This window comes from Lycium barbarum, chromosome 8, assembly GCF_019175385.1.
Source record: "Lycium barbarum isolate Lr01 chromosome 8, ASM1917538v2, whole genome shotgun sequence".
NCBI classification, from domain to species: domain Eukaryota; kingdom Viridiplantae; phylum Streptophyta; class Magnoliopsida; order Solanales; family Solanaceae; genus Lycium; species Lycium barbarum.
Window position 1 is genome coordinate 130,438,675 of NC_083344.1, and position 60,948 is coordinate 130,499,622.

Sequence of the window (60,948 nt, forward strand, 5' to 3'; positions counted from 1 at the left end):
AAGTCTAATAAGATTTTGTGTGTCCCGAAGGTCTGTGGATTCACTCGGCTCTGGATGTGGGGCCGGGTGCCCATCACACCCTAGTGGAAATAGGGTGTGACACAAGGCTACATCGTCTGACTACTACATACAACTGTTTACAGACTTCTGCTGGAATAAAGCTGTAGAAAGGACGGGACAGGGCTCCGTCGTACCCATCTATATACATCTCAAAATAATGGCCTACTAAAATAGACTGCAACTCCGGATCGAATGGAGTGCACTGATCTCTGCTGGATAAGGGTCCTACTAAGCTGGACCACCTCCCTATCTACCTGCGGGCATGAGCACAGCCCCCCCCCCCCCCCGAGCAACGGGGAGTCAGTACGGATAATGTACCGAATATGTAAAGCATAAAGACAACATGTATATATGTATAGAAATCATGGATAAGATCTGAACTCATAAGCTGAAATAACTATCTGCACGAATCTGTATGAACTAGTATCTGTCTGCATCTGACTGAATCTATATGTCGGAACACATGGACATGTATATATATATGTATATCTAGTAGGTACACACCTCATTGTTACATCACAGGTCACACCTTCACCCCCTGTCAAGCGTGCCTTTCTCATGTACATATCCCAACATCATAGGCCACTCATAGACCACTCACTCATAGGCCACACCTTCACCCCCTGTCAAGCGTGTCTGTCACATGTACAACGTAATATCACATGTCACACCCTGTCAAATGTGTCTTTCACTGTACCCCTAAGAACTGAAAGTGAATGCATAGTACAAGTAGAACTGAACGAGAGGATTCTTAAAATAATAAAATGACAGATTGTCTCTCATGGGCCTTACTGGACTCATACTACTAGGACAAGAAATCACAAGGTCTGAATATGGGGAAATACCGTAGCCGGGGTACGGGAACATCAAAACTGTATTTCTCTTAGTACTTATAAGAATAGAGTAATATGGAGACTCTCTTACTTGTTTATCGGTTCATATCATAGGATCATGCCAAAAAAAATAAAAAATAGGAATAACCTTAACATACCTGGAGATATATTCAATCGTCCAACTCTTATTCCTTGAACTCGTAAGTCTACAATTAAGATAAATAGGCCTTAATTAGGCTATTCACCTTACTCACTAATCATCATAATTACAAAAGAGCTTAACAACTATGGACAACATATCCCTTGAAAACGTAGAAAACCCACAACTCCTAATTCCATCCAATCTCAACTATAATATCAAGGATAACATTGATGGCAACACTCTCATAACAAGATATACCCAAGCACATCCCTCAATCATCTCTTGACATAACCCCAAAAGCACTATTTAACCTTTCATTGACTTATCACTTTCATAGCTATCTTCTCTTCACATGAACCACCAAAACTCTTAGTAACTAACTTAAATACAAGGGTAGAAATCATTTACATACCTTGAGGGGTCAAGAATCCCAAGAATCACTTTAGCTTCAACTCCCTAAGCTTCCCATTCTTGGAGAAACCCTAGAAACAACCTTCTTCTTCACAAGCTCGGGTTTACGGAGGTCCGGGTCTTGTCAAATCTTCACTAATATGCCATAAATGTTGGGAGAGCAAAATATTAGGATTTTCTGATCTGGGAATGAGAGAAAATAAGACATAAGGTCGTGGACCACATATTTATACTCAGAGAATTAAATGCTTCAGTGGTCCGGTTCGACGAGCGGGTCGACGACCCCACTACAACAAAATGCATATATAGCTACAAAATACATTGTAGCTAAATATGAAGATTTTCGTGGCTAAACACTTTAGCTACAATATTTCTTTCCGTAGCATCCGTAGCAATATGTAGCGTAGCTAAAAGTTAGCTACAGACTTTACATGATCCGTGGCTAGGGACTAATACTTATTGCTACAAATTTTTTGTGTTGTAGGTGTGACGGTAAAATGTTCTTGCCACGAAAAATATATTTATAGCAAATAATTTTATTCGTTTGACAAGACAAATAAAACTTGTAGCAATCTTTATATTGTAGCTACGAGTTCAAATATCTATAGCTATGAAATATATAAATAATCGATTCTTTTAGCCATCAAATATATAAAATTATAGCTAAAAAAAATTTCATTTGCTACGAGAAGTGAAATGCGTAACCTTGTTTTTGGCAATTATATATACAGTTAGCTACGAAATCTAAAATTGCATCTCTACAAATTGAAGAATATGCCACAAAGCATTGCTAATCAGAATAATTCTTCTATATGAATCAAAAGTTTTGGATTACAAAATAGGTCTCAAGTTACACATTGTTACATATCTAAATTTTCAAACATTCACAATACATAATTCATCTATGACACCAATTACAATAGCATTATCTTGCTTGAGACTCGAACCACCACGATCTTCTAATTTCTCTCCTCCCACACAACCTCCAATTGCATCTTAATTTGATCAATATCTGCCCAGTTTGTCATTGCTGCTCTAGTAATGCCATAATTTTGCCTGTTAATTTTGATAAAGTAAAAACATCATAAATATAACGAATGACTATATAAATATATCTAACAGTTTATCATATATTATGAGAAATTATATATCGATTAAATTCTCATAAAAAATCTTTACATATCTTCATAAAAAAACTCTAAGTAATCTTAAAAGGGATATCAAAACTCCAGTTATTTCATATGTATTTCATTCTTTTACGCTAAGAGTTTCTTCTAACCAAATATGAATTAATAACAGTGAAACATAAAGATATTAACATGAGCAACAACATCCCTAAGAATAGCAAGAGAGTTCATTTTCGACTCAATAAACTGCAAATATTAAGTAAGAAAATCAATAACCACCAACCTTGAAAAATGAGCAAGATTAATTCCATCAAAAGCTTCTCCTGAATCGCATATTAGAAGCTTCAACCAAAAATGAATAAAATATTATTAATATACCAAACTAACAAATGAACATAAAGATTCAAACTGTTTCTCTTCTCTATTAACTAAGAAGAAGAATAAAAATGCTTCTACTGAGTCCAACATAAGTTACAAATGAAAGTTGAAGTGTACATTAAAAACAATAAAGAGGAATGAAAAAAAGTAACCAAAAATAGGGTGACAAAGAGTGAGATCCGCAAGAAAAAGAATGAGATTTAAATAGGAGAAAAAACTGCTCAAATCTATAACATATCAGCTATGGAGATCTTGTTGATGTAGATATAATACAAGAGGAACCATCACTTAAAATATATACAATACTTTTGCCTCTCCATTGCGTAATTAAAAAAAATAAAATCAATTAGCCTTCTCCATTGCATAACACCAAAGAACCCCTTATAATCTTTTGATATGGAGTAATAAAGATTTGTGTTGAGAATTGACAAAGGAAACGTGGAGGGATGTGGCGGCTGGAGAGAAAGAACTGGGACTAGGTTTTGGACTTTTTGACTTTACTCAATTTCCGTTCTTTTCTAGTTTTGTTCTACTATATAACTTTCTACTTTTTTTTTTACTTCTTTATATGCAAATATTGTAATATAAATAAATGTAAGTAATACAATTAAGTACTATTACCTATAAAAAGAATCATAAATATATAAGTATGTTAAATAGAATGCCACAAATTAAATATTTATATGAATAAAATAATACACTGAAATATATTTTTCAAGTATCATGTTGCCTAATATATAAAAAAAGTATTGAAAAATACTTAAGATATTCAACAATGAAAATTAAATCTACTAAATATATTGATAATATATTTTATTTAAGCTATAGTTAAAACTGGCATGTAACACTTTTTATTGAATTATGAAATTGTTAATTATAAATATTGCAAGAAGATCATAAAGTTAATAATGTATATGCTATTTAAACTTGATATTAGCGATCAATAAACAAATACAAGAACATAATTATTTAAATATCAAATTTAATTAGTATTAGATATTTAGTTAAATTGCCTTTGAAGATTACAAGTAATTCTTCGCTTAATACGCGTTATTATTAGCTAAGTTAGTGTTATATGCACTCCTATATCAATCATACATTTTATTGAAATTTTAAAATATAATTCTTGATAATTTAGGTATTATAAAATGTTCAAATATAGTCACGAAAGAGACAAGATCCCGGTACTATATTTGAATCATAATAAACTTTTATTTATTTATTTAGTATGTATTTCTCACATGTAACACTTTTTTTATATTGAATTATGATATTATTAGTTCTGGCATATCTCATATTCTATTATTTTAATTACATCAAACTATTAATATTTAATGCTCAATTAGATTTATGATAATCATTAAGTTATTAATATTGCAATAAGATCATAAAATCAATAATGTATATGCTTATTTAAATTTAATATAATTAATAATCAATGTAGCGCATGCACACACATATTTTTTTATATTGATACTTACAAGTAATACTTTATTAAATATAAAAAACAAAATAATATGTATATCAATCATATTCTTAATTTTGTTGAATAGTATCAGAATTACTGAAATGTTACAAATATAATACAATAGTCACAAGAGAGGTAAGACCTGATCTTGTATACAAACCATGTTAAGTTCTCAATTGTTAGTTTATGGACAATGAATTTTATGATAATTAATAAACTATTAAATTAGTAATAGACCACTTTTTTTTAATTCTCTAGATTAAACTAGTAAAGGACTTTCCATTATTAATATAGTTGTTTAAATTCTATGTAATTAGTTACTTACATTATTATTGGATATAAATCAATTGTTATTTTTATTACAGTTGAAACTTATAGATAATACTTAGTTAATAAGGATTATACTATAATCACTTTTGTTAATGGACTTAGATATCAACCATATTAAATTTTTAATTGTTAGTGTAACTAGATATAAGAAAAACATTATTCTTAAGTGTTACATAAATAGAAAAATATAGCCTATAAAAAATTATTACAATAATATTCTTGACAACGAGATTTCATTTTAAATATTAGCGATAGATTTCATAACTAAAGTGTATTTTTCTTTAAAACTATTTTCGTCAAAAATAATATTATTAGTTTGTATGTGCTCCTATGTCAATTATATTAATTTTTTAATTTGAAGTGCTTAATTAGATTCCTGATAACTATTAAGTTATTAAAATAGCATTAAACCATTGAATTGACAACTTTTATTTATTTAAATTGGATATAAAGTGATCAATAAATAAATACAAGAACATAGTTATTTAAATTTAATATAGTTAATATTCAAAATTTAAGAAATATTATTAAATTTAAATTTTATTTAAAATTACAAGTAATTCTTCGTTTAATACGAATTATGATATACTAGTTAGCATTGTTATGCACTTCTATATCAATTATGCATATTATTGAAAATTTAAAATATAATTCTTAATAATTTAAGTATTATAAAATGTTAGATGTAGTCAGAAATGAGACAAGACCCTGTGCAATATACGAATCATATTAAACTTTTAGTTTTCGGATTCAGTATATAATTTTATTTATGATAATCAGTAAATTCTAAAGAGAATATATGATTGTACACTATAACACTTTTTATTTTCTAAATTAAACAAATACAATATACAATGCAATTGATACGATATTATAGCTGTTTAAATTCTATTCATTTAGTTATTCACATATTAATTAGGTAAGACTTATTTTTTTAACTATTATTATCAAAACTGATGTTACTTTAGCTGATAATATTATTGAAGACATTAAATCAAAATCTAAAACTGACTATTATAGCTATTATGCCACGCATTACCATGGCTTTTTAGTACTCGAAGCAAAATTATTTATTTAGCTAAAATGTTTTATTTTAAATAAATTTTTGTGGCTAAAAGGTTATTATTGCTACCATAAATCTCAAGTCGTGGCAAAACTAATAATTAGCTACAGAGTTTTATTATAACAAAAAATTTGTGGCTATATCATTTAACTATTGCCATAATCTTTTATAATTTGATGCAAAAATGTTTATTTAGCTACAATTTTTTGTTTCAAATAATTTATTGTTGCTAAAGGTTACTATACTACAGTAAGTTCCAACTCGTGGCAAAAAATAATAATTAGCTACGGAATTTTATTATAGCTAACATTTTGTGGCTATATCATTTAACTATTGCCACAATTTTTTTATAACTTGAAGCAAATATATTTATTTAGCTACAACATTTTGCTTCAAATAATTCATTGTGGCTAAAAGATTACTATCACTATAGTAAGTTTCAACCCGTGGCAAAAAATCTGTGGCTATATCATGTAACTATTGCCACAATGTTTTATAACTTGAAGCAAAAATCCTTATTTAGCTACAATATTTCGTTTCAAATAATTTATTGTGGCTAAAAGGTTACTATTGCTACAGTAACTTTATTGCGTAGCAAAAACTTATGATCAACTATAAAAGTTTGTCGTAGCAATAAAGTTGTAGCTATTTGGGTAATTATTGCCACGATTGTTAGCAATTATAGCAAAAATGAGGAATTAGCTTTGTTAATTTGACTCTCGTGGCTAAGAAATTTTACGAAATTGTAGATAGCTACGGAATTCATATTTTTGTGGCTATTACTAGGTAATAGCTACGATTTTTAAATTCATAGCTTAGATTTCGTAGCTATAGATACACTGTGTTGTAGTGCCCGTCGATGTGTCGACGGTCCGTCGACATGCTCGTCGACCTGTGCCTACAGAATGCAGGGCTGCAGAACCCTGTCGACAGGTTCGACGACCCGTCGATCATGACTGGTGTCTGCAGACTTTTACCAATTCGGTTCAGATCGCGTCGATTCGATTCGTTCAACTTCTAACTCTGTAAATCACCAAGAATTCCTGCTGGTACCATTGCACACGGGGTAGGACACTTTCTATCTCCAAAACTCGGGCTCGGATCTCGATTCCCAAGGCATACCCAACTAGAAAATCATAAGTTCTACCACTACGAAGACGGGGGTGTAACATGGGCATGCGGGGGAATGGGAGGGGGGGGGGGGGATGGGGGGTTAAGTGTCATCTCGGCTAAGGGAAGAGGATTTGATCCCTTATATGATCTTGAGCTTTCAGCTAGCTTTTGGGTTGATGTAGGCTCAAGATCCATGCAATGGAGGTTGATCGTAAAGGTAGTCGTGATTGTCGAAGGCAGTGGAGGTGATTGATCGTAATGATTGAGTTGTGATTCTATCTGACCTATATATTCATAGCAAATAAGTAAGTGCAAAAACAAGAAACAAATATACTTGAGGAATTGAGGTGTGAATGATTCAAAATTTAGAGTTTCATCAAGTATAAACCAATGGGGTGTAAGTATTTTAGGTGTATCATGAGTCATGACCATCAAACAAGATATCAAAGCAAGAATATATATACAAATGTTAAAAGTAATAGCCATGGTGGAAGACGTGTATGTGACAAATTATTTTAGTCATTTAGCAATCAATAATTTCAACAGCTCATAACGAATATTATGTTCCTAGCAATTAATATGTGTTCTTAACTGGCCTACGTATGTTTGATGTTTATTAGAAACCAAAAAAAAAAAAAAAAAGACACATCAACCAGCTTGTATCATCGAATCGGTACGTCAAGTCTCAAAATAGTAAACTAAATCGGTTGTGATTTCAAATTGCCAAACTCTCTAATCTTATTTAAGGTTTTGATTAAAAGTCACTCAAAACAAAAGGGCTAAATGGGTTGGTACCAAAGAATTTTTTTGCAGACCTGATTCTATTCAAAGGAGAGTTTTTTTTACTTTAATTATTTTTTATTTTTGTTTCTTTCAGATCCCCCCAGTCCCAACCAAAAGAGAAACAAGAACTTGGATTTTCCACTTATATATATAGTAATTTACCCGCGAAGGGGTTCAATATTAGTTTAATTGCGATTTAAAAACTATATCATCCTCGTTGTAGAGTAACTAATACACCTAAGGAAAAAGACCATAAGTTGGGTTTTGTGGATCCACAAAACATGCATGGAAATGTCCATCAAACATTGGTAGGGTCAAAATTGATGATGAAAAATAGGAAGAGAAACATGTAAGGTTCCTAAGGGGTGGACAGAATCTGTTGGAATCTATTGGTTGCATTATTCATAATACTCTTCTTGTCCTAACGATGGAGGGGTAGTGGCCTAGAAAGGTCAAGCCCCAACCCACACTACCAATAACTGATTCGGAAATTCTGACAAGCGGATTCAAATAATATAACAAAATAGTTTGGTGTAAGAAATATTTCAAGTTCACGCAAAGTTTGATCAGGAAAAGATTGCACCTCAAAATTAAGGGGTATAATATAGACAACTTATTCTAATGCAAGCAGTAATGATTGATTTTATGGTTGTAATTCATAACGTCCAAATACACTCCTCAAAGAGAGTGCACACGGTCGTATGCAATATATTTACCCAACTATGAGTCGGGGTCAATCCCATAGGGAACAATATGCTAGGCGATTAAGAAAGTAAGGAACTTTCACCAACTACGCTAAAGCCAAACGATGGATAATATTTTGGGTTTTTGAGAGAATTATAACTAATGCGGAAATGTAAACTAACCTAGAAAGCGAGTAAAATGATCAATGGCCACAAGTTTGGATACAAAGGAGATTTCACTCAAGTAACGATCCAACGTATTTTACGATTTTACAACTAAGAGCGGGTTTGTGTTGATAGATAATGATATCTAAAATCTCATTGAAAGTCTTCCAACCAAATCAATGAATTTCACTCTAAGCTTTTCCAAGCCTTAGAGTGTGATATTAGGCACAATCAATTTAACCTCAAGTAACTATCCTCTTCCGAGCTCAAGTTATTAGATGAGTTTAATGACCCAAATTCTTGTTAATTAATCTTTCCCAACCTAGATTTCCTCTTCCGAGCTCAATCTAAGTAAATGGGTGAGTCCTAGGGTTAGCTAATCCCTTTGGAAACATTCAAGAACGAGATTAATTAAATCAACAAAGACCCACTTCAATAGCAATAAGAATCATTCAATACATAAGCATAACAAGAGTTTCAAACCAAACTTTAATCAAGAATATTTTCATAAACAAGATTCAAGTAATGGAAATAAATACTACACACTTAGATATACAATACAAAGCAAGGAATTGAAGAAATGAATTAAAGGTTTAAGAAATACTCAACCAAATCTTCAAATCTTCAACCCCAAAGTGTGGTGTAAAAACTAGTCTCCAAACTTGATGAAAAACTGTCAAAGATAATCTATTACAAACCCTAAAAGAGTATTTATATTATTCCAAAAACGGGAACAAAATTTGGCCAAAAATACCCTCATGCACAACATGCTATTCGCATGTTCAACATGCTAATCGCATGTTGTGCCAAAACCGTAGCATCTGGTGACAATTTCTCTGTCACCGCATGTTTCACATGCTGCGCCATGTGCTACTCGCACATGGTGCCACTTTCTCTGGCAGCAGATGCTGCACCATGTGCTATTAGCATGTGGTGCCAGAAATGTTGATTTGTTCTATTTTTGCTCTATTTTGGTTCGTTTTGCTCCGTTATGCTCTCCGGGCATCTTTTCCTACAAAACAACATAAAAACACAAAAAGTAACAACAAAAGTGCTTAAAGAGTCACAAAAACTTAAGGAATTAGCATCGAATATCGCGTAATTTCGCGACTCATCAGGAATTCGTGACTAACTATAGGTCACATGGAGACAACTTTACCGTTACTCCAAGGATCCCTTCAAGTTGATTCATGGAATATTTGGTCAAAATATCTTTCTTTTTATACAAAGGTAATTCAACAAGTTACATATATACACATTATTATTTTTATATATATACACAAAGGCGGAACTAGAATTTTGAGTTTATGAGTTCGTAATTTTAGCAAAAGTAGCTTATTGGGCTTATAAATTACATATATTAAGCGCATTTTTAAATACAATACAAGATCTGGACCAAAGCTAGCTATTAGATTTTGTCGAACCCGTGAGTAGAATTATAGCACGCTCTATATATACACACAGGGGCAGAGCCAGGGGGTTCATCCCAACCCCCTTGGGCGAAAAATTATACTATTTATACATGATTAAAATTATTTTTTATGTATATTTAGTAGATGTTGAGCCCCCTTCGACTTCTTCGTGTGCTCACTTTTACATATTTTGAACCCCCTTATTTTAAAAAAAGTGAGGTGTTTGGCCAAGCCTTTGGGAGAAAATAAGTACTTTTGAGAGTAGCAGAAGCATTTTTTCAGAAGCTAAAAAAATAGCTTTTGCCCAAAAGCACTTTTTTGAAAAATATTTTTGAGAAACATACATTTAAAAGCACTTTTAAAAGCTTAGCCAAACAATAATTGTTGCTCAAAGTATTTTTTAAATTAATTGGCCAAACACACTGCTTTTAGCCAAAAGTAATTTTTTGAAAAAAACACTTTCTAAATAAGCTAATTTTTAGAAGTTTGGCCAAACTGGCTAAACGTCACTCAACTATCTCTATTTTCCTCAAAATATAATAAACACCTCAAAAGCCTCTTTCTCTATTAGTTGGCATGCCATGCCATTAAAGCCTTTTTTAATATAAAATAATAGATCTATTGAACTCATCAAAAACATATTTAACCAAACCTATATTTTATACTCAATCAAATATAACCCGGTTAAAATGCGGCAAAGAAATCAAACCATATTTTCTATTAAGTCACTTTTGCAAATCTAAGATTCTTTATCTTAATTCAAATATATTATTTTTTTCAATTTAAATTAAAATGTAAGTAGTTCTATCTTTCCATTCAAACTCAAATATTTTTAAATATTATATTTTTTTCCCATTAAACGATATATTCTTTCCACATTAAAATGCCCTTCTTATTGTGATATCATACTTGTGGAAGCGCTATATTGTTTGTTTATTTATTTGTAAAAAAAAAAAACTATATAATAAAAGAGCTATCATGTATCTGTTGGTAAAATCAATTTTGGACCCACAGAATATCCTATTCGTGATATTAGGAGTATGGATTAAGTGAGACAGATTGTATGGTGAGTCGGGGAATCTTTTATACTAGACATGTATACTGTTTATGATCTTAGTACCTGTTGTACATTTTTTGTGTGTTCTTTGATAATCGTTGTTTGTGATTCTTACAGTAAGCTCGCGAATAATACATTATTAGCCGTCTTTGAGAGGAAGGGTTTTACTTCTAAAAATGAAACTTTCCAATATGAGATTTAGACTAGTCGGGCATCGAAGAAGATATTGGAAGCCTAGTAGAAATTAAAACAAAAAAGGCAAATATTACTCCATCCGGCGTGCATTTATGTGATTTTATTGATTAGACATGAAATTTACGAAATAAATGAAAAGTTTTAAAACTGTAGTCTAAATATGTCAATATATTTGTATCGTTATAAAATTTTGATAGTTGTTGATTTAAACATGTCACAATATTTATTGTGGCTATAAAAATTTTTGATTAAGAGTAAAATGAGAAATTATTAAAAAAAAAATAATAAGGTCACGTAAACAAGAATGGAGGTGAATAGGTAATAGTACTAGCATCCATTCTCTCTTTTTTTTTTTTTTGGTAAAGCATCCATTCTCATTTGTTTCTACTACCTATTACTTTTCCCTTCTCAAAACCAGAAGGTATATAGAGTCTCTTTAATAGTGTAACAAATCATATATTCTTAAAATATTTAAAATATAATTAAATACTCATAAATTTATGATAAATATTTTTGTTGCATATTAAATTGCACTTATAAAGATAAAAAAAAAAATCCATTACACTATTACTAAATATTAAATTAATTCCTTTTAAGAAAAAAATGTAGTCTCATGGAATAACATTTTGAATATGCAACTGAGATTGCATTCAATTTTCTTCCTACGTAAAGAAAAAGAATGGTTCTCATCACCGCTATAAATTAAGTGGTGGTTAATACTTGACAGTAATGGGCCTTCATATTTTGAAGAATCTTATGTGGGTCCCTATCTTGTGTTATATATTCTATTGAAAATCTTTTTGCATGAGCAAATCCCTTTTTTCTCTCCTATGGTCAAAAGTCTCTCTTTTATTATCTATCCGATTACTACGGGTTGAACAAATGAAATGATGCAAAATGAAGGTGTATCATGTCGACTGTAACGGAAACAAAAATTTTATTTAAGAAAATTCAAGACGTAAGAGAAGTATACATACGGAAAAATCAAGAAAATTCAACGTTAAATATATACATAATGAAATTTTTCAATAAAAAAGATTCGGATAATGAATTTCTTGCATCCCCTTAGCTTCACCCCAGCATGCCGATAAAGATTTGTTCGTATTCAATATTTATGTATGTTGAATCAATTAAGGAAGGTACACTATTCTTTCACCTACTTTGGGTTGCTAACTCAACGGTAGAATACTCGAATTGTAAATGGGGTTAGTGTCTTTTACGCATATGGATGAAGGGAGGTGTCCATATTCTCGGTAAATCTTGAAAGATCACGACTGATCTTGAAAGGGAACGAATGACAAAAATGAGATGCTCACGCTCTCGTTGGACTTGACAGTCAATTACAGTGAGTAAATTACCGAAGGGAAGAATGGATTTATATTGGATGTAGAGTTTCTAATAAGTGGATACGAAGTTATTTATCAAGTTCTCCCAAATATATAGCATTATGCATGCGTAAATAAGGAAGGGAAAAGGGTCAAAAATACTCATCTACTTTGGAAAAGGGGCTAAAAATATCCTCCGAACTTATTTTGGGTCAAAATATCCCTCCCATCCTTAAAGTTTTCAAATATACCTCTGTCTTGACTGAAATTATCCTCCAAAATAACCCAAAATCATTTTTAAATCCGCTCCATCATTTAAACCCTGCCCAACTGAATAATAACTCATAAGATCCCCTTATTCCCCAATTCCCTCAAACTTCAAACCTACGTATTGGGGGAATAAGGGAATCTTATGGGTTATTATTTAGTTGGGTCGGGTATAAATGATGGAGCGGATTTAAAAAATAATTTCAGGTTATTTTGGAGGATAATTTCAATCAAGACAGGAATATATTTGAAAACTTTAAAGATGGAGGGGTATTTTTGATTTCAAAATAAGTTCGGAGGATATTTTTAGCTTTTTTTTTTTTAAATAGAGGGGTCTTTTTGACCCTTTTCCCAATAAGGAAAGATATGTCAAAGAATCGTATACTCAGAATAGTATCCATTAAATTATTTTAAAAAATCACGATAGCCAATCTTTAATCCGAAGAAATATGAAATTACGTAGTAATTTTCAGTCAAATTGTTAGCAAGTTCCACGAATATCCATGGCGATCCACCTCATAACAACAAAAATACAGCATCGACCTTACACTTTCAATGCAATTTCATAATGACTTTGGATTCGATGTTCAAAATCTTTTGCAATATTCTCAATTATACCAAAAATTCTCTAATTAATTACCCCTTCCGTCCCATATTAGTTGTCAAGGTTACTAAAAATATTTATCCCAAAATACTTTTCATTTACAAATTCAAGCCCATTTTACCTTATTATTAAGTGTTCATGAAAATAATCAATATTAATTATGGTGTAATTTATTGGAGAGATATAAGAGTAATGTAGTAAAACTACAAATCGAGCGTGTAAAAGGAAAAAGTGATAACTAATATTGGAGGGAGGGAATAAAAGGTACTAACATAATTGTAAATTAATCTAATTTGTGACATTCATCTGTCCACTAAAACTTTGTCTCCTAGTCTACCTCAACTAATGGATCCCCCAAATTTTGTAGGCCAATATGTAAGTTACCAAATCTTTTGTTCAGAACAACAAATTTGTGTACTTAGCACATGTTTGTCTCTCATTAATAAATTGCAGTGGTACTATATATACTAACCTATGATGCTTTAAATAGAGAATAATGGAAGCAGACCAGATCAAGTGGGATTCACCTTTATGAGATTATTAATTAGCAGCTTTACTGCAAATGAAAACAATAACAAAAATTTCTGGTGGTGTTATTTGTTTAGCATTAGATGGTGAGTGAGATGATAATATATATAATAACACATGAATAACAATGGATCAGACGAAACATATATTAATGGGGGTACATATCGAATGGAAAAACTTACCCACAAGATACATACGCACTAAGTGTAGTTAATTTATTTAAATCTATTTTTCAATTAACCATGAATCATTTCTATTAGTATAATAAGATGTAATAGTGGTAGAATTCCGAATTTTACTAAGAGAAGTCATAAAAAAATAAACACATGAAAAAGCTAAAAAGATTAAATATGTATATAGTTTTTTAGAGTTTTGGGTTAAAATTGTCCCTTATCTATGAGAGTGGATTCATTTTGATCCCTCAAATATTACCCTGAGCATATTTGATCTCTTATCTATGAGAGTAGGTTTATTTTGGTCCCTCAAATATAACGCTAAACATATTTAATCCCTTAACTATGCTAAAGTGGGGCACTTTTGGTTCCCCTAATAGAACTCGTTTAAAAAGTAACAGTGCTAAACCCATGTGACACTCACGTGACTCGTAAAAGGCTAAACCCATTGGACAAAATGCAAAGCAGAGTAATGACATTTCTCTAAAAAATGCAATTCATATAAGATATTAGCAAAACAACTCATAATATTTGGATCATATGGTTGGTAACCAACTCTTAAATAGTAATCTGGCAGCACAAATGGAACTGTTCCACTTATTTTGGAAGCATGTGAATATAAAGTTATTTTTGTTAAATATTAAAAAAATTAAAATTCTTTTTAACAACTGTTATAAATTATCTTAATTGTGGAACCACTCCAAATTTTTTCGGAAGCATATGAATGCAAATTTTAATATATTAGATAAAGTTTCTGCCTTTTTTTAAAAATCAGCTTCTTCTTCTTCCAGCCAATTGAAGCTTTCTACATAGAGGCTAGGGCTTTTTTCGATGAAGTGTTTCTTCATATGAAGTTGGGGAGAAAGGCGAATGAGTTTAGTATTTTTGTCCGATGGGTTTAGCCTCTTACAAGTCACGTGAGTGTCACATGGAATTAGCACCGTTGCTTTTTAAACGGGTTCTATTAGGGGAACCAAAAGTGCTCCACTGTAGCATAATTAAGAGATTAAATATGCTTAGCGTTATATTTAAGGGACCAAAATGAACCTACTCCCATAGATAAGGGATCAAATATGCTCACGGTAATATTTGAGGGACCAAAATGAACCTACTCTCATAGATAAGGGACAATTTTAACCCAAAACTCTAGTTTTTTACCCTATTAAAATAATATAATTTGTGGTCATTTTATCAGATTATCAATTACTTCTATTATTCTAATTTACATGTCACACATTTTATTTTAGTTTGTCTCAATAAAAATGTTATATTTCTAAAAAATAATTTAACTTTAAAATTTATTCACACAAATCTAAAATTTATTTTTGCTACATATTTCAAAAATATTTATTTCTTGAACTCTATATTTAGTCTAATATGACGAGGGAGTGATTAAATTTACCGGTAAGTACCTTACAGTGACATGAATGTGTAATTACTTAATATATAGTCGGTGTATATAACTAAAGAAAATTAAAATTTTACTTCAATAAAAAGTTTTAAAAATTGCACTTTTGTACCACCTTGCACCTGCTCAAGATACGGCGATCACACACAAGATTTCACTCTAGGAAAAAAGGTATCACTGCTGACATCACCTGTATCTTTTGGGTGGATTTTGTGGGTCCCACTACCCACCCACCCACCCTGCCTCCTCCACCTTCCAAAAATAACGACCCACTTTCCCTTTTTCCTCAAAACTTTTTTTTCCCTTCAATATTTATAGTGTATGTGTATTTTTATTTTCATATAGTACATATTACTACTACAAAAAGAACTCTAGCTTCCAAGAATCATATACCCCATGTTCTAGATTTGTAAAAAGATTATAAATTCCATTTCTTTTTTAATTGCTTGCCTTGTAATTCAAAAGAAAAATCAGCTCAGAAATTTGGAGAGATTTGGTCAGATCTTGCTTTGTGAGTTGTGGAGATTTTGTTGGGTTTGTTACTTCTATACAAAGGCATCTTCTTTTTTAAGAAAGAAAAAAAAGCAAGAACCTCATCAAAAAAAGAAACCAATTTTTTTTTTCTTTCTTCTTTTAAAGATCTGTTTTTTTTGTGAAAAATTTGGAGCAATGGGAATGGCAGCTACAGAATCTAAGTTTCATGTTTTAGCTGTTGATGACAGTGTAATTGATAGGAAGCTTATTGAAAGGCTATTGAAAACTTCTGCTTGTCAAGGTACTTTCTTGATTAAGTTATAACTAAGATTTTAAGTTTATGAGTTCGGACTTCTAAAAAAAAAAGGTGTAGTAGCTTATTAGGTTCTTGATAATTTATTCATACTTATTAAGTGACTTTTTAAATACAATTTAAGATTTGAGCTAAAGTTATTGAGTTCGGCCAAATTGTAGGCCAAGCTCTAGCTAGGCCCTTAAGAGCATTTAATTTATGGTTGTTTTGTTTTGGTATTGATTTTTTTTTTTTTTTTTTTTTGTGTGTGTGTGTGAGTATTTTGTGTTTTTGTTCTTGCAGTTACAATTTATTTATACATATTTTGTGTTTTGTTTATGCAGTTACAACAGTAGATTCTGGAAGTAAAGCTTTAGAATTTCTTGGTTTACAAGAACATGACAAGAATCACACAAATCAACCTTGTGTTTCTCTTGATAACCATCAGGTAATTAATTTCCTTTGGTGGAACTGTCCATTTTTGTTACGAATTTCCATAAATGTTTAGCAGAAAAAGTTAAAACTATTTTCTGTTTCTGGGATTTTCAGGAAGCACAAATCAATCTTATTATCACAGATTACTGTATGCCTGGGATGACTGGCTATGATTTGCTTAAGAAAATCAAGGTATTTATCCTTTCAGATTAGTTTAGAAGAAAATTCTCCCAATTATGTTGTTTGTAGCATTGTGAAAAATTTATCTTTTGTGTCTCCAAGGGGCTCTCTCCCACATGGGGGTTCTTTATCTGAACAAAATTTTACCCATCAAGTTGTTTGAAGCATTGTAAAAATTCAATCTTTTTGTGCTCCCAAAAAAATATTGATCTTTTTTTCTCTCTTATTTTACCTTACAAAATTTAGATCTTGAATCTGATTGGGAAGTTTTTGACCGACTATAGACTTGATAACTAGTTACCCTTTTTGGGACCCTATTTTTAGCTTTGTATTTAGATCTTGTACTGAATGTTGGACCAATTTTGGTAATTAACAGTTTGGTTTGTTCTCTGAACAGGAATCTTCATCTCTGAGAAACATACCTGTGGTGATTATGTCATCTGAAAATGTTCCTTCAAGAATCAATAGGTAAGAACAGAACAGTTAAATCTTTTTTTGTAGTATACAAATGAAACAATTTTATCTTCTTCCTGTATTGGATGTGTGCTAATTCAATTGTGTATTAATTTTACAGATGTTTAGAAGAAGGGGCAGAAGAATTTTTCTTGAAGCCAGTGAGATTATCAGATGTCAATAAACTTAGACCACATATGATGAAAACAAAATGTAAAAGCCAGCTACAAGAAGAACCTGAGATAATTGTCACAGAAGAAAATCAAGGATCAATAGAAATTGCATATGTTGTTCCATCAGAAGTACCACTAACAGGACCAGATACAGTACAACAAGAACAGCAGCAAAAATCACAAGGCAATAGTAATATTAACAAGAGAAAGGCCATGGAAGAAAATTTATCACAAGACAGAACAAGACCAAGATACAGTAGCCTTACTACTGCTGTCTGATCTAATGATGCATATAGTATAATTTTTACTTTTCGTTCACAAATTTGTAACTTTGATATCATTTTTTAGGTTAATTCTTTTTTGGTTTTGTTATAATGTTTTCTACTTACTTACACAGCTTGGGTAATACAATATTAAGTGACATGTAGAAGGTCTATACGCATTTCACAGCCAATTTTATTTTAGCTAATCTAAGGAGGGACTAGATCATGTATTTGCTTCTTGTAAATTGACAAATATATAACATAGAAGTGTTTCTTTTTTCTTTCCCCACTTTCCTCAAGTATTACTCTTAACTTGTTGCTAATTGCTTGGACTCTCGGAAGATGTTCCGTATTCGTGTTTGAATTTTTTAAAAATGCAGTACTCTCTCCGTCCCAATGTGTGACACTATTTTCTTTCTATTCCATTCCAAAAAGAATGTCAATTTTCTATAATTAGAAACAATTTAGCTTTAAGATTTCTCTTTTACCCTTAATAAAATGATTTATAGTTACATAAATGTCTAACGTCTGTTTTAGATCACAATTTTTTAAAATCTTCTCGTCTTTTTTAAACTTTGTGCTAAATCACACAGTGCTATATAAATTGCGATGGAGGGAGTACTATTTTTGAAGAATACGACACACACTTGCCAACATAGTTTTTCAGATGGTGGATTATATATTTATAAGGCGCTTTTTTTTTTTGAGCGGGGGGTGGGGTGGAGTGGGGCGTGCGGGGGGGTGGCAGCGGTGATCTTTTCCCAACCATTTGTAAGAGGAATATCAACAAGAACTTTAAGATATGGAACATTGACTATTAGAGTTTCACGCCTATCCTTGTTTACTTTGTATAAAGTATTTAGCTTCCTCAAAATCTTCTTCTTTACATGAAAGATTTGGCTAACTTTTCAAGATAGCAATTGATAGGTTGCATAAGTTTTACTTTATATGGTTGAAAATATTGGCCTTTTTTGGCCTTTTCTTCTTCTGATCGATAATCTGAATCAAATGAAATGTAAAAAAGTGACATCTTTAAAGAAGATTCCACTTATCTAAATTAAAAGACACTTGTCATAGAAAGACGATGGCTCCTATTACTAGTCAGTGATCTTCCCTCCTACACGTTCTTGTTTAGCGTTTCACTCTCATTTTGACCGTTTGTAGCATTAGAGCTTTCTGATATACATGCTTTGTTAAAATTCTATCTCTTGGGTTGCACAAGACAAACTCAGCTCTACATTATTGGTTTGTTATGCATTGTTTGCTTGTACATTTGGTTATACTAGATGGCCTATGTACTTTGGATTATAGTGTATCTATGTATATAATTGTGTTTAGATAGTGATAATATATATATATATATACACACACTGCGTTCAAAATACGATTAATATAACATTGTAGTTTGTGCTCCGTATCTAAAACTTTATTATATTCATGTTTGTTACGAAAATTTATTAATACTTTTTAAAAGAGAAGAATCGTTTAAAAGAAAACTATTTTCCTCTCTTTGAGATAAAATAATAGCAATATTTAAGCATCAGTTGATACTTTCAATTTTAATTCGATTAATTTAAAGGTGTAAAATACTTATTATTTTTTATCAAATTTTGATTTGGATAATTCTAATTCAAATTATTAAATTAATTTTACATGTTTAAAACGAAACAAAGTAGAAATTGATTTTCTATTTAAACGAAGAAATGCTATTTTTTAATTTTTGGTTAATATTCTCGGTTTAGCTCATTTTACTTGTTATGTTGTCTTTTGCATGGTTTTTTAAGGAAACGTGAATTAGAATTATAATTTGACTAATTTACCTTATTCATTATTTGATCTTCATTTGATATTAATCTCTTTTCACATTTATTAGAGTAAGAATAAAAATAGAAAAGGAATTAAATTGTATCTTATTTTTTAAATATATAAATTTTAAGTATATTTATTTTAGTAAACATAACAAATAAATGACATGGCGGAATAGCAAATACAACAATTAAATATTTTGAAGAAAAGTAATAATATGGGGTCCATATTTTTTACTTGCAATAATTTCATTTGCTCTCACTAATGGGTTAATATGCATGTGGCAATGAATCCACTATTATTGACTTGATGGGGATACTTTGGGAATTACATGAATATTGTTTGATTTTTTAATATATGGGGTGCACATTTTTTTTTTTTTTTTTGAGGTTGTCTTTTTGTTTTTAATATTGGATCCACTTTTTTTTTCATGAGTTTGGAGAGGGTGGGGTCCACCTTTTTTTTCATGAGTTTGGAGAGGGTGGGATCCACCTTTTTTTTTTTAAGAGTGACTGACGACGAAGCATGGGTAAACCGATACTTCTATATAGCAGAAAAATAGAAATATAATAAAGTATTTCTATCTACCTTTTAGAAGAGTTAGTAATATAAAATATAAAACGTCATTTTTTTTACCCTTAAATAAAAAAGTGGGTGGGACCACAAAGAATTTTTTTGCCCTTAAATAAAAATGTAGGACCGAACACGGACGACTATCTTGCCTCTATAAACCAGATCTTCTATATAGTAGTAATAGTAAAGTAATACATATAAATTTTTTTATCAAATTTTGATTTGGATAATTCTAATTCTAATTATTATATTAATTTTACATGTTTAAAATGAAACAAAGTAGAAATTTGATTTTCTATTTAAATGAAGAACTTCTATTTTTTAATTTTTAGTAAATATTTTTTGTTTAACTCATTTTACTTGTGATGTTATTTTTTACACGGTTTTTAAGGAAACGTTAATTAGAATTATAATTTCATTAATTTACGTTATTAATTATTTGATCTCCATTTAATATTATTTTTTATTTTATGACATTAATCTCTTTTCACATTTATTAGAGTAAGGGAAAAATGAAAAAGTAACTAAATTCTATGTTATTTTAATATATAAGTATTTTAAGTATGTTGCTGTACAATAATTTCATTTGCTTCCACTAATAGGTTGATACGCATGTGGCAATGAATCCATCATTATTGATTTAATTGTTTGATTTTTTAAGCACTTTTTTTTTAACAGTTTTTTTTTAATATGGGATTCACTTTTTTTTTTAATGTTGCCTGATTTTGTTAATATGGGGTCCACTTTTTTTTCCCCGTGAGTTTGGATGTGGTGGGTTCTATTTTTTTTTCTTCTCTCTCTCTCTTTTTTTTTTTAATACTGGTTGGTGTTTAATATGGGTCCATGAAGAACTTCTATTTTTTAATTTTTAATAAATATTTTTTGTTTAGCTCATTTTACTTGTCATGTTGTTTTTTACACGATTTTTTAAGGAAACGTCAATTAGAATTAGAATTTCACTAATTTACCTTATTAATTATTTGATCTCCATTTAATAGTATTTTTTCTTTTATGACATTAATCTCTTTTCCCATTTATTAGAGTAAGGAAAAAATGAAAAAATAATTAAATTCTATCTTATTTTAATATATAAGTATTTTAAGTATGTTGCTGTACAATAATTTCATTTGCTCCCACTAATGGGTTGATACGCATGTGGCAATGAATCCATCATTATTGATTTAATTGTTTGATTTTCTTTGCTTGATTTTGTTAATATGGGGTCCACTTTTTTTCCCGTGAGTTTGGATGTGATGGGTTCCACTTTTTTTTTTTTTTTTTTTTTTTTAATACTGGTTGGTGTTTAATATGGAGCCCATTTTTTTTTAATATTAGTTGTTGTTTTTTAATATATATGGGGCCCATAATATTTTTTTTTAACTTGGAACAGACGACGAAAAAGGAGCCGGTTGGACGACGAAAAAGGAGCCCAACCGGCTCTTCTAACTATAAAATACTGGTTGGTGTTTATTATGAAGCTCAGATTTTTTTTTTTAATATTAGTTATTTTTTTTAATATATATGGGGCCCATATTTTTTTTTTTAAACTTGGAACGGACGACCAAAAAGGAGCCGGTTGGACGACGAAAAAGGAGCCCAACCGGCTCTTCTAAATAGTTAGAATTTCAAGTACATACGTGATCGAGGAATATCAAAAACTCTCAAATATTAATTGCTTGCAAGAATTAGTAGTAAGTACTAACTTTAATGAATGCAATATTGACTATTAAAGTTTCATGCCCATCTTTGTTTAAAAAGTGCTTAGCTTCCTCAAAATCTTTCTTCTTTAGCTTCCTCAAAATCTTCTTCTTCAAAGAAGAAAGATTTGGATAACTTTACAAGATAGCAATTGATGGGTTGCATTTTTTGCTTTAGATGTTTGAAAATGGTGGCTTTCTTGTACCTTTTCTTCTAAAAGATGATTTGATGCTGGAGTCAAATGAAACTATTTCTTTAATTTTTTTTTTTATAAATGAGGTGGCATTGTGAAAGCATGATTTAATCATAAAACTTGCTGCTATTTGAGTGAAAAGATAATTGACTCTATTATTGGCGAGCAATTTCGCTAACGTTATTTTTAGGCGGTTTGCATGTTTTTTAAAAGAGTGACTATTCAAATTTCAGACATTGAAACATGATATAATTATTCTGCACATTACTACTATTTAGAAGAGTGAGTTGTTACTCGCTCTTCGTCGTCCGTCGTTGTCCCATATTAAAAAAAGAGTGAGTTGTTACTCACTCTTTGTCGTCCGTCGTTGTCCCATATTAAATATATAAATATATATATATATATATATATATATATATTGGGCCTCATATTAAACAGGCCCATAACAAAAACAAAAAAAATTGTAAAAAAATAATTGTGAGCCCCATATATATTAAACAACAACTAATATTTTAAAAAAAAGTGAACCCCATATTAACAAAATCAAGCAATATTAAAAAAAAAAAAAGTGAATCACATATTAAAAAAAAAACAATGTTAAAAAAAATTGAACCAGTATTTAAAAAAAAAAAAAAGTGGAAATCACCACATCCAAACTCACGGGAAAAACAAAACTGAACCCCATATTAACAGAATCAAGCAAAACAATTGTGGGCCCCATATATATTTTAAACATGCCCATAACAAAAAAAATATTGTGGGCCCCATATATATTAAACAACACCTAATATTAAAAAAAAGTGGACCCCATATTAACAAAATCAAGCAATATTAAAAAAAAAGTGAATCACATATTAAAAAAAAATGTTAAAAAAAATTGAACCAGTATTAAAAAAAAACAAGGAGAAGAAAAAAAAGTGGAACCCACCACATCCAAACTCACGGGAAAAAAATATTGAACCCCATATTAACAGAATCAAGCAAAAAAAATTCTGGGCCCCATATATATTAAACAACAATTAGTATTTAAAAGAAATTATGGGCCCCATATTAAACACCAACCAGTATTAAAAAAAAAGGAAGAAAAAAAGTGGAACTCACTACATCCAAACTCACGGGAAAAAAAAAGTGGATCCCATATTAACAAAATCAAGCAATATTAAAAAAAAAAAAAGTGAATCCCATATTAAAAAAAAACACCACATCCAAACTCACGGGAAAAAAAAAAGTGGACCCCATATGAACAGAAGCAAGCAATATTAAAAAAAAAAAGTGAATCTCATATTAATAAAACAAACAATGTTAAAAAACAAATGCTTAGAAAATCAAACAATTAAATCAATAATGATAGACTCATTGTCACATGTGTATCAACCCATTAGTGCAAGCAAATGAAATTATTGTACAGCAACATACTTAAAATACTTATATATTAAAATAAGATAGAATTTAATTATTTTTTCATTTTTTCCTTACTCAAATAAACGTGAAAAGAGATTAATGTCATAAAAGAAAAAATAATATTAAATGGAGATCAAATAATTAATAAGCTAAATTAGTGAAATTATAATTCTAATTAACGTTTTCTTAAAAAACTGTGTAAAAAACAACATGACAAGTAAAATGAGTTAAACAAAAAATATTTACTAAAAATTAAAAAAATAGAAGTTCTTCGTGGCCTCATATTAAACACCAACCAGTATTTAAAAAAACAAAAACACATCCAAACTCACGGAAAAAAAAAGTGGACCCCATATTAACAAAAGCAAGCAATATTAAAAAAAAAAAAAAAGGAATCCCATATTAAAAAAACAAACAATGTTAAAAAAATGCTTAAAATATCAAACAATTAAATCAATAATGATGGATTCATTGCCACATGCGTATCAATCCATTAGTGGGAGCAAATGAAATTATTGTACAGCAACATACTTAAAATACTTATATATTAAAATAAGATAGAATTTAATTACTTTTTCATTTTTCCTTACTCTAATAAATGTGAATAGAGATTAATGTCATAAAAGAAAAAATAATATTAAATGTAGATCAAATAATTAAAAAGGTAAATTAGTGAAATTATAATTCTAATTGACGTTTCCTTAAAAAACCGTGTAAAAAACAACATGACAAGTAAAATGAGTTAAACAAAAAATATTTACTAAAAATTAAAAAATAGAAGTTCTTCATTTAGATAAAAAATCAAATTTCTACTTTGTTTCATCTTAAACATGTAAAATTAATATAATAATTTGAATTAGAATTATTCAAATCAAAATTTGATAAAAAATTATATGTATTACTTCACTATTACTACTATACTATATAGAAGAGCCGGTTTATAGAGGCAAGATGGTCGTCCGTGTTCAGTCCTACTTTTTTATTTAAGAGTAAAAACATCCTTTGTGGTCCCACCCACTTTTTAATTTAAGGGCAAAAAAATATCGTTTTATACTTTATATTACTAGCTCTTTTAAAAAGTAAATAGAAATACTTTATTATATTTCTATTTTTCTACTATATAGAAGCATCGGTTTACCCATGCTTTGTCGACAGTCACTCTTAAAAAAAAAAAAAAACTGGACCCCACCCTCCCCAAACTCATGAAAAAAAAAAGATGGACCCAATATTAAAAAAAAAAAAAAAAAAACGTGCACCCCATATACTAAAAAAGCAAACAATATTCATGTAATTCTCAAAGTATCCCCATCAAGTCAATAATAGTGGATTCATTGCCACATGCATATTAACCTATTAGTGAGAGTAAATGAAATTATTACACAGCAAAAAACATGGACCTCATATTATTACTTTTCTTCAAAATATTTAATTGCTGTATTTGCTATTCCGCCATATCATTTATTTGTTATGTTTACTAAAATAAATATACTTAAAATATATATATTTAAAAAATAAGATACAATTTAATTACTTTTTTATTTTTATTCTTATTCTAATAAATGTGAAAAGAGATTAATATCAAATGAAGATCAAATAATGAATAAGGTAACTTTGTCAAATTCTAATTCTAATTCACGTTTCCTTAAAAAACCATGCAAAAGACAACATGACAAGTAAAATGAGTTAAACCGAGAATATTTACCAAAAATTAAAAAATAGCATTTCTTCGTTTAAATAGAAAATTAATTTCTACTTTGTTTCGTTTCAAACATGTAAAATTAATTTAATAATTTGAATTACAATTATCCAAATCAAAATTTGATAAAAAATAATAAGTATTTTACACTTTTAAATTAATCGAATTAAAATTGAAAGTATCAACTGATGCTTAAATATTGCTATTATTTTATCTCAAAGAGAGGAAAATAGTTTTCTTTTAAACAAGTCTTCTCTTTTAACACGAATAAAATAAAGTTTTAGATACGGAGCACAAACTACAATGTTATATTAATTGTATTTTGAACATAGTACATATATATATATATATATTATCACTATCTAAACACAACTACATATACATAGATACACTATAATCCAAATTGTTGGGCCCGTGCGCAACACGGGCATAAACCATCTAGTGATATAACTATTGCAGAATTAGTCACATATTCCATCAATCTTTTATGGGTCTTTGACATATATATTGTCTTAAGGATAAATATTTATGAAACGTGACGATAGTTTTATATTTACAAAACATAACATTAAAAATCCTATACAAAACATGCTTTATATTTTTAATTTTTTAAAAACATATTTTTTAAAAAATTATTTTTTTAATTATTTTTTTTATTTTTTTTAAAAAATCATTTTTTATTTTAAAAATTTTTTTTTTTTTTTTTTTTAATTAATATATTTTTTTCGCTCAAAAACTTATGTATGAAAGTCGTATGAAATGTGTATATCTCGTTCAAGACTTAAAAAGTTTGCTCAAAATTTAGTGTATGAAAACGGTATGAAAAATGTATGAAATGTGTATATCTCGTTCAAGGCTTAAAAAATTCACTGAAAATTGTGTGTATGAAAACAATACGAAATTTGTATCTTGCTTATGTCTTAAAATTTTGCTCACATTTCCGTGTATAAAGTTCATGTTAGATTTCTGTGAAATTAATACAACTACAATAACATTGTACACAATTTTGATACAATATTCAAGACTTAAAATAATCGCTCAAATTTTTGTGTATGAAATGTGTATATCTTGCTCTAGGCTTAAAAAGTTCGCTCAAATTTTATGTATGAAGAACGTTGATGAGTCGTGAAATTACGCGATATTCGATGCTAATTCCTTAAATTTTTGCGACTCTTTAAGCACTTTTGTTGTTACTTTTTGTGTTTTTATGTTATTTTGTAGGAAAAGATGCCCGGAAAGCATAACAGATCAAAATGGACCAAAATGGAACAAAATAGAGCAAAACAAGCCAAGTAGCTGAAATGAGTGATCGGAAGAAACCAAGTGAAAAGAAAGTCAAAAAGAGGCCAAACTGGACCATTTTGCAAAACTGTCAAAACTGGACAGTTTTGCAAAAACGGGACAGATTTGCAAAACTGTCAAAAGTGGACAGTTTTGCAAAAACGGGCAGAATTGCAAAAACAGAAATATGGGGGCAGATTTTGACATTTTTTTTACTTGGAAAAATTGGGGGGAGCTACAAAAGAGAGGTTAGGGCAAAACATTATCATCTTTTGCCATTTTGCAAGTTTTGGAGGCTAGGGTTTTTCTACACCATTGGAGGAGAAGATTGGAAGCACTTCAATGAGATATTTCTTAATCCTTTCTTCAATTCCTTGTTTTGTATTGTATATCTAAGTGTGTAGTATTTATTTTATTCACTTGAATCTTGTTTATGGAAATATTCTATGATTAAAGTGTTGAATGAAACTCTTGTTTTGCTTATGTATTGAATGATTTTTATTCCTAATGAAGTGAGTTATTGTTGATTTAATTAATCTCGTTTTTGAATGTTTCCAAAGGGATTAGCTAACCCTAGGGCTCACCCATTTACTTAGATTGAGCTCGGAAGAGGAAATCTAGGTTGAGAAAGATTAATTAACAAGAATTTGGGTCATTAAACTCATCTAATAACTTGAGCTCGGAAGAGGATAGTTACTTGAGGTTAAATTGATTGTACCTAACATCACACTCTAAGGCTTGGAAAAGCTTAGAGTGAAATTCATTGATTTGGTTGGAAGACTTTCAATGAGATTTTAGATATCATTATCTATCAACACAAACCCGCTCTTAGTTGTAAAATCGTAAAATACGTTGGATCGTTACTTGAGTGTAATCTCCCATTATCCATGCTTGTGGCCATTGATCATTTTACTTGCTTTCTAGGTTAGTTTACATTTCCGCATTAGTTATAATTCTCTCAAAAACCCAAAATATTATCCATCGTTTGGCTTTAGCGTAGTTGGTGAAAGTTCCTTACTTTCTTAATCGCCTAACATATTGTTCCTTGTGGGATCGACCCCGACTCATAGTTGGGTAAATATATTGCATACGACCGTGTACACTTTCTCTTTGAGGAGTGTATTTGGACGTTATCAAACGTATGAAATGCGTATATCTTGATCAAGGCTTAAACATTACGCTCAAAATTTAATGCATGAGAATAGTATGAAATGTGTATATCTCCCCTCAAGACTTAGAATTTCATTCACATTTTTTGTACATAAAGTTCATATTAGGTTTCTGAAAAATTAATACAACTACAATAACATTGTAATAATTTTCATACAATATTCAAGGCTAAAAGTTTTCGCTCAAAATTTTGTATATGAAAATTATATTAAAAATTTCGTTCACACATACATATTTCATACAACTTTCATACACAGAAATTTGAGGTAATTTTTTTAAGATTTTGAGCCAAAAAAAAAAATTAAAAAATATATATATAAAAATATTTTTTTTTAAAATAAAAATATTTTTTAAAAAAAATATTTTTTTTATAAAAAATATATTTATTTTCTGGAAAAAAAATAAAAAACGAAAAAATATGGAAATCCGTCATGTTTCGTAATATATCGTTATGTTTTGTAAATAAGGAAAACTATCGTTACGTTTCGTAAATATTTCTCCTTAACATGTATATATACGTAGTTTTCCCATCTTCTTTTATTTGGTCGACCTTAATATTGTTTGCTATGGGCCTGAGTGACCCTGGCTATGTCATAATCTTTTGGGCTTGCTACTTTTATGATACTATGGGCTCAACTAAGTCCAAATGTGCATTTTGAGCTACAAAGTTTTGGAAAACTTTAAAAAAAGAAAAGAAAGAGGCAAAGCAATGGAGAAAATGCTTCATTCTTTAAAATTCAATCACGACATTATGTAGTAGGGTCGCTACTCAATATTTGTTATTTGGTGTAAATATCGGATGTGATTTTTTGTAAATGATCATGAAAAAATCACATAAGAAAACATTATATGAATGTTCATGTATCACTCCCTATATATACCTCCTTGTGGGAAAACAAAACTTTTGTATTTAAAAGAATTGGTGACGTAATAGTTACTATTAGCTAAATGTTTCATATAATGTAAAGTGATTTGCATGCAAATATCCTCCATGAATAATATGTTAGCAAGGAGAATCATTTTTATTATTTGATTGAATAAAGTTCAGTGACGTGTTATAGTAGTGAAGGAGGGTGCAAACAAAGAAAAAGTATAACTAGTCCTGTGATGATTGTTAAATATGCAAGAATACATTGTAATATAATATCAATATCTCCATATTAATTGAAGCAAGTGATAAGGGGCGGACCTACAGGAGGGGGGGCACGTGCCCCCGTTAATTTCGAAAAAATCTCTGTATATATATGTGTATATATCTTGAATTTCTATCATATATTTAAAAGGACCCCTCTAACATATCTACTGGGCCAGCTCGTTGGTCAGCGTGCCCTCAGGCCCTTGATCTCGGCCGCGCAACCCGAGTTAGCTTCTGGGTTGTAGCATACTTTTTTTTTTTTTTTTTCATTTTCGTTTTCAGTTGATCATTGCGAAAAATGCTTTAAAAAAAGGTGTTGTAGTGAGTTTCGAACAGGCAACCTACTGCATGAAAAGGGGTGCCCAAACCACCCCTCTGTTGTTACTCCCTCTGTCTCATTTTTATGAGACACACTTTTCTTTTTAGTTTGTCCAAAAAATAATGTTACATTTCTATATAAAGCAACAATTTAACTTCTAAGAGCCCGTTTGGCTTAGATTAAAAAAAATGACTTGTAAGTTGGTTTGACCAAAAAACAGCTAATAAAGCTTATTCTAAGCACTTTTTTAGCTTATAAGCTGGTTTGCCAAATACTTAAAAAATCAAAACATAGCTTATAAGCTGGTTTAACCACTTATAAGCCAATCCAAACGGGCTCTAAGACTTATTTTGGACCACAGATTTTAGTTTTTTTTTTCTTCTTAAACTCTATACTTAATCAAATGGTGTCATATAAATTAGGACGAAGAGATTCAGAGAGTACTATATAAGTAATTTGATTATGTAAATATTTTTACGTGACTATTACCATAAATATGAAGAACCCAAGTATCCAATACAAAAACTTGGAAAATTAGGGAGCTAAAAAGGAAAAATCCTTAAAATTCTAAGACACTATTGAAAAAGAAAGTTAACTGTCGTAACTGTTTCCATTTCATATCAGGGGTCAATTCATAATATTACCAAACTAGTGGGGTCAGAAAGACAACTACATCGAAAATAGACCGTATATAAGAATTTGGCATTTCATTGATCTGTTCGAACATCTTTACGTTATTACAACATAAAACAAAGAGACAAAAAAAAAAAAAAAAAAAAAAAAAAAAGACACGGTGAATCTAATCAGACGCCACGTGGCACCGGCGAATTTTCCGATTTGGCTTGTCCGGCGATATTATTTAGAGGTAAAGTTTCCTTTATTGAATATACTGAATAGAATAAATGTGGTAACATAGACGAATTATGTTTTTTGTTTTTTTTTGTGTAATGTTGGATTGAGATATGTTTAGATGGAGTTACATGCACAGTGAAGGATGAATATATAGTTGAATTTGGGATTGAGGTGTAGTAGTAGTTGTAGTTGTAGTTGTGTATATGTTTGAAAAGGTTTTGATTTTTGTTGTTGTTGTTGTTTTTTTTTTTTTTGGATGTGAAGTTTTGCTTGTATGATGTGGGAATTTTATAGGATCATAGAGTTATGATGATGGTTATGATTAAGTGTGTCTTTTTTTTTTTTTAATATAAACATGGTGTCCAGCCAGCTTGTGTGCACCTCGACTAATTCCATGTGTATAGTTGAATTTGGGGTTGGGATTGAGGTGTAGTAGTTGTAGTTGTGTATATGTTTGAAAAGGTTTAGAAAGTTTTGATTTTTTTTTTTTTTGGATGTGGAATTTTGCTTGTATGATGTGGGAGTTTTATAGGATCATAGAGTTATGGTGGTTATGATTAAGGGTGTGTTCGGTACGAAGGAAAATGTTTACTAGGAAAATAAGTGGATTTCATGCTTATTTTCTTGTGTTTGGTACGTAAGCAAAAAATGTTATGAAAAAAGCATTTATATATAATCTAGACAAACTACTTTGAGGGGTGGGGGTGGGGGTGCGTGGGTGGTGGGAGTTGGGTGTGGTGTGGTGGGGTGGGGGTGGTGCTGGTGGTTGGAGGTGGGTGTGATGGTGTGATGGGTGGTAGTGGTGGTGGGTGGGTGGGTTGGGGTTTGAGGTGGGTGTTGGGTGTTGAAGATGAGGTGCGTTCAAGGGTGAGGAGGAGACAGTCACTTGTGGAACTTGTTTTCCCTACTTTCATTAGGGAAGTCAATTTCCTCACTTTTAAGGAACTTATTTTCCTAAAGAAAATGTTTTCCAAAAATTTCGACCAACCGAACATGAGAAAATTAGAAAACATTTTTCAGAAATGTTTCCTCCATACTGAACACACCCTAAGTGTGTCTTTTTTTATATCACGGTGAGGCCAGCTTGTGTGCACCTCGACTAATTCCATGGGTTACATACGACTTCCCACCAAAACTGGTATTGAGTAACTTTGTTCACCGAGGCTTGATAGGACAGATAGGAAGAAATTACCTAGTATTTTTGCCTTCTCTTCGAATTGTATGATTAAGTGTGTCTTCTATGCTATAAGTTCCTTGTGATACGCGATAGGGAATGCTTGCCATTGACAAGGAGATATTGGTGTAGATGAAGCTATAGTTCTCCATTTCTGGCGCTTCTCTCTCTCTCTCTCTCTCTCTAGTAGAATATAGAAATAATTGAAGTTTCAGAGAAGGTACTCAAAACCCTATCTCTGGTACCATGTACTAAAGGGGAGAAATGACTTTCGGGCAATATTTCAGCTTGATTGTTCTTTCAAGCTAATGGGAGTTTAAACAGTGATGTATAACATCCTAAAATAGAAGGAATTCAAAGAGTATATAAACAAGCAAAGAATCTTCTTAATTGATCCTAACTGATAATGGATCTCCCTTATTGAGATTACAATATATTCACAATATTCTTAACACGTAGGGTTACATGCTTTAGATAATTCTCCTTAACTCGACAACCAACAGTTTGCTGTGGTTTTGCTTGATGCCATAGTGTTGGGTCTTTCATATGTGTATTACTAGCTTCACTGTGTATTGTTTACTATTTACTTTTTATGGTGCTTTGTTAATTACACCCTAATTATCTAGAAGTTACCTTATCTTATCAGGTTTATATCAGTTGTTATTTATATTTGTTAGCAAGGGTTGAACTTTTCCTTTACCTGGCCTTGTCAACAGAAATTGCATCGCATTGGAAGATTGAAAAATGCCTAATGGGGAGGTTAAGAAAGTCTCACGTGAAGATATACAACTGGTAAGCATTGAGCTGCAATCATAACGTTGCCTTTCCTATTTCTCTATATTAATCATTTAATAAGCCCTGAATCAAATGGAAAGAGATAGAGCATGCACATTTTTCTTTGAGCATATAGAGCAGGTAGTTGATTGAATTGTGTGGATAATTTCATAATATGTAGACATAATTCTTGCTACTTATAGCTCTTTCAGTTACTTGAAGGCAAAAGAATTGTTTCCTAACCCTGTAACAAGAATGTATCGTTCCATTAACGCAAATACCAGAGCATGCAGGCAAGAACGTTATTTTGAAATTGTCTTGCTCTAGTTTAGCCTGGCTCCCAGTTTTTGCATTTTGATTGTGTTAGATTTACTTGTGGTGATAGGTTATATCACAGATCACCACTGTTAGACTCAATAGTTAGAACCTTACCATCTAGATCATTTATACAATTCCATATTAAGCTGAATTATCTGCAATTCAGGAAGTATTTGATGACCCAATTTTTGTTGTTGCTGAGTACATAAGGTTAATGCAGCGAGTAATATGAGGGGATTTCATGTTGTAGGGATCCTAACAAAGGGGTAGAAACAGACAAATACATGTGGAATTCAGACTTCATAATTTTGTGTCCTTCCACTGCATGACTTCTAATGGATGGCTCTCAATAATCTTTTAAATCAAGGAGATGCTGCTCCTCTTCTTTCCATCTAATTTTCTCCAAACTAATAGATCTTAACCTCAAAATGTACAGTTATTGTATGATTGTATCAGTAGTTGCAGCTAGCAAGTTGTTCATTGTTGGTTTCTAATTTTGTGGACTAGAAAAGAAATTCAAGTACAATGTATTATGTAAGATCAACTATCAGTAGATATATGAGTTACAGATCAAAAAGGAACTACGGAGTTAACCCTCTTTCCTGTTGGAAGGGTTAGAGTAGATTATCATAGAGGAGAATACTGCAATATTCTTATAGACCTATCTGCTATTTGACATTTCATCTAAATTCTACGGAAAATTATCATAGAGAACAGCATCGCAGTCTTCTGATGGACCTTTTCAAGGAAATGGGCTTCTTGGGCCAAATATGGTAGTTTTGTATCTTAGGTGTTGATGTAGTTGATTACTTGTGAATTTGTTGTAGATTTCTAGCTCCGTGTTTTCTGTTTCTCAGGTCAGGACTTTCAGATATAGTTGCTGCCGTTCTAGTTCTATTAGGTTTGTCTGGTGATTTATCCCCCCAAAAAAATAGGATTTCATGGAAATAATTAGAACCTTTAGTTTTTGTTGTTGAGATAACTTTTGGCATCTTTTAGTTCATTCTTCCTAATAATGACCTGGAGTTCAAATTTAGTTCTTTGATAATTCTAAAATTTCTTGCATTGCACAGGATTTTCTTTCCTAACAATGAGCTTCTTTGATTTCAGGTGCAAAATCTCATAGAGAGATGTCTACAGCTTTACATGAACCAGAAGGAAGTTACCAGTACTCTCTTACAGCAGGCAAAGATTGAGCCTGGTTTCACTGAACTTGGTGGGTCCTCTCTCTGTCTGTTTTGTTCCAAATATTTTGCTAATATTAAGCTTTTGACTTTTGCGGAGAAACATATTTATCCCATACTCTTAATTTTCTTAGAAGTTACTTAATTTGGAAGACAATCAGGCTGAGGAAAAAAAGAGAAAAAACGATCTGTTATGAGCATTATTGAGTTAATTCCTTGTATGGCCATCCAAGTAATGGAAATAAGCTCAGAAAGTCACTTTTTTTTTTTATGACAACAAAGTCATTCTGCTATTACTTTATCTCTTATAAAATCATCCTACCCTTTTAAGCTACTAAGCTCACCCAAATTTCTTAGTTGGCATCTTAAATCCCATTTGTATATATTATACAATATATATAAATATCTAGTAATATATAAACCACATGTTGATTAATTTAATGGAATACCTAACAAGCGCATTGTGCCTTTTATATCAGTTGATGATGGAGCTAAACAAATATAAATAATAAAAACAGAGAAAAGAAAACTAGCCTCCTTTCCGTCATTTTATACTTCAGGTATGTCGGATAGTAGCAGCCAAATGATTATCCACATGAACGTCGCCGATTGATTTTATGATTAAATGATTTTGATGTTAGCGGAATACTGGAATTAGCATGCGGAAGGGTTAATTTGTTGTTGGCTCAGATTTTGGGTCTTAGGTGGGTTCATTTAATGGGTTTTGTCATTAAAATGGGATGCAGATTAGGTGAGTTTACTAGCTTAAAAGGCTAGGATGATTTTATAAGAGATAAAGTAATAGTTGAATGGTTTTCTTGTCATAAACAAAACAAAAGTGAATTTGTTAGGTTAGTTTCATTACTTGGATGGCCATTTAAGGAATTAACCTTATTATGAAATAGAAGATCATTTTCTCTTTCAATGGAAGGCATTCGTCCCCCTACTTCCTTTTCAGAGAAGTATTAATTATCCACATTTCTGATGGAGATGAAAATGTATGAAATTATCTATAGAATTTGTTTCAAAATATGCTTGGCCCGTCTTGTCTCAAGTAGCGGATGGTTTTGATATGTGCTTCATGTGTGTACTGGAAGGTAAATTTGACATCTTGATCTCTTTTCCAGTGTGGCAAAAGCTTGAAGAAGAAAACCAGGAGTTTTTCAGGGCTTATTATTTGAGGTTGGCAGTGAAGGATCAAATTCAGAGATTCAATGACTTGCTTGAGAGACAGGTTGAGTCAATGCAGATGTATGCAACTGGATCCATTCCCGTGTCTAATGGATCTCAGCTTCGACCAGGTAAGACATGAATATCATAGATCTCCTATTGATCTTCTTGGAAAAATTATTATGCCTATGTTTTTCTTTTCCATAATGATATTCTTCATAGATCCCACTCTTTTCCAATTTTCAGCTTCCTTGCTTTATATTTTCATACAATTGAATAGGATTTTAGGTTGGATAGTCAAAGGAAAGGTCTGAGGCTTTAAAGTGGCAGATCAAAACGTGAATCTAAGGGATAGTTCTGGGAAGGGTTTTATCAGGAAAAGTGTCCCAGAGGATCAGTCTTTGGGTTCTTGTGTTTTCAACTTGAGACCGTTGATACTTGTTGAAGTTGGTGAATATGGTAAAATTAGTTTCTGGATCTTGAAATGTGAAATTGAGTAAAAGTTGAGAGAAATGGAGGAAGCAATAAATGAAGTTTTAGCTTTCTCCAAATCACCACGTTATAGTCTCAAAATTTTCCTTTGTAGAAACTTGTATCCAAAGTTTCCCATCGGGAAGTTAATGAGTTGATAGATCCTTCAATCACCTGAATACATTCTTAACCTATTATGACAACATCTCAGATCTTTGGATTTGTGGGTTTTACTTGTAATGTACATTTCTAGGCTTTCACAGTTTTGGTTCGTATAATCTTAAAATACCTTAATTTGATGCCATTGGATTCATTTCTAAAATTCAAATATTAAAAACTGGTGAACTAACATTTACTTGCTCCAAAATTCGAAAAAAAATATTACGAGCTGAAATCTTTTTAATTAATACACGAACTATTTTCCTAATCTAGGCCGGATGGCTCTGGTTCAGTAGTAAGGAGACACACATCTATGGATAAGACACACGTTACGTGTTCGAACGCTGCCACATAAGGAGCCTAGTATTTAAGCGGGAGCATGGTAGAAGGGAGGACCCATACTCCCCCAAATTCCAAACCTGTGAACCAACTCAGGTTGGGCGAACTAACTCATAGGAGATTACTTGGTTATAGAAAAAGAAAAAAAAAAAAAACTGATCTGAGCTTTTAATTAATATAAACTTTCAAATATTTCAGACAATCCCCTCAAGATGCAGCTTATATATGATTTGCTCCTAATTTGTCGCTGGTGTGATTTATTTTGGAGCCTCGACATGATTTGTGAGGATATATATTAGTTGGTCATTTGAAAGATGAAACTACTGGCAATACATCTTGGCTTTATAATAAAAAGGCAATCTACTGTTACGTGCTTCTTTTGTGAGACACAAGACATGAAGAAATACGTATTGCGGCTTAATATTTACCAATCAGTTTTACTAATCATCTCTTTGACATTCCGATTGTAGACAAATCTGGTTTAACCATTTAAGCTCACATGTGGCTAAATCCATGACTAGATATTCTGTTTCCGCACTTTATCTGGTACTACATCTGTCTCCCCCCTCCAATGGGGAAAAATGGAAAGAAAAAATAAGAAAACCCCATCACATGTACTGGTGTATTTGGTATTAACCATGAATATTTGGGTATGTTTCTACCTCTAGTTGACAAGCATTACACTAAATCGAAGGTAGATTTTTTTGATAAACATCATAAAGCAGGTTAAATTCTCAGTTACAATATATTTCAGTTGTGATAACTCCTGTGGGATATATGGCTAAGTGCAAAGGTAGAGAATAGCCTATCATCAAGTTCCACACTTCGATTAAGGATTGTAAGGAAACCGTCTAGAGATGAGGAAGTCTATTTGGATATTTGTTCATCATCTTGTTGTTTTCTGAAGAATAGTTCATTCAGGCATTGTTAATCTCTTCTGAAGTTTAAAAGACAATCTAGTGAGAGTTCAATATGGTACTTGGATGAAAACGTCATGTTTACTTCTCTTGTTTCCAGAAGACAAACTCCAGTCTAGTGTTAGCTGAACAAAGCAAAGTTTCCTATTTTCTCTTCCTGGTTTGATTTCTTCAAGCTGTAGCAGCAGAATCTTGGGATGAATACACGGTATTCCTTTTGGCTTGTTTTCTTTAGTTTCTAGATGCATGTCAAACGTGAGATAAGCATGGTATTTATATTATTATTTTAATTTTCCCTTTTTATTTTGTCTAGATTCAGGGTGAAAGGAATGTACATTACAACTCTGAAATTAAACACATCTTATGCAGTTGTATACCTGTTATATTGCTTTAAGTTTTGTACGATTTCATCCTATTAAATACTGATAAGGAAAAGAAAGTAATTTTGTGCTATCACATATTGACAGTGCCAAAGAACTCAACACGTCAAGCAATAGAGCATGCTGGGCCTAATGGAAATCCTGAGAACATGCACCAGACTATTAATGGCAATTCACCTCATGTTTACACAAATGGTGCGTCGTCAGTCCAATCGTATGCGCAAGCTGCTATGGATGTTTCTGCTCATGCAAGAAGAATTGATGTATCACCAAACATGCTATTGTCTCAGAGTGTAAACCTGGGAATGATGCAAGGACCAAATGGGGGGATGATCAGATCAGCTGGTTATTCAGGCGACTCTCACTTCCCATATGGTGGTGAGAACAATGTCCTGCAGGCTCGTCCTGGAATTGGGGATCCATCTATTTCACCTTTCAGCAATGTACAATCAAACGTACAACCGTTGAATGAGAATGCCTTGGGTGCTGATGCTTCTTCCTTTGGTTTCTTGGGACAGATTCCTCGAAACTTCAGTTTATCGGACTTAACAGCTGATTTTACCAACAGTACTGGTTTGTGCTTCTTCTCTTGTAGATTAAATATCTTAATCAATTTCACATTACTTGTATTTTGACTGTCTGTTCTATACAGAGATTCTAGAGGGCTACTCTGGATCAGCCTTCCTTGCAACGGATACCAACAACTTTTTGGATCCTCAGGGCAGGGGAGAACATCAAGGTTAGCTGTGTGGATGTGACATTGAGTTCTTTAGCTTAGTATATACCAATACTAATATCCATCCTGATCATTTTGGCAGACACTAACGGGATGGATGCTATATCAGAAGGCTTGAGTTATGAAGATTTTGCCAGTGATTGAATGACTATTCAGATTACCATTTTGCAGAGTTGCCCTGACTATGTAATCTTATCAGGTTTAGGGGGGGGGGGGGGGGGTATAGTATGTTTGAGTATCCTAGCTTAATGTCCATAGCAAAGCAAGCTGTGCATTAGACTGTTTGCTGTTTGCTTTTCGTTAAACTGGTTTTAGCACCTATTGGCTATTGCCATGGTTTTCTGTTTGTATTGACTTCAAAGTTTGCTGGTCCAATTGCTCGTGAATAGAATTGTGAAGTGAAAGTGCTTTGGTTTCTTTTGAAAGTATTGATTCATGTGGCTCGATTGAGAATACCAATGGAACACTTTCTTACTCCCACTAACTAGCTAGTGTGCAATGATAACCGACCTGCAAGCTACTTGACCTTTTCTTACTCAGCTGCACTGGATTCCATTCTAGAAGCTACTTATTTACCTGAACGAGGACAAAAAAAGGTTGTTCTCGCGGTATTACGTAGGTTTAGCTTAGCCCCTCTCTAACTAAGGATTCAATCAAGGGATGCTTGCGACTGGATTGAATCATCTGTTTGTTTATTATAATATCAGCGAACTAGACCCGTAAAATGCTCGGTACTTTAAGAGTTTAAGGTGGGGAAACCAATCTTCCTTGCTCGTGCCTAGGTCTTTTATTTCTTTTACAAGTAGAAATGATATAAGCAAAGTTTCGAACTTGTGCAGCAACTGGAGTGAGAAAGCTAACCTGCAAGTTACCAAAGCAAAAAGGTCATAAGGAGGGTTAAATCTTCAAAATCTTTAACATCTAATGTTCATCAATTGCGATAGATAGTACAAAATGAAGAGCTATGATACCACTAGTACGACAAATAAGCTGGCGAAATAGAAAGTTACTAATGGATTTCTGTATAATCCATCATATGAGTTGAAACAGTGTATAAACCATTCAAATTAATGTTTATGTGTTATACGAGTTCTCCCTTCAACTTTGCTTTACCCATACAAGACTTAACTTTATTCCGTGTTAACACCAATTCCAATAAATATATGATACATGTCTTTTCATATATTTTTATCGTTAAATCGTAGTTAATTGGTGTACTTTCTCCCCTAATTTGTGATTTAACCATGATAAATTAGTGTTTTTATTAAAAAATATTTGTTAGGAGACTTACGAGTTTCTGCAACAACCTCGACTTGTGTCACCGATTATCAGAATTTTTGTGGAACGGAATTTGCATCAACCTCACTTGAGTCACCGGTCATCGGGCATCCTCTCGCCTAGGTATGTGGAAGATGCAGAGCGTTTTCTCTTTGAATCCTAGCCATCATATTATGGTGGAAAATACGTGTAATTTTCAGCATTTCATTATAGGGTAGGGTTAAGAGGACGACCAATTAATAAGCTAATAGATTAACTGAAACCCCTATGGTTAGACCCAAGGGACAATTTGCACAATCGTCCATCTTTTGGGGGTGGACTTTAATTTTGTCCCTTAAATTACTAGTCTTTAATTTTTGCCTTCTCCTAAAATATACCGAGGTTCTAGGTTCGAACCCCGGCTTAGTCATAAAAATAAAAATAAAAGTTAGCAAGGCAAGGCTTCGCGAAAAGCCTGCCTTAAGGCATAACTAAAAGTCTTAGAGCCCGTTTGGATTGGCTTATAAGTTGCTTATAAGCTGTTTTTAGCTTTTTTGAGTGTTTGGCTGACCAGCTTAAAGTCATTTTGTGATTAAAATAAGCTCAAAAAAATAATTGGGCCCATTTGCCTTAGCTTATCTAAAGCAGCTGAGCTTATAAGCCCCAAAAAAAAAGTTAGACTATCCCAACTTATTTTTTTAGCTTATAAGCCCATCCAAACAGGCTCTTAAGGCAAAAAGTCTGTCTCATGTAGCAGAGTTTGCCTTGAGGCATAACTAAAATCTGCCTTGTGCGGCAGACTTTAGTTATGCTTTAAGGCAAACTCTGCCCATAAGACAGACTTTTTACAAAGCCTTGTCTTGCTAATTTTTTTTTTTTGACTGCGCGAGTTCGAACTCAGAACCTCAGATATTTTCGATCACCTTTTTAAGCGAAAGATAAAAATTAAAAACCTGTAATTTGAGGGCCAAAAATTAAAGACCAGTGCTTTTGACGCCCCCCCCCCCCCCCCCCCCCTCCCCCCTTCTTTTATTCACCTATTATTTCCTTTCCATTACTTGCCAAAATTTAATTTACAATTGGTTCCACCTTTCACTTATGTTTTTCTAAAGCATATCTATATTTCTAAAATCTTTTGCTATCAACTCACTCTTTAAGCCTCTTAAATGTTGTTTAATGTAACATTCTTTATACTAATATTTATACCATTAGGTTAATCTCCCAGTCCTTTTCTTATTTGGCTTGTATTCAAGACCCAACACGAAACAACTATAAAGGGGTAATAATTTGTACCCAATATGTAATTTTCAAAATAGTTCCTGGGGTTAAAACAGAAACAAAACAGATTTCCTAAGGGTTAACTGAAAAAAATAAAAAACAACCATAAGAACACAATATGAAGTCCGATGAAGGTATAGAAGAGTAAAACCTAGGCGAGCTCAAAGGTAAGCACAATCAAGAAACCCCCCTTTTTTTTAATTTATTTATTTATTTTAATTTATTTTATTTTGTGGGGGGGGGGGGGGGTGTTGGGTTGTGCAAAAAAATGATTCTTGAAATTGAGACTTAGGTTTAGTACATGAAAATTGAACTGTCTTCTTGATTTCATGATTACTGTCTCTTTAAAGTGGATTTTTTTTTAAATTATTTTTCTTAATCTCATTGTTGGAGGAGGAGGGTTTCTACTATATGGATTCTTGATCTCTTTGGAAAAAAAAATTAGTTTTTTGTTTTTTCTGTTACTGAACATTTGGAACCACTTTGTCTTGTAAATGTTGATGTGTAAGTTGAGTTATGGTTGGGTTTGAAAATTATGCTGGATGTGCTATATAACGACTTCAAAGTTTGAGTTATGGATGAACATAAATATGTATTTTAACAAACAGAAGGTAATTTGGATGATGCTTGAGCTTTGGTATTTGTGATTTTTATACAAGTAGGTACAGCGCGTGTCGATTTGTAGCAAAGATAATGGCCATGTATTATGTGAAAACACGTTGTTAGGTGCTAGCTAAGTGTTGTATCAACAAGTCTCTAATTTGATAAAGAAAGATAGTTATGGAAAAAGATAGCAGGATGTTGAGAAAGGTACAAAATATTTTTTGAATTGCGAGGCACAAATAGACAGGGGAGACTTTTTTTTTTTTTTTTTTTAGTGATGTTATTGATAATTGCACCTGTGCTATATTTGTTTTGATAAGTAAAGTTGTTCATTCACAACTATATTGAAGGCATCAAGTTGGTGGCTTGGTGCTGCAAAAGCTTTACAAATCTTCTTTCTGTAGCTTCTAAATAGGTTCATATTTCTTGCCTACATTGCGACGAATCATGTAAGCTGTTAGGTTCTTAGGTTTGCGCAAAAAAAAAAAAAAATCTGCTAAGCACCTCAAGGCAGTTGAGCACTTTATAACAGCTTTAGGCATTGCCCGATAAGGAGATGATTCATTGTTTCCTTCTCCTTTCCTGGTTCACATGATTACATGTTTTTTCACTATAACCTAAAAGCTTGCTATGTTGCTCTGACTCTTCAAAAATGTCAACTGGTGCTTGTTGGATCCTCCAAAAGTAGTGCATTTTTGGATGATCCAACACGGGTGCGGCAACAATTTTGGAGAGTCCGAGCAACTTAGCAAGCTAGTATAGAATTGCTTCTTTCATTCCACATACAGACATTCATTTCTTATGTGAGCGTTACTTTGCCTGGCTTTCACAAGAAAAATTTGTTCGATTCATCTGATACAATATGGTCTTTGGCTTCTTTTGACCTCAAAGACAACAACTTTGGCGTTAATCTAATAGTTATAGATACCGCCAATTATGCTAATTGAGTGGAAATCTGAAGCTTAATCATGCTCATCTCTTTTCTTGAAGATGCATCTATCCTGAAAATAAAAGGTTTTCAGAACAATTCTCTTACCTATCGCCCGACACTAATAAAATAAAATAAACTCCATTGCGAAGCCATCCTGGCTGGTAACATATCTCCTGCTTCTATAACTGCTTCAATAACTCTGTAGCTAAGCTTACTCTTCTTCTGGTAAACCTTTAGAATGAATTTCTTCAGCTGTTGCCACTAGTGCTAACTGCTAAATGTCTGAGAATAGATTCTGATAGAAAAAAGATTTATTCTTATTCTCATTTGAGTTCTCAATTATTCTGCCATTAATGAACATTTTGAAGATACTGTAGTAGTGACGATGTGCACTTTCCATTCTATACAAAATCTAGTGTTTTTGTCTGCTTCCTTGATCCACCATGTTCTATATTTTTGTTGCCATAGGATGTCCTTCGTTGATGCCAATCTTCTCAGCTTTCCTTTCAGCATTTCATGATAAATCCTATCGGTCAACTTCTTGGACTTAGTTGCAAGGTCGAGAGTCCTCAACATTCTTGGAATCTGAAAGGTCTCTTATAGTAAAGACTACCTTGTATTTGCTTATTTCTCTTCCCAATTAATTGAGAGCTATGTTGCTCTGACTCTTCAGAAATGTCGACTGGTGCGTGTCGGATCCTCCAAAATTAGTGCATTTTTGGAGGATCCTACACGGGTGCGGCAACAATTTTGGAGAGTCCGAGCAACTTAGACTGAGATTAAAATTGTTCAAGCCTGTAAAACTTCCCTGTGTTTTCTCCTCTCAGACCAAGTGAATTTCCCTCCTGTCAATGGAATCTCTATTATGTCCAGAATTAATTCTGAAAATTCCATCATATCGAGAAGTTTCCGTACTTATTTGATCTTTCTTCCAGAAAATGCATCTCATTAAGTTACTCCAAGACACCTGAGTGCGTCCCATAAACCTTTTGCTGTTGCTAAATCATAGAAAAACACAACCACGTTTTTAAAAACACTGGTGTTTACACACTGGCTTGTATAGCTCATATGAATTTCATCTATTTTACAGCCAGTTTTCTCTCTTTCCCATTGTCGATGAACCTCTCCAATGTCACAGCCAAGTCCCTCTCTACTGTATCATTTGCCAACTCGGCAATGGTTACTACCACTCCTCTTATCTCAGTAAGCCTTAAGACAAACAAATCTCCCACAGAGTTAAAATTTCTTATGAACTGCTACTCACATAATACCCTTTGATCACATTAAGTTGGTTGCATCATTATTAGCACTAAACGATATATTTGTTCCGTGAGTAATTTGTTGTGCTATAAAAAATTATGTGAACTGTGGTTTACCGCATTTTCTGATGATGCTGGTGAATTGCTTCTGTTTAGGTGAAATTTGGCATTACTCATCATGGAAACTCTAAGTGAAGAGTATGCTGCTTTTCTAAAGAAAGTGAACCGTACTATATACATTGACAACCTTTCACCTGTGGCTACTGAATCTGTTGTTAAAGCTGCTCTCGATCAATTTGGAAACGTCATTCAGGTCAAGTTTATCCCAAACTACCTCGAACCAAAGAACATCGGACAATCTGCATTAGTTGAGCTGGAAAATCCAGAGCAGGCGAAAACTATAGTGTCTGAAATAAGCAATTCCTCGTTTATGGTTTGTGGTATGCCAAGGCCTGTTAAGGCACAGGCTGCTGAAGCAGAGATGTTTGATGACCGTCCTAGAAAACCGGGTCGGAAGATAGTGTGCAAATGGTTGGATTCCAGCGATCCGGATTTCGAGGTGGCCAAGAAGATCAAGCTTACGGTTAGGAAACAAGCAGAGGAAGCCAAGTTTTTGCTCAAGGTAAACTTTCTTTTTTTTCATTTCAGTGTTATATTATCGGAAAATGACAAAAATGGTCCCTTTTGTTTGAGGATAGGTTCAAAATAGTCCCTTAAGTATGCACTGAACAGTTTTGGTCTTTTAAGTTTGTCAAAAGTTAACACTTTTAGTCTCCGTCAAAATTTAACAATTTATGTACTTTAGGTTTGACAAAATCAGTAGAAAAAAGGAATTAACCATGAACACCAAGAAAGTCCCAACAAATCTTTAAATATGCAACACAAAAAACTGCATTAAACGCTAAAAAGATGTTAAAAAAAAAAATTGCAGAAATTATACCTCGAAAAGCTGCACCAGATTCTAGAAATAAATCAAAAATAGCAAACACTTGACAAAAATTGTACCTCTAAATGTGAGTTCCCGCTAATATTTTTTTCTTAGTTCATGTCAAATCTAACGAATAGAGTTCGGTAGATATTTGACGGAGACTAAAAGTTTGCGTACTTAAGGGTCTGTTAAACTTACCCTCAAACATAAAGGACCATTTTTGTCATTTTCTCGCATTGTCGGAAGTTTTATTTTCTCCTATGCATGCAGCATCAACTAGAGGAGGAAGAAAATCTTGCGAAAAAACAGACGGAGATCTTGAACGCAAGCTACAAGAAGTTTGAACTCATAGACAGTGTTGTTGGCAACAGAGTTGCTGACCGTTTGGCAGAACGTTACAGAGTGCGTGTTGCAGATGCTGAGCACCAATAAACATTTTGCACAACAAACTAACATAGACCTGAAGATTCAGCTTCTCGGCGTTTTGGCATGGTTCGCTTTTTCTGAAGATCATATTTAAGGCAGTAGATAGTAGCTCACCCTATAATAGTTTGGCTGATCTTAAATTGTATTTTGGCCTAAATGTACTCTAATATATGTGTCAAGTGAACATGTAGGAGATTAACTTATATATATGAAGCTGTTGCAGGAGTGTGAAAGCTTGTGTGTGTGTTTTGTGGTTTTCCTTTTCTTCTTTCACTTTATCCTGATGACAAGTTAAAATAGGAGAAAGATATGAAAGTACACTTGTAGGCTTTCCTGTTGTTGTGCCATCATGGCTACTTCTTTTTATATTCTCTGGGCAAAAGACATAGATTGACCCCTTACACTATACCCGAAATTTCGATATCACACTCAAACTATCAAGACGACCTATTACACTCCTGACAATCTTAAAAGTAAATTTATACCAACCTATGAGCTTATGTGGTGCAGAAAAAAATTATGATTAAATAATAGGAGAGAGGTCAAAATTAAAGAAAAAATAAATTTTAATTTTAATAAAAAACTTATTTCTCTTTTCTCCTCCAACTTCACCCCCACCCTCCCTTTCTTCATTTTCCCCCATCTTACGAAATCATCCCATTTTCGCCAATGCTGGAGCTTCAATGAGCTTGTCTCCCTTTCTTGTTCATCTGCACACCCTCACGCCTCCTCCATCTTCTTTTTCCTTCCTTTTCTTTTACCATTCTCCCTTCTTTTTTGATTTTTTCAACTTGTGCTAGTAGCCCCATCACCCTTCCGCGATGATATACAGAGGAAATAGCCAAGTCTTTTTAATTTCTCATCAATTTTCGAACAAGCAAAAAATGGGAGTTCCTTCGTGTTTGGTCGTTTGTGTTCTTGTTGGAGTTTTTTTTTTTTTTTTTTTTTTTCATTTCAATGGAAAGAATTAAGACCTATAAGAGTTGAAGATTGATGTCAATGAAAAAAAATAGTTCTCTTTAATACTGTGATTTTGGTGGTACTGTATTCGAAAAGGCAGTTGTGCATTTGGTGAAATTGATGGCGGTGGTTGTGGCGGATATGATATTTCCGGTGAGATGTGGTGGTGGGATGACTTAGTGAGGAAGAACATTTAATTATTGGAGGATTTTAATGGTTATTAGTGATTAATTGGTGTAAATATAATTAATAAAAGAAAAATCAAATGAATAATAAGGAAAAGAATATAAAAATTAAATTTTAAAAGATTTCTGACATGGCGCTGACGTGGCGAGCGAGTGTGTAGCACCTCCCCTTGTGCAACTGGTTATATGTGTATCAAGAGGTAAATAAATTCACGTTTTAATTGTGTAGGGGAGTAATAGGTCGCCTAATAGTTTGAGTGTGATATCGAGATTTCGGGTATAGTTTAGAAGTAAATTTATGTCTTTTGCCTTTTCTCTTTAAGATTATTTATTGATTTGAATTTTCAGTTTAGTTTTTGAAAATTGATGTATCGGAAAATACATTTGAGTTGTTATATGTTTAGATTATACTTTTAAACAAAAACTAAAGATATTCTAGTTGTTGCCCCAAAAAAAAAAATCTTTTTATGTGAGTATTTGACAAAAGAATCGTTCGTAAATGAGTGAATTCTTTTGCAACCACGCGAAGGCGTGCAAATAGAATAGTTGGATTAGTAAGGCGAAAGTTTATATTGATCTCATACTCGTATCTTCTCATACTCGCATCTTCTCCTAAGTCCTACCCTCATAGTTAATACTTAAATATTCATACATATTTAGTAAATTTCTTAATTCATATAAATGAATTGATGTGAATGCATATGCGACATGCTAGATCAGCCTCTGGGTATTTTAAACAACATAAAACAACAACTAAAAACACAACAAACTAATTTAACACTAGTCACAATAAGTTTGACACTTGGACTTTTTTTTTTTGATTAAAAAGATACTACTGATATATCTATATATATTAACATATATCTACATACTAGCTACATCAGCGTTCACGACATTTGAGCCGTTTGGTTGTCCAAAAACACCACCATTATGGGGGTCACAAAAAGCAACACAACAATTAAAAACAATACCACAATGATCTGTCCAATATACATTTCTTACAAAAAGGGAGGAACTTCTAAAATTATTACTGCTTCAAAAAGTCGCTGCTTCCCTCCTTCCTTGGCTAACAGATCTGCAACCTTGTTCTGTTCTCTGTAGCTATGCCTTAGCTCCGGATGACCCAGCCTTCTCATTAAGTACTTGCATTCAGAAATGATAGACATGTAAGGCAGATGACCTTCCTCGATCATTTTAATTATCTTCGCTGAGTCTGAATTGATCTCAAGAGGAACTAGATTATGTTCCGCTGCAATTCTGAGTCCCTACATGATAGTTGTTAGTTCAGCAAGTGTATTAGTAGTAGGGTAATCCTTTCATGTATCCTGTCACCCAATTCCCACTACTATCCTGAATCACTCCCCGTATTCCCCCTATGCCTGGGTTTCCTTGGCAGGCTTCATCAGTTTTGAGTTTAAAACCATTGTTGTTAGGAGGTTCCCATTTAATAGAAATGGTGATTTTTCGGTTAGGAGGAGTGACATTTAGGCCTATCATAGAGTATTCTATGGCCTGATTATAGATATGCTTGAAAGAAGGACGATCCTGTTTGTGATTGAAGAGGCTGTGGTTTCTATTAAGCCATATCCCCCGGAACAAAGGCATCAAGTGGGTCCAATGGATTAAGCGATCAAAATTTGCTTTTGCAATCTATTCCAGGTGATGATCCAGTTTGCAATGTTGTTGAAAGAGGAACTGCTAATGGTGAGGTTACATTTTTGAGTCACACAACTCCAGAATTGTTTACTAATGTAGCACTCAAAAAATATGTGGTTGATGTCTTCCTGGGAGTGTCCACAAGATGCACGGTTAGGGCTGATATTAATGCCTATGGAGTGGAGATATGATGTTGTTGGCAGTCTATTATGGTTTAAGAGCCAAAAGAAGAACTTGATTTGGTTTGGAGCCTTGAGTTTCCAGATATCATTAAAGTTCATGAAGGCTCCATGAGCACTATCAATAGTTCTAGTATCAAGCATTTTATAGGTTGAGCTAGAGCTAAATTTTTCATTGCTAGTAAGCTTCCAGTGATTATAATCTTCTTCAGTAGTATAAGGGTTGATATAGGTATTGACAATAACCTCTTTGACAGTTTCAGGCAGCTCAAAGAAGAGATTATTAAGGTGTCATGTCCGATTATAGTTTGGCAGACACTCTTTGTAACTCTTCATTTCTGTTTAGGGGTCCCTCAATAAGCTAGGACGATGGGGTATCCAATTGTCATGTCTTTATGTCGACACTTGGATTTGAACAACATATATTAAAGATTTCATAAAACAACACGAGATTAAATACCACGTTCTTTTAATTAAAGACTTGGAACTGGAATAGCAAACTCGAGAAGCTCTGGATCTCTTTCAAATATAGCCATGTTTTGTTCGTCTAACGTGACTATGGCCTCAACTCCACCTCCACTTTGGTTATCCAATAAATAAAACCACCTGTTGAAAGGTCCATTTCCCTTGCTCACTCTAATGGGCCTGCCCCAACCAAAGTCCATTTTATAATGCGGTTACGCGATCAAATTACTACAAAAAAATTTATCATATGTATCGTTATGGAATGGCGTTTTTCCTTTCTCAACTGAATCAACTACTTCTAAGATAATCGTGTTTTTTGTAGCATTCTCTTTGTCCTAAAGTTTCAGTTTCCCTTTCCTCATTTCGCTTACCAATTTCGTACAATTTATGTCTCTTTCATTATTTATTTCCACAAAATAACCTGATATGATATTTCCACATGCGTCGTGTGATAAAGGTGGGCGCTTTGGATATGAAGAATTTGATCGATCGATTCAGTCTTTGGCGCTTGAAACAATGAAGATGGTTTAAATGAACCAGAATTCAGTACTCTTCCTGTAGCTACAGCGCATTTGTAAATAAGCGCGCTCAAAACTTCACAACGAGTAGGATTCTGAACTCCTGAATCAACAGCTAATTTGGCCTTGAGTGCATTTACTTTATCAGCTGGGAACAGGAACCTTTTTCCTATATGTCCTTCTTGCTCTCCTGACTTTATAGTTGATATAACAGAAAGATCATTAGGTTAGGGGTCTATGGAGTCTCCAACAAAGTGAGTATTAGATGGTGGTGTTGCATTTATATCACGGCTCAAAACTCCCCAATTGTAGAAGAAATTATTGGCGGTGCAACCATCTCCGATCTTGTGTGATAAGAGTCCACCAATAGCTATTCCTCCACAATCAAAATGGCTTACCTGATCAAAATGCCGCGAATTTGGATTAATCGAGAATAGGAACGACAAAACTAATTCATGAAAACATGATTCACTAAACCCATCCAAGTTTTGGCAGGATAATGACATGTTTATTCATTTATTCAGCCCATTTTGATACTTCCGCTCATCTAAAAATTAAGTTGATTTGGCTAAATGTATTTCCCAAATTGACCCATTAGAGAGCTTATCAAAAGACTTTTTTGGTTTGATACATCATGTATAACCATTATAAAGAAAAAAAAAAAAGAGTTTGTAATTAAACAAATTATGAGAAAACAAACAAAGAAATAAATACTATGTAAGAGTTGGGTGGGTTGAGCATTGACCCAGTTCATCTCAACCCAAGCAACTGCTGACCCGCATATCTATTAACTCATCTCATTTTAACCCGTTCAAATTCAGTTCAACCCGCTCATTTGACACCCTAATATAATCAGGAATACCAAATGGTTAAAAAAGAGTAAAACTTACCTGAGTTAGAGCTAAACTTCCTTCATTGTTGGCGTATACAGGAAAGACAACATGTTCAGCCTGAGTGTAAGGTTGTCTAAATATTTGAGACATGGGACAATGTACACGAACGTGTGATAACTCAACTCCCATGTCATTACAATCAACAGAGCAACCATTATCCTTCAACCTTCCAGCATAGGGATAATAGAATGATAGTGTTTTAGAAAGTGATTTCTCAAGAATTTGAGATACATGTGTAGGTTCATATGATTTGTGATCATTGCCAATTTTTGGATAGAAAAATGCCAAAGAAACAGTCATGATAGGAATAACTTGATCAACAAAGGAAAGTTTGTGAGATTTTAGAGGAGGAGGAACCAAAATAGAGGGTTTGATTATTTTCTTGGAAATCGATGAAACAAGTGATGACACCATTATACTTCTGCTCTTGAGCAATACCAAAAAATTTCCTATTTGGGTAAGTCGACAAAACTATTCCATAGAGCTACTATTTATTGCATCTTCTCATTTAATGTATATTACTACTAGAGTTTAAAGCAAGAGTGTTTATTTATTTTGAATATACCGACCATGCAGATCAGATCGATTGTTTTATTTATTTTGAATGTACAGACAATGCAGATCAGATCGATTGTGCTCCTTGAACCGGCTCGATCTTATCTGCATGAACTACAATGTCAAATTAAAGATCCACAGGCAAAACCGGAAATATGAGTTTTAAATTTTAGAATACCGAGAACAGATGCTAATAACTGGGTTTTTTATTTAATTTTGACACATATATAATGATTTCTTAATAAAAAGAATATTTACAACCAAAAATTATGGTAGAGTGGTAAGTACTGTTGGTAAAACTATATCTATTTCAAAAAATTATTTGGGCAAATTCTATTGGCTACATGAAAGGTGGGAGATAAGTGTGTTAGGATTTGAATCCCAAATCCGACCTTTGTAGCAGGTTCCCAGGAAAGATTGGAGGGTCACAGCTGGACCACTTAAATACCAACCTCCTTAGACAGAACCTACTTACACCGTGATGTAAGCGAAGAATAAATAAATAACACACAGAGATTTATAGTGGTTCACCCTCAATGTGAGAGCTACGTCCACGTTGCTGCTGCAGATCTTATTAAAGAAGAAATATTACAAGTGTTTACAACACTCAACCTCACAACCCCAATCCCAATTACACTCAAGAATTTTACCACAGAAAATTCTCTCAAAGACCTTCTCTTACTTAGGCCTTTCACTAAGAGTATTTCTCTTAGATTTTTTTCTCTCTTTGGGATGTGTTTAGCAAATGATCTTGATGATATCTTACAAATGAACCATAAGCTACCTATTTATAGGAATGAATTTCCTATGATGAGGTAAGCGCTTACATCACGACTATTATGAGGTAAGCGCTTACATCACGACTATGTGAACAAAAGAATTGACTTGTTTGGCCAATTCCACACCTAACAAATCTCCCACTTGAAGACTAATTTTAATTTGTCTTCACACTTTGATCGATGCAGCAACTCTTTCCTACTTTCATACTTTGTGCAGGCCAACTGAAGTTGAGCATAGCTTCAGTTTGTCTATCGTCACTGCCTTTGTCAGCATGTCTGCTGGATTCTGACTCCCTGCGATCTTCTCAAGCACCAACGCTCCATCTTCCAAAGCTGATCTAATGAAATGGTACCGGAGTTGTATGTGCTTCGTTCGAGCATGGTAAACCGGGTTCTTTGCCAAATGAATGGCGCTTTGGCTATCACAATATAGCACACTTCCCTCGTGGTCCTGATCCAATTCCCGCAGAAAAGATTGTAGCCACATCATTTCCTTTGTGGCCTCCGTCACAGCAACGTACTCAGCCTCACAACTAGAGAGAGCTACTATCTTTTGCAACTTGGAAACCCAAGAGATTGCAGTACCTCCGAAGGTGTAAACATACCCGGATGTGCTCTTTCTGCTATCAATATCACCACCGTTGTCAGCATCAACATACCCTTGCAATCCTGTTTTTGATTTTCGGAAATACAGAGCTGAACTCGAGCTGCCTTTCAGATATCTGAATATCCACTTCACAGCCTCTCAGTGTTGCTTTCCCGGATTGCTCATAAATCGGCTGACAACTCCCACTGCATGTGCAATGTCTGGCCTTGTACATATCATTGCATACATAAGACTACCGATTGCAGATGCATAAGGTATCTTGTCCATCTGCTTCTTCTCATCCTCGGTTGTCGGCGACTGATCCTTTGACAACCGAAAGTGTCCAGCCAAGGGAGTGCTGACTGGCTTGGCATCATGCATGTTAAACCTTTTGATAACTTTCCTCACATATTCTTCTTGTGAGAGTTTGATGCCCTCCTTGCTTCGGTCGATTCTCATCCCAAGGATTTGCTTTGTAGCTCCCAAAGCCTTCATTGCAAACTCTTCCGATAACCCTTTTTTCAACCGATCAATCTCCTGTAGGTTTGCTCCTACGATTAGCATGTCGTCGACATAGAGTAGCAGTATCATGTACGAGTCTTCAAATATTTTGAAGTAACAGCAGTGATCTGCCTCGCACCTTGAAAAATCAGCTTTCTTCATAAAGCTGTCAAACTTTAAATACCACTGTCTTGGAGCCTGTTTTAGTCCGTACAGACTCTTTTGAAGTTTGCACACCAGATTCTCCTTTCCTTTGATTTTGAATCCCTCCGGCTGTCGCATGTAGATTTCCTCGTCTAGATCACCGTGAAGAAATGCAGTTTTCACGTCCATCTGTTGCAGATGTAGATTTTCCTTTGCTACCAGCCCAAGAACAGTTCTGATAGTCACCATCTTGACTACGGGAGAGAAGATCTCCGTATAGTCAATGCCTTCTTTCTGTTGAAATCCCTTTGCAACCAGCCTTGCTTTATAACGCTTGCTTCCATTGGGTTCTTCCTTTATCCGATAAACCCATTTGTTTTGCAATGCCTTTTTATCCTTTGGCAACTCGGATAATTCCCATGTATGATTTGCCGATAGTGAATCCATTTCATCCTTCATTGCCAGCTCCCACTTAGTCGATTCATCGACTTGCATTGCTTCTTCATAACATTCCGGCTCCCCTCTATCAGTGAGTAGAATGTAGTTGAGGGATGGAGAGTACCTGTGAAGCGGCTTCCTGATCCTGGATGATCTACGCAGCTCTGTGATTGGCGTCTGTTCATTTGTTTCAGAATCAACACTTTCATCAGCACCTTCTCGGATTGTTTGTTCCTCTGCCTCGGTTGTACCTGGCTGCGGCTCAGGTGCCGGAAAGTCCTTCAAATCGACTATTTTCGATTCCTTGTCCTGACATTCTGAATTCTTTTGCAGCTTGTCTTTGTACAGTACCTCTTCGTTAAAGACAACATTCCTGCTTCGGATGATCTTCCGATTTTGTTCATCCCAAAATCGGTACCCAAGCTCGGTGTCACCATAGCCAATAAAGTAACACTTCTTTGATTTTGGATAAAGCTTGCTTCTAGCCGTATCATCATTATGAACATATGATAAGCAACCGAACACTTTCAGAAATGAAAGATTTACCTTCTTGCCACTCCAGACTTCTTCTGGAATTCTGAAATCCAAGGGAACTGACGGTCCTCGGTTAATTAAGAAGGCCGCGGTATTGACTGCATCTGCCCAGAATGTCTTGGGCAGTCCAGAGTGTATTCTCATACTCCGAGCACGCTCGTTCAACGTTCGGTTCATTCTTTCGGCTACTCCATTCTGTTGCGGCGTTCCAGGAATAGTCTTCATCATCTTGATCCCATTATCGGCACAATACCGTTTGAAATCACCATCAGTGTATTCTCCGCCATTGTCGGACCTCAAACACTTCAACTTGAGGTTTGTTTCATTCTCGACCATGGCTTTCCATCTTTTGAATACACTAAACACATCGGATTTATTTTTCATAAAATAAACCCATACCTTCCTGGTTGAATCATCAATGAAGGTCACGTAGTAGTGTGATCCTCCAAGGGAGGGTACAGTGGTAGGTCCCCACAAGTCTGTGTGCACCAATTCCAGCTTCTCGACCTTCAACTCCCTGCCTGCATTTGAGAAGCTTACTCGCTTTTGTTTTCCGAGAATGCAGCTCTCACACGTATGAAGGTCCACCGTCTTCAGCTCCGGAATTAAGCCATTTGTCACCAACAGCTTCATCCCCTTCTGGCTGATATTGCCACAAATCTGTCTTCTTTGTGTTGTCAACCACAGCAACAATATCACGACAACTATCCGTCATGTAGAGAGTGCCAATCTTCTTTCCTCGGCCAACTACCATAGCACCTTTCGCCACCTTCCAAGACCCATTACCAAAGTTGAGATCATATCCCTCATCATCAAGCTGACCTACTGAAATCAGGTTTCGCATCAGCTTTGGAACATGTCTAACTTTTGTAATCTTCCACGAGGATCCATTTGACATCTTCAAATTAATGTCTCCCGTGCCAACAACGTCTAGCGGCTTTCCATCGGCTAAATAAACTTTTCCGAGATTCCCAACCACGTAGTTTGTCATTATATCATGATGTGGGGTGGTATGAAAGGACGCTCCTGAGTCAAGCACCCAAGAGTCTATCGGGCTGTCAACCGATAGCAACAACGCATCGCCAATGTCTTCCGTAGCAGCATTGATTCCAGCCCCCTTGTTGTCCTCCTTCTTTGGCGCCCTGCAGTTCTTCTTGAAGTGACCTGTTTTTCCACAGTTCCAACACTCATGTGTTCGTCCTGGTCTGGATTGACCCCTGCCATTCCTTGACTTCGATCTGCCCCTATTTCGGTTGTAGTTTCTGTTATAATTTCTGCTTCTGTTTTCAACATTAAAAGCAGAACTCGTCGATGCCTCTCCAGAATCTGTCCTGCGCACTTCCTCAGCAAGGATACGATCCCTAACATCGTTGAACTTTAGTTTGTCACTACCGACAGAATTACTAACCGCTGCTCTCATTGGCTCCCAGCTATTTGGTAGGGATGCCAACAAAATTAGAGCTTGCACTTCATCATCGAAATCAATTTTTACCGATGACAATTGATTTACAATGGTATTGAATTCATTTACGTGTGCAGCAACATGAGCATTTTCCATCATCGTTAGATGAAATAGTTTCTTCATGAGAAATACCTTATTATTTGCCGAAGGTTTCTCATACATGTCAGACAATACCTTCATCATATCTGCGGTGGTCTTCTCCTTTGCCACGTTGTGAGCAACGTTCTTCGACAGCGTCAGCCGAATGACTCCCAGAACTTGTCTGTCGAGGAGATTCCAATCTGCTTGCTTCATCTCCTCTGGTTTCGGACTCAGAGGTTCATGAAGCTTTCTGCCATATAAATAATCTTCAATTTGCATTCTCCAGAACGCAAAATCTGTACCATCGAATTTATCGATGCCGTGCGTCGTACCATCTTCGCCTCCCATCGTTTCTAAATCACAACACAACCTGTTGCTCTGATACCAGTTGTTAGGATTTGAATCCCAAATCCGACCTTTGTAGCAGGTTCCCAGGAAAGATTGGAGGGTCACAGCTGGACCACTTAAATACCAACCTCCTTAGACAGAACCTACTTACGCCGTGATGTAAGCGAAGAATAAATAAATAACACACAGAGATTTATAGTGGTTCACCCTCAATGTGAGAGCTACGTCCACGTTGCTGCTGCAGATCTTATTAAAGAAGAAATATTACAAGTGTTTACAACACTCAACCTCACAACCCCAATCCCAATTACACTCAAGAATTTTACCACAGAAAATTCTCTCAAAGACCTTCTCTTACTTAGGCCTTTCACTAAGAGTATTTCTCTTAGATTTTTTTTCTCTCTTTGGGATGTGTTTAGCAAATGATCTTGATGATATCTTACAAATGAACCATAAGCTACCTATTTATAGGAATGAATTTCCTATGATGAGGTAAGCGCTTACATCACGACTATTATGAGGTAAGCGCTTACATCACGACTATGTGAACAAAAGAATTGACTTGTTTGGCCAATTCCACACCTAACAAAGTGTGCATGCAATGAAGTGCACATATTCTATAAAGTCGTTTTTGGTAGGGAGTGCTTTATCCACAAAGTGAGATTTTCTGGCGTGAATTCAAATTAGTTGGGGCATCAAAACAGGTACCGAGCACCGGGTGGGGAAAAAAATAGGGTTAATAGCACTTTTGGTCCCTCAATGTTGGTGACTTCTGATTTTAGTCCCTGGGAAATCTAATTAAGCACATTTAACCTTCAATTACTTGAAACATGCACTTTTAATCCCTTTGATTGTGAATAATCACAAATTTCCTAAAGTATAACCATTTCACCATCTAACTACCTTTGTATTATATTAAGTTTGTACTGTAACTCCACATTTGAAAGTCATATAATTCTAGGAATATGTCTAAATATAACATATTTCCTACATAGAGGGATTAAATGTGCACATTTCAAGTAGTTGAAGGTTAATATGGTTAGTTAGATATCACAAGGACTAAAATTAGAGTTTATCAATAATTGAAGAAAGTGTTATATCCCAAAAAAAAAAAAAAAATTACTATAAAAATAGTATTCGAATTAATTAAACTCATTAGGTACTGCGGCCGAACCTATACCCAACATTCACATTAAATCTGCCCCGCAAAATTAAAGATCCATGTTTAATATTGAACAGCAAGCAAATTAATTCTAGAAAGATCTATATGTATTAATATTCAATTATACTCATAAAGGAATAGAATTTTGTATGTTGAAATATTATCTTTTTTTGGTATAACAAAACAGCATGCATGTTCCTTAATTAATTGCTATTATGCAGGGCTTAAAGATTGCTTTAAAACACAACATACTAATTTAGTACTAGTCACAATAATTTGAGATTAAATACCACATACTTTTAATTAAAGATCTGAAATTGGAGTAGCAAACTCCAGAAGTTCGGGATCTCTATCAAATATAGCCATATCCTGTTCGTCAGCATTACTATGGCTTCAACTCCAAAAAAAAAAAAAAAAAAAAAAAAAAAGAGTAGTCAAAACATCCACCAATCTATATTCCTACACTTACCTGATCAAAATGTCATGAGTATGGATTAGCTGGCCAGTGGTTCTGTATACTTAGCTGGTTAATATAAAGAACGATTCTAAAAATTATACAGGAAAGATCACAATACTTTGCACCGACGTAGTCATGTGTTTACCACTACAAAGACAATGTTATTTTTGCAACAATGTTTTATACGTCCTTGTACATTATTGTACAGTGTTTATTCACTTATACAAAGAATGCATCTATATTGTATAGAAACATGTATAATAGCAGAGGCGTATATTCAGAATTTTAATAGGATAAGTGCACTATTACAAAGAAGTGAACTCATAATTTTCATTCGATGGGTTCAACATTTATATTCTTAGCATGAATTCATTACACTTTTGAAATTATATATTTAATTATACTAGATCCATATTGAAAAATATTGAGATCAGTTGAACCTACTGACTATATGTTGCATCCTTCACAACTGCTAATTAATATTATAGACATTCGATTTTGTTATAGAAAATTAATGTCAATAAAAGAAAATAGGGATCTCAATTTGTCAGATTTGGGATTTTGAAAGAATAAATCGAAGAAAGAAAGAAAATGTACTTAATTAAAACGAAAGGGGGGACATAAGACATTGGGGATCTATTCTAGAAAAATAAGATAGATGTAGGATTTGAAATCTCGATTTCATTTGTAAAGGTGCATCCAGTAAATATTGTACCATAGGACTCTTGAGCTTCTAAGTACACATACGTTTTCTTGAATGTTAGGTACGGTTCGGCAGTACCTAATGATTTCAGTTAGTTCAACTACGATATTAATTTTATAAAATTTGTTTCCTACCCGGTATGAAATACCTATTTTGGGGCCGACTAGTTTGATTTCACGCCGGAAAGTCCAACTTTGAAAGTAAAGCGCTCTCTACCAAAGTTGACTCCATATCTGAGCTCAAAACCGGGACCTCTTGTTAAGGATAAAGAATGCTTAGTATTCCGACACAAACTTTTGGTGGTAAATAGTATTTTATATTATATTGGTTCCATGTATACTCATATCATCCTCAATCTTCACAATTAAAGCCATTTGTTTTCAAATTTGTTATTTATCCGATAACGACAATTATTAGAATAAATAAATACTAGATTTAAATGAAACATAATTAATATGTATTACTCAGATATTGTACGTTAAACAACATAAAGCAACGACTGAAAACGCAACATACTAGTCTAGCACAAGTCACAATAAGCTGGACTGGAACACATTTTAATTATTTATAAGACAATATGAGATTAAATTCCGCCTACTTTTAATTAGATATTTGAAATTGGACTAGCAAACTCGAGAAGCTCGGGATCTCTTTCAAATATAGCCATAGCTTGTTCGTCCAAATAGACTATGACTTCAACTCCACCTCCACTTTGATTATCCAACAAATAAAACCACCTATTGAAAGGCCCTGTCGCAAAACTCACTCTAGCTGGCCTCCCCCAGCCAAAGTCTATTTTATAAAATGGGTATGACATCAAACTGGTACAAAAAAAGTTATCAATTATATTGCTATGAAATGGTGTATTTCCTTTTTCAAGGGAATCAGTTACTTCTGAGATAATGACATTTTTTGTAGTGTTAATTTTCATTTTTTCCTTCCTCAATTCGCTTACCAATTTCGGATAATTTATGTCACGTTCATTATTTATTTTCACAAAATAACCTGAAATAATATTTCCACATGCATCTTGTGACAAAGGTGGGTTGAGCCTTTGACGCATATTTGCAACTTGAAACAAGGAAGATGGTTTAAATGAATCAAAATTTGTCGATCTTCTTCCAGCAACAGCTACATGAGCACATTTGTAAAGAAGTGCACTCACAATTTCAGTTCTGCTCGGATTTTGAACTCCTGATTCATTAGCAATTTTAGCTTTGAGTGAATTCAATTTATCAATTGGGAATATGAACCTTTTTCCTAGATATGTTGGTTCTTCGAACTCGATAGTTGATATAACATAAGGATTATTAGATTGAGGGTAGATGGATTTTCCGACAAAATGAGGAGATGGTGTTGCACTTATATCACGGGTCAATACTCCCCAGTTGTTGAAGAAATTGCTGGCGGTGCAACCATCTCCAATCTTGTGTGATATACATCCACCAATTGCTATTCCTCCACAATCAAAATGGCTTACCTGATCAAAATATTGCGAGTCTAGATTAGTCGCATCAATAAATTTTGAATATCAGATGATTAATTTCTTCTATTTTAATTTATGTGTCTTGTCTTTTTGGTTTGTTTAAAAAGAACTTCATCTTTGGTGTTTAGTAATTCATTAATTCCAACATCAATATGACATGTTTAATACCACAAGATTTAAGAACGCTTTGTTACATTATATACACATTTTTAATTTAAGACCATAAGATTTAAATGTTTTTCGTATTTTCTTATATTTTTTGCTCAACCAAACTAAGACACGTAAAATGAAATGGAGGGAGTAATTTTTATTTTTATTTTTGATATCCCACGTGGCATCTTTAAGACCACAAAACTTAAATGACATGTTGGTACATTATATACACATATTTAGATTAAGACGACGAGATTAAAAAAAGTCTCCCTTATTTTTTTGAACTTCGTGTCTAGCCAAATTAAGGACATGTAAATTGGACATACTTTTTTTTTTTCAAGTTTCTTTTTCAAAAACATGTTATAGGTTGTGTCAATTTTCACTCCAAAATTGAAAAGGAATTTTTTTCAAGTAAAAAGGGAATTCCTCAAAAACTTTAACATTTTTTCAAATATTTTTTTCCAACTTAACTTCAAATACTACCTTTTTTTCTTCAAATATTACTTAATCTATATTCAAATTAAACGCCACTTAGACACATAAAATGAAAAGAGGGAGTATTTAACTTACCTGAGTTATGGCTAAATTTCCTTTCTGGTGGCCATGAGGTTGATCTACTGGAAAAACTACATGTTTAGCATGAGTGTAAGGTTGTTTAAGAATTTGAGACATGGGGCAATGTACACGAACGTGTGATAACTCAACTCCCATATCATTACAATCAACAGAGCAACCATCCTTATTCAACCTTCCAGCATAAGGATAATAAAATGAAAGTGTTTTAGAAAGGGATTTTTCAAGAAGTTCATATGACTTGTGAACATTAGTGCCAGTTTTTGGGTAGAAAAATGCCACAGAAATAGACATATGAATAGCTTGATCAATGAAGGAAAGTTTGTGAGATCTTAGAGAAGGAGGAGTGAGAATAGAGGGTTTGATTATTTTCGTGGAAATCAATGATACAAGTGGTGCATCCATTATATATGCTTTGTGGATCTTCTATGAGATTAGGTTACATGTATTACATATATATATATATGGATTTTTGAAGGATTAATTACTGCTAACAGTTCAACAGTGGATCTTTGACACTGTAGTTCTTGCAGATAAGATCGGGTCGGTTCATGGGGTGTATGTGTTGAGATTATAACATATATATATACACACACTGTAATTAAGTTAATAAACGTATGTTTTCATAAACGTATGTTTTCTCTAACGGCTTAATCAAACAAAAAAATGGATGCATTTCTCTCGAAGTTAGAAGATACCCACGAATCATAATCTTTTCTTTTCTTTCTTTCTGTTATGTTACCCGAGTAATCACTAGACTCAAGCTACCACGTTTTTGGGTTCTTGGTGAAGATACCTAATAAAAAGAAGAGAAGAAATATCCTCTCTTTTTTTCTTCTAAATCCTTCGATCATATATCATATATATTAAGGCCAACGAATTATAATTAATTTCATCCAACTTGTAGTTAATCCAGAATATACAACTAATACTGCATTATTGTATTTTCAAGTTAATTTGGATCTTGACATTAGAATATAGAGCATGCATCTTTCTTCCACGTCTTATCTGTACCCTTTCTCGTGGGTGTCAAGCGACACCCTTCTCTTGGAAATTACATTGTATAGATAGGTGAAGTTTTGATTTTATAGGTATGTATTCCAGTGTTGACACCCCAAAACGCAAGCTAAGGATTTGACGCAGCGGTTAAGAGGTTGCAAATTTCCCTAAAGTTGCGTGTTCGAACCTATGGGTTGTGACATGTCTATTTCTTTTGACACCTCTGACGTGCACAGTGACTGGGATTCAAAAGAAATGGTTGTGAATATTCCACGAGCCATTAGCCATTAGACGTGCAGTTGATCTTGATGTTTAATTCATTTCTGATCATGAGAACTGATCCTTGTATACAAGATTTGAGATTTGCAATAATATTAAGGATTCATTGAGTGTTACAAAAGTTGATGATGTGACCATTACCAATAATTCATTGAACACATCTATTACAAATGGGGCCATGCTTTGAAAATACTATTCCAATTTAGTTTCTATGGCCAAATGCCTACTTAGATTTACTATGAAGCAAAGATCATGCCCACTTTTGAGCTACCGTTTACATTTTGTCTCCTATTTCAAAATTTATGGTAGCAACTATCAACTGTGGCCCTTTGAAGTTAGGACAAAACTATGAACACTTGAAGAAGTGCTGGAAAATTGTATCTGTTATTAAACGTAGGAAGCGTATTAAATAGAGTTACAGGGAAAATAAGAAGACTCCTAATTAAGTATTCTAACTAAACAGTGACTGCTGAAGATAAACACAAGATAAATACTGCTACTGATGAACCTAAGTACTAAACCATATCTAATGTCAAGATCCAAATTAACTTGAAAATACAATAATGCAGTATTAGTTGTATATTCTGGATTAACTACATGTTGGATGAAATTAATTATAATTCGTTGGC

At 33.3% G+C, this 60,948-nt stretch overlaps 5 protein-coding genes and 1 long non-coding RNA gene across 7 annotated transcripts; 3 read left to right on the forward strand and 3 right to left on the reverse strand.

Annotated features, from left to right (window-relative positions):
* Nucleotides 1-2,231: 2,231 nt before the first annotated feature.
* On the reverse strand, nt 2,232-3,603 carry LOC132605490 (uncharacterized). Its single transcript, XR_009569201.1, has 2 exons — nt 2,857-3,603; nt 2,232-2,502 (listed from the first exon to the last, which is right to left on the reverse strand). It is a non-coding gene; the product is annotated as an uncharacterized LOC132605490 (long non-coding RNA).
* Nucleotides 3,604-15,853: 12,250 nt separating this feature from the next.
* Nucleotides 15,854-18,084, forward strand: LOC132607450 (two-component response regulator ORR9-like). Its single transcript, XM_060321420.1, has 5 exons — nt 15,854-16,300; nt 16,636-16,739; nt 16,841-16,918; nt 17,304-17,374; nt 17,481-18,084. The coding sequence occupies exons 1-5, from the start codon at nt 16,195-16,197 to the stop codon at nt 17,809-17,811; spliced, it is 690 nt and encodes a 229-aa protein (XP_060177403.1). The 5' UTR covers nt 15,854-16,194; the 3' UTR covers nt 17,812-18,084.
* An 11,691-nt stretch (nt 18,085-29,775) lies between these two features.
* On the forward strand, nt 29,776-37,969 carry LOC132607452 (uncharacterized). Its single transcript, XM_060321423.1, has 7 exons — nt 29,776-29,932; nt 31,810-31,885; nt 33,296-33,401; nt 34,497-34,670; nt 36,893-37,378; nt 37,458-37,544; nt 37,624-37,969. The coding sequence occupies exons 2-7, from the start codon at nt 31,838-31,840 to the stop codon at nt 37,683-37,685; spliced, it is 963 nt and encodes a 320-aa protein (XP_060177406.1). The 5' UTR covers nt 29,776-29,932; nt 31,810-31,837; the 3' UTR covers nt 37,686-37,969.
* Nucleotides 37,970-38,162: 193 nt separating this feature from the next.
* Nucleotides 38,163-49,493, reverse strand: LOC132608352 (acyltransferase Pun1-like). The gene is made up of 5 exons (XM_060322385.1): nt 49,077-49,493; nt 48,438-48,584; nt 48,184-48,380; nt 47,692-47,848; nt 38,163-38,225 (listed from the first exon to the last, which is right to left on the reverse strand). The coding sequence occupies exons 1-5, from the start codon at nt 49,491-49,493 to the stop codon at nt 38,163-38,165; spliced, it is 981 nt and encodes a 326-aa protein (XP_060178368.1).
* On the forward strand, nt 39,922-44,479 carry LOC132607451 (ASI1-immunoprecipitated protein 1-like). 2 transcript variants are annotated; one of them, XM_060321421.1, is made up of 3 exons: nt 39,922-40,243; nt 43,026-43,491; nt 44,068-44,479. In XM_060321421.1, exons 2-3 carry the CDS (start codon nt 43,048-43,050, stop codon nt 44,227-44,229), a joined length of 606 nt encoding a protein of 201 aa, XP_060177404.1. In that variant the 5' UTR covers nt 39,922-40,243; nt 43,026-43,047; the 3' UTR covers nt 44,230-44,479. The 2 variants fall into 2 exon arrangements, with proteins under 2 accessions (XP_060177404.1, XP_060177405.1); XM_060321422.1 differs by lacking the exon at nt 39,922-40,243 and adding an exon at nt 40,376-40,687.
* Nucleotides 49,494-57,298: 7,805 nt separating the features above from the next.
* Nucleotides 57,299-59,439, reverse strand: LOC132605491 (acyltransferase Pun1-like). Its single transcript, XM_060318627.1, has 2 exons — nt 59,039-59,439; nt 57,299-58,309 (listed from the first exon to the last, which is right to left on the reverse strand). Exons 1-2 carry the CDS (start codon nt 59,333-59,335, stop codon nt 57,434-57,436), a joined length of 1,173 nt encoding a protein of 390 aa, XP_060174610.1. The 5' UTR covers nt 59,336-59,439; the 3' UTR covers nt 57,299-57,433.
* Between the last annotated feature and the right edge of the window lie 1,509 nt (nt 59,440-60,948).

What these genes read in the sequence shown, in the direction of transcription:
- LOC132607451 (XM_060321421.1), top strand. Translation starts at nt 43,048, where the DNA reads ATGGAAACTCTAAGTGAAGAGTATGCTGCTTTTCTAAAGAAAGTGAAC. An exon ending in AAGCCAAGTTTTTGCTCAAG is followed by an intron (nt 43,492 to 44,067) that starts GTAAACTTTCTT and finishes CTATGCATGCAG; the next exon opens with CATCAACTAGAGGAGGAAGA.
- LOC132607452 (XM_060321423.1), top strand. Translation starts at nt 31,838, where the DNA reads ATGCCTAATGGGGAGGTTAAGAAAGTCTCACGTGAAGATATACAACTG. An exon ending in CACGTGAAGATATACAACTG is followed by an intron (nt 31,886 to 33,295) that starts GTAAGCATTGAG and finishes CTTTGATTTCAG; the next exon opens with GTGCAAAATCTCATAGAGAG. An exon ending in GCCTGGTTTCACTGAACTTG is followed by an intron (nt 33,402 to 34,496) that starts GTGGGTCCTCTC and finishes TCTCTTTTCCAG; the next exon opens with TGTGGCAAAAGCTTGAAGAA.
- LOC132608352 (XM_060322385.1), bottom strand. Translation starts at nt 49,493, where the DNA reads ATGGTGTCATCACTTGTTTCATCGATTTCCAAGAAAATAATCAAACCC. An exon ending in GAAGTTTAGCTCTAACTCAG is followed by an intron (nt 48,585 to 49,076) that starts GTAAGTTTTACT and finishes CATTTTGATCAG; the next exon opens with GTAAGCCATTTTGATTGTGG. An exon ending in TCATTTAAACCATCTTCATT is followed by an intron (nt 47,849 to 48,183) that starts GTTTCAAGCGCC and finishes TGGTTGGGGCAG; the next exon opens with GCCCATTAGAGTGAGCAAGG.
- LOC132605491 (XM_060318627.1), bottom strand. Translation starts at nt 59,335, where the DNA reads ATGTCTATTTCTGTGGCATTTTTCTACCCAAAAACTGGCACTAATGTT. An exon ending in GAAATTTAGCCATAACTCAG is followed by an intron (nt 58,310 to 59,038) that starts GTAAGTTAAATA and finishes TATTTTGATCAG; the next exon opens with GTAAGCCATTTTGATTGTGG.
- LOC132607450 (XM_060321420.1), top strand. Translation starts at nt 16,195, where the DNA reads ATGGGAATGGCAGCTACAGAATCTAAGTTTCATGTTTTAGCTGTTGAT. An exon ending in GAAAACTTCTGCTTGTCAAG is followed by an intron (nt 16,301 to 16,635) that starts GTACTTTCTTGA and finishes TTGTTTATGCAG; the next exon opens with TTACAACAGTAGATTCTGGA. An exon ending in TTTCTCTTGATAACCATCAG is followed by an intron (nt 16,740 to 16,840) that starts GTAATTAATTTC and finishes TGGGATTTTCAG; the next exon opens with GAAGCACAAATCAATCTTAT.